Below are 72089 nucleotides of genomic sequence, written 5' to 3' on the forward strand. Positions count from 1 at the left end.
CATCAGCCCTCCTGGCTGCAAAAGACCTAAAAAGTCATTTCTTACTCATTTATAATCTACTAATATTTGTTTGGGGGTTTCTCCCCCAGTACTGGAGATTAAATCAGGGTGGTGGGGTAGGGTCCTACCACTGAGCCACATCCCCAGCTTTTCTGTTTGCTTTGTTTTGTTTTGTTTTGAGATAGGGTCTAAGTTGCCCAGCCTAGCCATAAACTTCCAATCCTCCTGCCCAGGAGCTGCTTGGAATACAGGCATACGTGTCACAACAAAGCTTCTACTCATCTTCTCAAGAACTTTCTATATGCCGGACACCATGCTAGGCACTTACCAGGAGAAGAGTGAGTGTGTGTGTCCAACTCCTGTCCTGGAACTACGTAGGGACCCCGGCCACCAGTCACCTCATCTGTGAGATTTCAAGGGTTTTAGGAGCTATGGCCAGGAGCCGGGGTAGAGACCAAGCACGTGTTTCTCAGTGTATCACAATATCACAGCGTGCTTCCAGAACAAAAGTTTTTCATTTTGTATTCTATTCTGCATCTTTGACTTAGGGCCTGATGTTACCCTTGGTACACAGTAAAGGCTCAACAGTCCTGTTTTGGGCCGCTGAACTCTTTTTTTTTTTTTTTTTGGTGGCACTGGGTTTCCTGGAAGTCCTTCTACTTCTGGGCTACACTCCCAGACCTATTTTATACTTTTTCAATTTTTGGAAACAGGGTCTCTTAAGCCAGCGCAGCTGGCTGGGAACCTGCACAATCCTCCTGTCTCCGCCTCCCAAGCGTGGGGATTACAAGCGTGCGCCACCACGCCCGGCCGGGCTCTTTCTTTTATACTCCCCTCTGATCAGTCCTCAGGCAGCCCTCAACTACCTAGTCTGAATCTCCACACTGTTCTGAATTGCTGAGCTCTGGAAAGCCCTGTGCCGTCTCTGTTCCTTAACTTTTATCCTGGTGCCTACTCCGGGTAACCAGCCGGTCCATGGCTCTGCAAACACGGGGAAGACATTCCGGTTCCTACAGAAATTCTCTCTGAGGTCATCGGTCATACCTTGTGTCACGACACATAAAGTTCCTTGAAGGCAGTCCTGATTAAGGGACATCTGTATCACCGGCTGGACCTAGAGACACTTCTCCTTGCCCGGTGGCTGTCTGTGTCAGTGCGATAACTGGGGATGAAGGGATAAGACCGCTGGAGGAGACACACAGTGTTCTTGTGCGGTCGGCTGCTCTAGGCACTGATGTGATCTGAGGGAGCACCAACTAACAGCAAGGTCCCTGAAATCCAGTGCAAAGGCAATTTCTAGAGAGTATACACACATTCACCACACGTGCACACGCATATGTCTTATATATACCTACGTGAACATAAAGCAAACACATCAAAACGTTCATGTTTAGCTGGGCATGGTGGCACATGCCGGTAATTCCAGTACTTGGGAGGCTAAGATAGGAGGATCGCATGTCTGAGGCCAGCCTCGGAAACTTAGTGAGACCTCGTTTAAAAATGAAAAATAAAATAGAGCTAGGGGTGTGGCTCGGAGACACAAAGCCCCTCAGCTCAATCCTCAGTACCTCAAAAAAGTTAATATTTGATAAAACTGGGAACTGGCCGTGTATGCATTCATTACATTCCTCATATTTTTTGAACATTTAAAATACTTTAATGAGAAAAATAAATAAATGTAAAGCCTCTACCCTCTGAGGGGGGAAAAATCTGGCTCTCACACTAACTCACTTCCAAAGTGTTCTGGACAGAGAGAATTTTACTGTAACCCATTTTGTTTGTAACATCATGTTCCATGGCTGAAAATGTAATCAGCAGGGAAAATGGAAATGAGGCTCAGACGACTGAATTCAACTGAACCATAAAGAGAGTCCTCCGTCAGGCTAGATTTCTCCTCTGGAGTGGTAAATAGCAAAAAAAAAAAAAAAAAAGTAACAGAAAACCATAACCACTTCCTAACATGTTTTGCCTTGGGAAAGGAAGCTCTGAGAATAACCACCACACTTACAGCTCCGACGTGTGGGGATTTACAGATACGATCCCTTGACGCACCTGTGAGGAGCCCTATTAGCCCCCTTTTACAGAGGAAGAAATTAACATGCAAACACCTCCAGGCAGCGGGCGTGGTGGCACATGCTTGTAATCCCAGCATTCGGGAGGCTGAGACAGGAGGATAGCGGTTTGCAGACAGTCTCAGCTACTGAGGCCCTTTGCAACTCAGTGAGACCCTGCTTTACAATAAAGAATAAAAAATAGGGCTGGAGGTGGAGCTCGGAGGTAGGATGCCCCTGGGTTCCATCCCCAGTACTGCAAAAACAAAAGAAAATAAAAAAGAAAACTTTACAAGACTGCAGTTATAAAAGCAACAATACTTTTCTTTTTTCTTGGTGATGCTGAGAATTGAACGCAAGGCCTTGGGCATGCTAGGCAAGTGCTCCACCACTGAGCTACCTGCCCAGCCTGTGTATTTTTTTTAATTGAACAGCCATAACACTTGAAGGGACCTTAAAAGTACAATCAGCAACTAATGTGTAAGAGAAAAAAATAGGACTTAAGTTACTTTCTAATGCTATTTATCTTTGAACATGTATTACTGTGAAAGAGTATAAAATTTACCTTCTACATGTAGACAGAGGGGCAGAACAAACTAGACCATGTATGAGGAAATGGGTTTTTATTATTTACATAATTTTCAAAAATTAAGAATAGCATAGCCGGGCGTGGTGGTGCACGTTTGTAATCCCCGCACTTGGGAGGCGGAGACAGGAGGATCTCGCAGGTTTGAAGACAGCCGCGCTGGCTTAAGAGACCCTGTTTCCAAATTTAAAAATATATATAAAATAGGTCTGGGAGTGTAGCTCGGAGGTAGAAGGGCTTCCAGGAACCCCAGTACCACCAAAAAAAAAAAAAAAAAAAAAGAATAGCATAAAGCTTAAGATACATGTTAGCGTTTATTTCAGTAGAAGTTACAGTAAGTATTCTGAGAAAGCAATATAGATCAGAAAAATGAGAAAAGTCAGATTTACTCTACATATCAATACTTCTGACCTCTGGAGTTTATTCCTAAAGTAGAGACCCCGGTGCAATTTTATTTTCCTGTGTGTTTGTTACTGGGGGTGAAATCAGGGGCATTCTACCCCTGAGCTCCACCCCAAGTCCTATTTTTATTTTTAATTTTGAAACAGGGTCTCATTAAAGCCAATTGGAGGATGGCAGAGAACCTGCAATCCTCCTGTCTCAGCCTCCCAAGTAATAGGATTACAGACGTATACCACTGTACCCAGTTGCCTAGGTGCAATAAAAAAAAAATCTCTCTACTTTCCATCACTCCCTCCTATACAGTCTTAAGTTTTAGGAACCTAAACTGTTCTGGCCATACCTCCAAGACAGTAGACAGTAAAGAAAGGGTTTTTTTTTTTTGGGGGGGGGCAGTGTCTCACTAAGTGGCAGAGGGCCTCACTAAGTAGCTGAGGCTGCCTGCAAACCGTGATCCTCCTGTCTCAGACTCCCAAATGCTGTGACTACAAGTGTGCACTACTACACTTTCACTAAGGGCCTCACTAAGTAGCTGGTGCTGCCTGCAGCCTCTGTAATCCAAATGCTGGGATTACAAACATGCGCTACCACACCTGGCTGTAAAGAAAGATTTTAGTCAAAACCACACAATCAGAACTCTCCACCAAATGGGTCCCATGCATCACCCAAAGGAAAGGGGCCCAGTCTCCCCCATGTGAGCCTGCAGACCTCAAACCTCAGGCCCGTTCACAGCCCACACACGCCAGGGCTGAGGGCTGATGCCTGGGGAACAGTCACAGGTCCATCAGCAGAGGTGCCAGGGATGGCACCCAGAAAGGAACTACCCAGGAGATAAGAGAACTGAAAATGCTGAGTGCCTCAGAGCCCAAGCGGGAGCAGGAAATGAAAGGAGGGGGTCCGTGAGGCCAAGGAGGGAGCGATGAGCACCAGAAAGAGCCTGTGCCAATCTCGGCCGTGTGGTCCAGGGAACTCGGCTGCAGAGAGGCTCAACACAGAGCAGGACTGCTCCCCACACGAGTGCTCCTCTTCCTCCGCTGACCGGCAGCTCCTAGAGAGTGAGGCCCACCTTCCCCTTGCGCAGCCAGCAGTGTGAAAACAGAGGTCACTGGGTCCCAGCACCGAAAGCACACTGCCACCCACCCGCAAAGGCCCAGGCCGACTCCCAGCCATGGCGTGCCCAGGCTGCTGCACAGCCACGTCCACACCTCAGAAAGCACACCCCAGATGCATAACCAAAGCACATCATACGAAGCCTGCGGCCGTAAACTGGCAACTGTTTGCCTCCATCACTGATGAGGTGTCAGGTTGGTTCACTCCACTCAAAATTTTAGTGGTACAAAAGGGCCCCGGTTATCTTTTTTCCCAGAAATGCATTTTTCTGATTACATCTTGCATTCTGAAACTAAATATTTATTCAGACAACACTATGATTATTCTTTGACATAAAATACTTTGACTGGCAAAAGAGACTAAATATATAAATCATATGACTATATACTGTACATGCATATTATTTTGCTCCAGAGACCTCCTATTTAAATTAAGACTTTTTTTTAGCCAGGCGTGGTGGCACACGCTTGTAATCCCTGTGCTTGGGAGGCTGAGACAGGAGGATCACACAGGTTCGAAGCCAGCCTCAGCTACTTAGTGAGGCTCTTAGCAACTTAGTGAGACCCTGTTTCCAAATAAAATAGAAAATAGGTCTGGGAGTATAGTCCGGAGGTAGAAAGCCTCTGGGTTCCACCTCCAGTACCACAAAAAATAAAATAAAATAAAATAAAATAAAATAAAATAAAATAAAATAAAATAAAAATAATTAAGACTTTTTAGGCCCACTATGGTAGTGCACACCTGTAATCCCAGTCCATGGGAGGCTGAAACAAGAGGATCTCAGGCTCAAGGTCAGTCTCAGCAACTTACTGAGACCTTTAGCAATTTAGCAAGAACCTGTTTCAAAATAAAAAATTAAAAAGGCTGATGATATAAGTCAGAGATAGAATGCCTTGGGTTCACTCCCCAGACCAAAACAGACTCTGCCTATAATCCCAGTGCTCAGGAGGTGGGCACAAGAGGATTACAAGTTTGAGGCCAGCCTTTGCATCTTAGTGAGACCCTGACTCAAAATAAAAAATAAAAAGGGCTGGGGGTGTCACTCAGTGGTAGAGCACCACTGGGTTCAATTCCTAATACAAAAAAAGAAAAGAGAATATGGGTAGTATAGGCAAACAGACTTGACTAATGTTTAAAACTGAGGTTAATCATGTTTGATTTTTATCAGGCTATGAACGTACCAAAAAATAATTTCACTTCTATTCCCACAAAACAGGAAGCTAACCTCAATTTCTTACATCTCCATAAAATAAAATAAAAAAGGACCTCCAAGTATGTAGCTATAGGGAGACAGGGCACCACAAAGCCATTGGACCCCCACGTGGACACGGGGGGAGAATTTGCTGCTCTAAGTTCCCCATCAAGGCCTCCTCCAACACACAGATTTGGGGAAAAAAATACAAATAAAAATCAAGAGTATGTGCTGTGCACACAGCCTGTGGCCCAGGACCTTGGCCCCCATCCCGAGCTGATTATCATCCCTCAACAGACATCAGTCCGAGCAGCCGCGGACAGCTCAGAGATAAGCACTCCACTTGAATTCCTAACTGCACAGCCAGAAAGGGTTCTGATGAGAATCTAACCAGCTAAGACTGCACTGTGAACCAAACGCTACTGCCAGATTTCCCCTCTTGAGGTAGTGACAGGCAAGAGCTGTCAGAGCAAGAGATATGAAAACACCAGGCTGTTTTCCAAGAACCTCGACCAGCCTCGCTCAAGGCTGCTGCCAAGTTTCCGGGTGCCACTGCCCCCAAAGAATTGTAAAACTGCTCTTCTGACCTCAGCAATACTCATGCCTTCAACTAAGCACTGCTCAGTGTTTGGGTGTTTCCATGTTTGCAAGGCAAGCAATTCTTTAACCAAACAGGGTAAAACTGACGGATCACAAAAAGGCACACATTTTAAAAGCACTTTATCTAAAAGAAAATAATTAATTATTTAAGAAAAAGAATTAAAAGCCAAGTGTGGTGGCACATGCCTGAAATCCCAGTCCTTGGGAGGCCGAGACAAGAGGATCACAGATTCCAGGCCAGCCTCAGCAGTTTAATGAGACTCTCAACAACCTACCGAGACCCTGTTTCAAAATTAAAAATAATAATAATAATAATAATAATAATAATAATAATAATAATAAGCTGGGAATGGTGGGATTGCAATCCAGTACTTGGGAGGCTGAGACAGGAGGATCACAGGCTTGAGGCCAACCTCAGCTACTTAGTGAGGCCCTCCACAATAGTGAGAAATTGTTTCAAAAATAAAGAATAAAAGATATGGCTGGGGGTGTAGCTCAGAGGTAGAATGCCACTGGGTTCAATCTCTAGTACTGCCAAAATAAATAAAAAGGGATGGGGGTGTAACACATAGATAGAATACCCCTGGGTTCAATCCCCAGTAACACACACACACACACACACACACACAGCCTATCCAAAGATGTTTGACTGGGATATTTGTACAACCATGTTTACAGCAGCATTATTCACAACCGCCAAAAGGTACAAGCAACCCAGGTGTCCATCCTTGGACTGATAAGTAAACAAATGTGGAGTATATGATGGAAAATTAAAAGGGAAGGAAGTTCTGACCATGCTACAGTGTTTTAATCTTGAAGACGTGCGAAGCGAAACAAATCAGACAGAAAAGGATAAATGCTGTATAATTCACTTACAGGGCAGCACAGAGTACTGGATCTGCAGGCACAGAGGTGGAAGGGCAATTGCTCTGACTGTGCTGTTACAGGGGGCGGGAAACGAAGAGTGCGGATTACTATTCAATGGGTCCAGAGTTTCAGCTTAGGATGATATACAGGTTCTGGAGATGGATGCTGGTGATGGTTACACAGCAGTGTAAATGGACTTAATGCCACTGAACCAGACACTTAAAATGGTTAAAACTTTAGGTACACAGAGCTGGGTGTGGTGGCACATGCTTGTAATCCCGGCATTACAAACTGAGATTTGGGAGGTTCAAACAGGAGGATCGCGGCTCACCGACATCCTCAGCTACTTCGTGAGGCCCTTCTCAACTTAGTGAGACCCTGTTTCAGAATAAAAAATAGGGCTGAGGGTGTAGCTCAGAGGTAGAATGCCTGTTGGTTCCATCTCCAGTACCACAGAAAAAAAAAATTATGTACATATATTGTAATGTTAAAAATAAAAGACTGGTTTTTAAAGCATATTACATACTTGGAATATTCTTAGTTTCATCTTAGAAATACTTTTAAACTACAATAAAGCCAGGCGTGGTGGCGCACGCTGGTAATCCCAGCATTCGGGAGGCTGAGACCTGGAGGATCGCGGTTCGCGGACAGCCTCAGCTACTTAGTGAGGCCCTCTGCAACTCAGTGAGACCCGGTTTCAAAATAAAGAATAAAATATAGGGCAGGGGGTGTAGCTCAGAGGTCGAATGCCCCTGGGTTCCATCCCCAGACCCGCAAAAAAAAAATAAAATAAAATAAAAATAAACTACAATAAAATAAAATAAATACTCCTATGTACAGTATATTTAAGAATCTACAGGCCAGGCATGGTGGTGCATGCTACCCAATACTTCGGAGGCTGAGACAGGAGGATCACATTTTCACAGCCAGCCTCAGCTACCTAGTGAGGCCCTCCGCAAATTAGGGAGACCCTGTTTAAAAAAAAAAAAAAAAAAGTCTACGAAAGTTGCCTTCAGTTTCCATACTCGGCCAAAATCTGATCTCCAGCTTCAGACTAGAAGGCCAAAGGCAGAATGTTTTCTTCAAATGTCACTTCTGGCATCCAGTCAATGATGACCTCACCACGTAGGTCAGCAGCACATCAGCATGACATCAGCGATGTGGACAGGGCCTCATTTCCAGAGACTTTCCGGATTTTCAAACATTGCTGGGCATTCCAGGCGTCTCCCAGAATAAACATCTCCAGCCAATGGCAAACAACAGGACCTCAACTGAAGAGACCTGCCATGTACTTTCAGGGATGTTCAAAGATGGGTCGGCTGGTTACTATGTTTTTTAAGAGGCTGCTTGAGGGAAAGCAAGCTCTAACTCTACCTGGCAGATAACACCATGGAGGTAACAGGCTTCTTAAAAGTATCAAAGAGCTGCAGGACTGTGGTGGATTGTGAGGAAGGATTGAGAGGGCGGACGCTCCTCACATATTACCTCTAAAGATTCTCTGTCTTTCTCAGGGGGAAGATGCTGAAATTCGCCTGCAGGCAGTGAAAGCCAGATGCAGATGGAGATCTGGGAAACAGCTCTGTTATCTTGAAAGCCTTTCCATCCCTCACTGTCACACTTCCAGAGCCAAAGCTGAAGGACGCATTTTTCTCTCAACTGGCTGTGAGAAGCAGCAAGTGCGTGCAAAAATAACCAAGGAAAAATCAGTACGGGCAACAATCTCACTTCTGCTCCTGAGATTATCCAGACATATTCTCTTTCACACAATGCACAAAGCTGGGGTGAGGGACTGCTAAAATGAGATAGCATCATCACGCTTGTAATCCTAGTACTTGAGAGGCTGAGACACAAGGACAGCCTTAGCAACTTAGTGACACCCTGTTTCTAAAAAAAATAAAATAAAACAGGGCTGGGGGTATAGCTTAGAGATAGAATGCCCCTGGATTCAATTCCCAGTACCACAAAAATTAAAAAAAAAAAAACCAGCATTATCACTACCAAAGAGACCTTTAGGTCCAGAAGAAGTCAGTTATTTGACAAGATTTTAATAGGCTGGTGACAAACTACCATTCATAGTGCATTTTATTGACAGAGCTTGCAAACTGCAAAACAAACAAAACACAGCCAGGTAAGAGGGCATAACCTGCAGTCCCTGCACTCAGGAGGCAGAACAGGAGGATCACTCCTAGGAGCCTAGGAGTCCAAGACAAGCCCAAGCAAGACAGTGAGACCCTTTAGCGTTCTACTTTCAGCAACTAATCAAAATGCTCATCCAATATATATAAAGATCAGAGGGATCTGTGCATACCACAGTGTTAACTGTGGTATCTAAGGGTGATACGGTTATAAATGACAGTCTTTTTACCTATATGCTCTATAAAATGAAAAAGAGACACTGAGCATGGTGGCACACATCTGTAACCCAGTACTTGGGAGGCTGAGACAGAAGACTCACAGGCCAGCTTCAGCAACTTGGTGAGACCACTGGCAACTTAGTGACATACTGTTGTAAAACAAAAAAGGTTTAGGAGACCCTGTTTCCAAATAAAAATGTAAAAATAGGTCTGGGAGTGTAGCCTGGAGGTAGAAGGGCTTCCAGGAACCCCAGTACCACAAAAAAAGAGGGGAGGGAGGGTGTAGCTTGGAGGTGGAATGTCAGTGTTCAATCCCCAGAATCAAAAAGAAAAGAAAAATGGAGGAGAAAATAATGGAGTGGGGGAAAGGGGAAAGGAGGATAAAGAGGGAAGAAGAGAAAGAAGAAAAGGAGAAGTTTAAATTTAGGTTAGGCCAAACATGTTGGTGACAGGTATACAGGGACACGCCTGAGCCGAGTGCACAGGGAGCAGAAGGGCCTGCTAAGGTGTCCTTCTTTGTGTGGTCCCCCTATGGATATTCACAAAGCTTTTCCATGACAAAGTCAACATGGCCTGACTGTTCCTGGGGGCTGGAGCTCAATGAGGGCAGAAACCATGCCTGCCTAACTCATCTCTGTGCCACCAGTGTCTGCAGGGAACCAAACACAACAGCCAGCCAGCCAGGACCTCTCTGTAGTTTGGTATGGTAACAAAAGCAGTGCATACTCTTTTGCCTATAACAACTGCTTCTAAAACACCTTTATAATTATTCTTACTGGTATTATTTTTAAGGGTTGTCTAGTAGGCCACTGTGTGGAAACACCTAGATTAGCTTAAGCAATTCCCTATTACTGGATATTTGGCCTTCCAACACTTCACTATGATAAAGAACTGGGGTAAATAATGTTCTGGATTAATCCTTAAACTTAACTCCTAAAGATAGAATGGCAGGATCCAAGAGTATGTGTCTATTCCATTACTCTTTCTTTGCAGTACTGGGGATGGAACCCAGGGGCATTCTACCTCCGAGCCATGCCCCCCAGCCCTCTTTTTTATTCCTTATTTTGAAACTGGGTCTCACTGAGTTGCAGAGGGCCTCACTAAGTAGCTGAGGCTGGCCACAAACTGCGATCTTCCTGTCTCAGCCTCCTGAATGCTGGGATTACAAGCATGCACCACCACGCCTGGCTCTATTCCATCACTTTTAAAACCTACCCTGAAGCCGGGCATGGTGGCACATGCTTGTAATCCCAGCATTAGAAAGGCTGATACAGGAGGATAATGGTTCATGGACAGCCTTAGCTACATAATGAGATCCTTTGCAACCCAGTGAGACTGTTTCAAAAATAAAGAATAAAAAGCAGGGCTGGGGGTGTAGTTCAGAGATAGAATGGAAAAAAAAAAACCCTACCCTGCACGAGCCGGATGAAGTGGTGCATACCTATAATCCTACATTGGGAGGCTAAGACAGAAGGATCCCAGGTTCCATGCCAGCCTCAGCACTTAGCAATACCCTCAACAATGTTAACAAGATTGTGTTTCAAAATACAGAACAAAAAGGGCTAAGGGTGTGGCTTGGAGATAGAAGGCCACCTGGATTTGGTCTCCAGTACCAAAAACTTAAGATTAAATGAATATATACAAGCTACCCTCCATCGCCTTGGCTTGTGGGCCATAGTCATGAACTTTCCTCACTGAGTAAGCCACTATGGACTCCTGGGGTAGAAGAATCTCCTAGAACAGGGGCTCTGGACATCTGCAGGGGGAAGTCAAACACTGTCCTTCCAGACCTCCAGGCCTCCAAACGTGCACCTCTGCCTCTCCTGGGACTCAGCCCTCTCTGCCCGCGGCTGGAGGCCACACCACACGTAGCATCGCTTGCGCCTCCCCACCTTCCACCAGGTTAGCAGGTGTCCAGTGATGCCGGCTTTCCTGTTTCCCTCTTCTTGTCTCCTTAGAGGAAAATCTGACCCTGTTTGTCTGAACAGCATGGAAATGTCACCCCCCACGTCCCACACCCCGCGCCAGCCTCGAGCCCAGCCCACATCACCTCCCTCCGTTTAGGCAGCCACTTCCCAGTCATTCTGAGAAACTCTCAAAGGTACCACTTTACGGTTTTATCCACCTCCATGCAGATGGACCTTCCAGATCTTCCTGGTGACTCCATCCACTGAGAGCTCCAGATGTTCCTCCCTGAAAGACACGCTTAAATATGCAGCCCAAAATGACACCTTCCGAGCCAGTGGTTCCTGGAACCCAACCATGGATCCAAAAAGAACTTCTTGGGATTGGCCAGTATCAAAAAGTGACAGGTCAACTGTTTTCTCTCTTATGGGGAAATCAGGGAGAAACTGGAATATAAGAGGGACTCCAGATAAAGGAAGAGAAACTCCAACGGAGCGTGGAAGAGGTCTAGGGAAGGGAGATGGGGTGGTGCTGAAGCAAACACTTCCACTGACGCTGTATAAATACACAAAAATGATCAGTGCCGCTGTATAAATACACAAAAATGATCAGTGCCGAACTCAGTGTCATCTCCTGGGAAGGGAAGGAATTGGGGAGGGAGCGCCGGTGCAGTGTGCTTGTGCGTCCCTATCACTCCGAGCTCCATTATGATGTGTGATTAAAACGTACCAATAAAAGTATGTTAAAAAAAAAAAGAAGAAGAACCTCTTGGTTCTGGGTAGGCCCTTGAAGCAAACAGCCAAAGGAGGTTTGAGAAACTCCAAGTGTTCTGACAATCTGGTCTCTGTTTTTAAAATCAAAGGGAGGGAAAAGCTGGCCACGCTAAGGGCCCCACAGAAACTTGGATCACTGCCCGGCCAGTGGCTGCTAACTTTGTAGGCCTTTCAGAGTAACTCAGGTGTCCCTATCAGACAGCAGCAGAAAAGCAAATGTCAAATCTCAGACCTGTGACTCGGGCAGAGCGTTCCCAGGCACGGAGCCTCAGCTACCTCGCCACCTGGCATGCCCTCTGTTTACGTGGCTATCTGTTGGCCCCATTACCAAGAAAACTCCCCGGACTTAAGACTTTGCTTTGTCCATATCCATATCCTCAGGCTGGTTCTAAGCCAAGTGATTCTGAAGGCTTGGGCTGGACGCCGGAGCCATCTGCAGACTCACACAGAGCAAGGTCGTGGCCTAGGCATCAGTAGAGACCCAGGGAAGGGTCAAGACAGCGTGCACGCCGTCAAAGTCCTGACCCAACGTGGCCAGGAAGCTGGAGGCAGAGGGACAGAGCCTGTGCCATAGCTGAGTCTTGCCCATGCCCTCTAGGCTGGGGATCGGTCCACACACCAGCCCATGAGGAAGAGGAATGCCCATGCCCTCCCATGCTGGCTCACACTCCGCTGCCCCTTCCCCGGGCCACCTGAACACAGTGAAATGCCACCCGGCAGCCGTGGCAACAAGAGCCTCCATACAGCGGTGCTGTGACCACTAGTTAGTGTTCCCCCTTCACGAGAGGAAATGCCAGCGCCCCAGAGGGCTCTAAACCCATGGCTGCTGCGCTCTGGGGCTCCCAGCTGGCTCCCAGAACCAGAGGCTTACCTTCCTCACCATGGCCAAGTCCACCACAGCCTCCAGGTGTGCCCAGGCGGCCAGGCTGTCCAGCTGCCCTCGCCTGCACTCCCTCGTCTCAGGTGACAGGGACAGCCTAGCTTTGGCTGATGGCCAAGGACGCTGCTCTCTCAGGAGGTGTCCCAATGGCCTCCTCTGGCGTGCCAGGCAAGTCCCTCTTGCTGCTTCCCCACTGCCTTCCCCGCCTCTCGGTTTCCTCAGGAGAACACAGTCCGCACACCGGGCCTCAGGCGCGTCCGCACGCCTCCTTTTCAACCCTCAGCCAGAAGCTGGCCTGTGCACGTGAGGGGGAGGAAACGACAGCCCGCTCTTCCCACGGGGGTCATTTCCTAGGGGTCTGTTCCCACACCTCTCCGGGGAATTCTTTCTTTTCTCTAATCTACAGCCAGCACTCGGTCTGACTCTTGGGAACTCCCTGCCCAATTTCCAAGCTGCCTGTCTGCCTGGGTTAGCTGAGGACCCCCAACTCCACCACCTAAAATGAGGGTAGCTGCCGCACCTCCTGACCTTGGTGGATTGGACGGTGTACCTGTATGAAGCTTTCTAAAGACTGAATGTCCCCACATTTTGCTCCTTGAACAGAGACAGCCTGCCAGGAGAGGCATCAATCACAACCTTCAGATGACATCATGAGCAATCAGCCACTCAGTGCTACTTCTGTAAAGTGGTTTGGACAAGGACTGAGGAGGTAGTGCTGAAATAAGAAATAAGATCCCCCGCCGGAGGCCTGGTGCAGACTTGGGCAAGTGCTGTACCCAGGAGCAACGGCAGCCTTGGCCTCTCGATTGACACAGGCTCCGCTCAATTGCCCCGGCTGCCCTGGAACTTGCGATCCTTCCGCCTCAGCCTCCTGAGTAGCTGAGCTGGGATTACAGGCTCGTGCCGTCTTTTTAACGAAAGGGATAACACACAACTGAAAACGCGGTGTGTGTCAGCCGCACTTCTCAGGCACGTTCCCTATCCACACAAAACAGAGAATCTGGGGAGGAGACGGCGAGGGGTCCGCTAATCCAAACTCCCCATTTACAGATCTGAAAGTGAAAAACCGCCTCTCTCCAGGGCACTTGGTGGGCACGTGAGCTGAGCTCACGTGTGATCTTTAAGTCTATTATGAAGGAAATGGAGAAAAGAAAATGAGCACTGAAAGAAAGCAGAATTTAGCACTTAGCCCAAAATTGAGAAGAAATAAAACGTTGCTTTAGCTGGGCCCCTACCTGTAATCCCAGCACTTGGGAGGCTGAGGCAGGAGGATTGCACGTTCAAGACCAGCCTCGGCAACTTACTGAGATTCTCGGGCAACCTAGCCAGACTTTGTTTCAAAATAAAAAATAAAAAGGGCTGGGGGTGTAGCTCAGAGGTAGTCCCTGAGTTCAATCCCTAGTACCACAAAAAATGAATAAATATATAAATAAATAACATTGTTTCTAATAAAAAGTATATTTTTAAAGCTTTCTTACTCTAAAGATAGAAAGTAAGTCATCTCCAGATTTTACATTCTTAGGAAATGGATACAATTAAGCCACATTTATTTATTTATTTATTTATTTATTTATTTATTTATTTATTTATTTTGGGTGGTACTGGGGTTCCTGGAAGCCCTTCTACCTCTGGGCTACACTCCCAGACCTATTTTATGCTTTTTTTATTTTTGGAAACAGGGTCTCTTAAACCAGCGTGGCTGGCTTCGAACCCGTGCGATCCTCCTGTCTCCACCTCCCAAGCGCGGGGATTACAAGCGTGCGCCACCATGCCTGGCTTAATTGAGCCACATCTTTAAAAACAAAAAAACTATTTAAAAAGTTTTGGGGTTGTTTTTTTTTTTTTTTTTGCGGTACTGGAGATGGAACCCAGGGGCATTCTACCTCTGAGCTATACCCCCTGCCCTATTTTTTTATTCTTTATTTTGAAATAGGGTCTCACTGAGTTGCAAAGGGCCTAAGTAGCTGAGGCTGTCCTCGAACAGCGATCCCCCTTCTCAGCCTTCAAATGCTGGGATTACAAGTGTATACCACCACACCTGGCTTTATTTTTTTTTTTAAGATTTAAAGAAGTTTATTAAAAAGATAGAAATACAGAAAATAGTTACAGCCCCATGCCAAAATGGCATGAGGAGGGAGGGTGGTCCTGGCCAACTCACCACTCCCTCATGCCTGCCTTTAAAAAAACTCTTTTCTTCCTAGGCAGCTTTGAGGTGCACTCCTGTCCCTGATTCCCCCGTGCTGCACACCAACTGCTGTGGCAGGCACCCATCTAACTAGACCCCACTCTGTCATCTGAGTTAGCACATTCAAGACGGAAGCCCCAGCCAGGCGCAGTGGCGCCTGCTTATAATCCCAATGCTTGGGAGACTGAGACAAGGAAATCGAAGGTTCGAGGCCAGTCTCAGCAACTTAGCAAAACTCAGCAACTCTGTAAAACCCCATTTCAAAATAAAAAATGCAAAGGGCTGGGGATGTAGCTTAGAGGTAGAATGCCCCTGGGTTCAACCCCCACTACTCCCTCCCCCCCCCAAAAAAGAGACCAAACTCAAGAGCGTCTCCCACACCTGCACAGGCCTCTGTGGCCTCCCCGGGCATCTCCTCTCTGCCCTACCACATCCTCCCCTCGGTACGCAAACAAATTTCACAGGCTGGTGGGTTCACAGGAGAGCCCTGACAACGAGCCCAGGGAGAAATCTGGACCAGTGTTTCCTCCCAAATACAATTTACCTGCTCTGTTCTCCTCTGAGTTAAGCCTAAATGCAGAGTTGCTACCAAGCCTTTCAATTCTAAAAGCTCCTCTCGCACAGTGTTGTTTTGTTTTTTGGTTTTAGTTTTTGTTTTTTTGTTTTTTTTGGTGGTACTGGGGTTCCTGGAAGCCCTTCTACCTCCGGGCTACACTCCCAGACCTATTTTTACATTTTTATTTGGAAACAGGGTCTCCTAAGCCAGCGCGCGCGGCTGGCTTCGAACCTGCGCGATCCTCCTGTCTCTGCCTCCCAAGCGCGGGGATTACAAGCGTGCGCCACCACGCCCGGCTCTCTCGCACAGTTTTATATGGAACCTGGTTTAGATAGGGAAACGGTCAGAGCCGCAGAACAGCAGGCCTGCTCCGACCCGCGGCGCCTGTACTTCCTGAGGACTTGGTGTGTCAGCACAGTCCTGAGTTTTAGACACAGAGCAGCTATCTCACCTCGCAGCAGTGAGAAGAGAGAGGTATCAAGCTCTCTTTTATTTTTTTCCTACTATGCAGTTTTCCACTTCAATTGAACCCGTCAAATAAGATTATCTTCTGCCACTGCACTGTCAGGCTGGGCATCTCAAAATACTTTGAATTTCCCTAAATGTTCTAACTAGGATCGCTGGTAGACACAGTCTTTTCTCCCTTTAGCCAATGGGACAGGGGGAAACAAACTGAAAATAAACTGGGCCACCTTCCTAAGATGAAATGCGATGGATGGGCCTGGATGCCGATGAGTCTGTAATGTCCAGGTCTTCTCCCTCCCTCGGTCCTGAGCCGTGCCACGCACACCGGTCAGCAGGGACAGCACGTTTGGGCTGTGTGCTGGCTCACGGGCTGCTCTGCTGTCCTAGATTAAAAGGACCCCTTGAGTTCAGTGTTTATTTCACGAGACAGAGAGCATTTTCAATTTCTAAAACTGAACTTATCCCTCCTTGACTATAACTAGGAGGAGAGGCTGGCTCCTGGCTGACCTGGCTGGTGCTCAGGGCAGTGGCTCCCAAAGTGTCCCCAGACCAGCAGCAGCACGTGGGGCCTGATTAACATGTGACCAACTCCTTGCCACCTGCCCCAAGCTACCTGCCTCAGGAAGTGTGGGGGCTGGGCCCAGTACCGGGCCTTAGAAGCAGCCTCCCAGGTGGTTCTGAGACAGGGTGACATTTGAGAACCAGGCTCTGGCTGATTACCATCCAAGGCCATGGGAACACCCAGCTGGGCTAACCTGTGCAGCACAACTCCTTACGTAACCGCACTGGCTCCTCACCAACAGCACCTACTCCTTTCTGCCAACTGGCACAGGCCCCAGACACTAACCTCTTCAGAACGGGCCTTCTCCTGCTTTCTTGGGCAAATTACTTGGGCCTCCCTCTCCCGTCTCCAAACACAGACTATCTCCCTCAGAGGGTCAAGGACTTGGAAAATGTGGGGCAAGTGGTTAGCCCACAACAAATGTGAATCCCTATGATTACTACACTTCTACCAAAAGGTCAAATCAGAACCAGGAATACAGCAAAATAAAAGATGCTGTCTGCACATGCGACACCTGTTTCTATCCACTCCTTCCAAAGCGCTCACTGAGGGCACTTGGAGTGACGGAGACCACACCAGGCTCCACCGCTGACTTTGGTCTACAGCCTGAACACGCAGCAGGCCCACCAAGGGGCAGAGAAAGCCCACACTTGAGGACTGTGAGCCAGATGTTCCTGGAAAAGGCCAGCCAACCGTGATGTAGAAAGCCTAGCACCCCTCCAGCAAAGCACAGGAAGAAGGTGGAGAGTATTCCCAACTGGTCATAATAACAGCTAACCTCTGTACTGTGCTTACCTTGCGCTACAGTCTGGATTCTGAATGTCCCCCAAAAGCCCATGTGTTCAGGCTCGGTCCCCAGCCTGTGGCACCACTGGAAGGTGGCAGAACCTTTAAGAGGTATGACCTAGGGGAAGGAAGCCTGGATGTGTCCTTGACAGGGATATCAAGACCTAGACACTGCCTGGCTCTCTTCCTTCCTGGCTGCCCAGAAGCAAACAGTCCCTCAATTATGCACCCCACCCACCACCACCTTAGGCCTTGGGAATGAAACCTCTGAAGCCATGAGCCAAAATTCTCACCCCCAAAAGTTGATTATGAAAGGCGTTTTGTCACAGTGATGGAAAGCTGCCTGACACAACTTGTGCTAGGCTCTCAGTGTCCTATAAATGTCAACTTACATAGTTCTAACGCAGCCCGAGAAGGTAACCACTATTATTATGTCCACTGGAGAGCTGGGGAAACTGAGGCACAGAAGGTCCACGTAGCCTGCCTAAGGTTGTACAGCTCATGCACAGGAGGTCCAAGATTTGAACCCAGGCATTCTAGTTCCAAGTTAGTGATCATAACCATGGTCCTGGGAGTCAGAAAGCTACTAGTTGTCTAGGTATCTACTAGCTACCAATCACTGATCACAAAGCATTGGTTTTAAGACATTTAAGTTCAGGCACACTACCCAATGCCATGGGGCTCAATCCTGGGCCCTCAGGGCCCCCAACGGAAGTGCTAATTATATTTGGCTTCTCCCACCTCTTTCTTTTCTAACCCAATTCTACCCAAGTCAAATGAAAACTCACTGGGCAGGATTCCTCTCTTCTCATGACTCCCCTGGCACCATACCACTTAACCCTAATTATATACCATCTGTCACATAGATTTCTCTAATTGTTTCCTGTACATTAGTACATTAGTCTTCCCTACTCCACTGTAAAATTTCTTGGAAGTAGCCGTACTTTCTGCGAAGCCCAACAAAACCAAGCAGAAACGCAGGCTTGTATAGGTAGTCTAGCTAACTGGCTAGCTCACTTACTTTGCTTTTCTGACTCTTCTCTGATCAGTCCTTAGAAGCAGATAAAAGTATGAAGTCTGTGCTATTTAAAGCCAGGGCAAGGGCAGGCATGACCTCAACACTCACTGAGCAGCAGCTGTTTCAGTATTGTACCCCATGCATCTCCTGGATGACCTGGGAAGTGCTGTTATCCCGGTTTGATAAGGAGGACTCTGGGGCTACCACTGGGAGTAACTTGACCAAGGTCACTCAGGTGGGCGAATGAAGAAAGACTTTCGAGCCAGGTGTGGTGATGTGCACCTATAATCCCAGCACTCAGGAGGCTGAGGCAGGAGGGTCATTTGAGGCTAGGAGTTTAGGATCAGCATGAACAACAGAGCAAGACCATGTCTCAAAAGAAGAAAAAATGTAAAGCCTTGTGCTGAAAGCCCCTACTCTGCCTACCTCTGATGTAGGAATAAAGCTCCCAGCCTCATCCTCAAAACAACACATGGCCTTTGGGGGAAAAAATTTATAAGCTAGAGGTGTAACTCAGCGGCAGAGTACTTGCCTAGCATGTGTGAGGCCCTGGGTTCAAACCCTAACATCAAACGAATAAAAATTTTAAAAGTTGCTGTGACAGAAAAAATTGTAAACTCCACTTAATATTGTTTTTAAAAAGGGACGCTGAGTGGGCACAACGGTGCACACCTATCATCTATCTCAGCAACCTGGGAGGCTGAGGCAGGAAGATACAGGCCAGCCTGGGCAACTTAGTGATGGCGTGTGGTGATGGTAGAACAACAGTGTAAATGCACTTAACACTGCTGATTTCCACATTTACACGGTTAAGTGACAACTCTTGCACATGCTTTAAAAAGAAAAAATTTTAAAAATCAGTATACTGAGTGAAAGAAACCAGACACAGAAAAGCACCCAACTATATGGCCTATTTACAAGAAATTCTAGCAATGCAACCCACAATGGTTGCCAGAGAATGGGGACCAAGAGAGGGGCCAGAGTGCAAAGGGCTCCAGGGAAGGGCAATGGAAATGTGCTGCCGTAGTGGCCAAAAGGAATCACATTTCACACTTTACATGGGTTTGGTTTACACATGTGAAGTATAAGTCTTAATGCAGTTGAAAAAGACTCCTGGGTGTATGTGGGAGACTGATCATGATAAAAATTGCTCCACATACCAAAAAAAAAGGGGAGGGGGAGAATACACTGTTTAGTGGATGATTTGAAGAAATGGTCTCACAAAAGAGAAAGGAAAAGATGGAGGTGGATTGCTTCCTTATGCCATATATGATGACCCTCAAATAAATTAAAACCCTCAATGTAAAAAGTAAATGAGAAAGCTGATAGAATAGAGAGTATCTTTGTACTCTTAGGGTAAGAAGGTCTATATTAAGACTCCTAAAATCCAAATAAGGCAAAATTTAATAGGCTAAACAAAAACTCAAATTGTCTAAAATGTTATTGCTGACAACTGCACATGGTGGCACAAAACTTATTCCCAGCTATTTGGGAGGCTGAGGCAGGAGGATCACAAGTTACAGGCCAGCCTCAGTGACTTAGCAAGACCTTGCCTCAAAATAAAATTAAAAAGGACTAGGGACATAACTCAGTGGTAGAGCACTCCTGTGTTCAATACCCAGAACTATTAAATAAATATATAGTTATTGTGACAGTAGGTGACATGATGAGATTACTATCTAGAATATATAAGAAACATTTGTAAATCAACACCTTAGAAGACAGCTGGTCAGAGAAACTGCAGTAGCTAACATATATTAGAAGAGACCCAATTCACTAAGAAATCACATAAATTCACATTAAAGCAATGAGATTCCACTAGGTACCACAAAATATGGTACAATTAGAAGGATAATTAATTAGCCCGTAGAGGGGGAAGACACTTGTAATCCCAGTACTTAGGAGGCTGAGACAGGAAGATCTCGAGGCATGGTCACTTAGCAAAACCCTGCTTCAAAATAAAAAATAAAATTGGGCTGGAGGTGTGACTCAGACAGAATGTCCCTGGGTTTAATCGTCAGTGAAAGGAAGGAAATAAATAAATGTTAAACTCTAGCAAAGACATAGGGAGCCAGGAACCCTCATCTACTGAAGTGCAGGTGCAAATCAGCTCAGCAACTCTGGACAGTACTTTGGCAATATTTACTAATAACACGTATGTTGGCACTCTATTCCCCAGCCATCCCACTCCCAGGTATATACCCTTAGAGCAATGTTTCTCAAATTTTCTCATGCCCAGTATCTCCAAGCTGGGCACATAAAAACACAGATTAGTGGAGTCTGCCTCCAGAGTTTCAGGAGACCTAAAATCTGCATTTCTGACACATTTCCAGAGTGATAATGGGCAGCTGGGTGTGGACCACACTCTGAGAACCACCACCCTAGAGATATTCTCACGCAGATTGTAAGAGACTGCATACAGGATGCTCACCACAGCTTTCTTGAGATAGCGGTACTGGAGGTGAGTTACTCACCCATCACTAGAGAAATGGGTGAGTCAAAGTAGTGGTCACCTATCAGACCAGCCTGACAGCAGCAGCCATGGCAATGTGCCAGCTAACCCTATACTAATAGGGATCTCACAAACACAAAAACAAAAAAGCTGGAAGAAGTTCTTCCTACTTTCAAGAACGTCTGTAAACTTTCATAATGAAACGTTTTTCAAAATGAACTCTATAGCACAGTATCATTGATGCAAATAAAAAAACACAAAATAAGTTAGTATCTCTAAAAAGGATACATACATACCCAACAACCTATCAAACACATGAGAGAAGGCTCTTCTGGCAGAGAGGGGAATGGAGTGGGAACAAAGGAAGAAAGAATAAAATAGGCATGGGGCTTCTCACAGAGAGGATCCAGTGCCAAGAACTGGGCATGTTAACTCAGCTCAGCACCAGAGGTCAAGAAGGTGAAAAACACCCAAGTTAGCGTAAATCCTCACTCGCCTGCATTCATATGCGATAGTGGCTTCAGCTCAAGCGGAAGCAGCTTTGCATCACTAGCGGGCACATCAGCTGGCCGCGAAGAGGGGAAGGGAATCTTTCTGAAATACAAGCACTGGCTTACAAGTCCTGGAATCCACCTGGAGCCCTGGGACTCTCGGTCTTTGGCAAAGGGTGTGTGTGTCTTCATCTGTGTGTCTCTCTCTTCTTTGCCTGTGTTTGACTCTGCGTCTGTGGATCCTCATGTGTCTCCTAGTATTTGTGTCTCTCTGTGTCTGTGATGTGTCCGTATGTGAAGATAAAGAAGACTCAGGAGGGAGGCAAAGCATTCCAGAGGAGGTCTGAACCACGCTTGCTCACCAGCCGTTCAATTCAGCTTTACTGAAACCAGAAGTCACAGTCACATTTACAAACCAAGCCGTCTTCCTATCCCCATCCCCTTGCCCTCTCTTCTTTCTTGACTCTCCTCTCCCAACGACATCAAATCCTGCCTCCCAACTCTCATATCCAATTACACTGATCCAAAACATGGTCCTCCTGTGATCAGGTAGCCCCAATCTTTAAGAACCTGCTATGAAAATCCCTCCAGAAGCAAACAATGTTATGACTTATGCTGCTGTTTAAATCAGACAAAGCCCAAACCATCCATAATTGGCCATGTCCCATGGGCCGGGGGGGGGGGGGGACACACTGGACACCAAGTTTTCCAAAGACATTGAACAGTTAGCTATATAAAGTGATAGGAAAAAGCAGGGCATGGTGGCACACACTTGTAATCCCAGTACTTGGGGAGGCTGAGACAGGATGATCTGGGTTCGCAGCCAACCTCAGCTACTTAGTGAGGCCCTGTGCAACTTGGTGACACCCTGTTTCGAAACAAATAATTAAAAAAAAAATAGGGCTGGGTGTATAGCTCGGAGGTAGAATGCCCCTGGATTCAATCCCGGTGCCACAAAAAAAAAAAAAAGTGACAGGAAAGTGCATGGGAAAAATCAGGGGGAAAAAAAATATCACCACTGACCAAATTTATATGAGGAAATGCAACAGATCCTTCTAGCAGCAACTTTAAATAAGTAGCCCACACCAGAAAAGTATGTCTGCACCACTGGAGGGAGGAACAGAACAGCAAAGGGAGAGTGCAGAAGAGTGAACCCAGGCCTTGCCCCCATCAAAGACTGGGCTATTTATCCCTGGGTGGAAAGAGTCCAGAATTTTTATACCCAAAACAGTTGCATCTTTTCTACAGTTGCACTTTTCACTGGGCAGTGAAGTGGTAGGAATGCTACAGTTTTCCTGAAATCATGTCTGATATGCCCCAAGAGCACTTTTTGGTTTAAAAAAAAAAAAATACTGAGTTACTATACATAAGAGTCCTTCAAGTTTTCAAAGGATATTAGCAAAGCACACATATTTTTCTAGCTGAAGTCCAGGATGTGCCACAAGTTGGAAATAAGGAATTTGATTTTTAAAAATAGGATTGAATTTTCCAAGTATAACTGAATTTCTGTAGTTATCACTGGCAATGATATCTTATGTAAACATACAAAGTCTCTTAAGTGTCAAACATACATAGACATTGTTTATTCTTTACTGTTAAAATGTTAAAAAGCCCCATTTACCGATATAAAGCAGAGACAAGTAATATAGCAAATTTGTGTGTGTGTGTGTGTGTGTGTGGTATCTGGGGTGGAACCCAGGGGCTTTCCCACCTCCAGGCTATACTCCCAGACCTATTTTATTCAGAAACAGGGTCTCACTAAGTTGCTGAATGCCTTGCTCAGTAGCTTAGGCTAGCTTCGAACCTGTGCGATCCTCCTGTCTCGGCCTCCCAAGCGCGGGATTACAAGTGTGCGCCACCACACCCTCCCAGCTAGCAAATGTTAATAAGCTCCTCTGTTATGAAGACTTTTTTATTCTAGTTGAATAAGCATGTACTGAGTCTACAAATCAGGTACCATGCAAGATGCTGAAGATGCTCCAATGAATAAGACACTGTCTTAATGTGTCCCTGTAATGCCAATTTAACCCACACCTTAAATTCTTTTTTTCAAAGAAGTTTCCATATATCTTAAATAGCTCACTATCAGCAACGAAGACGTGCAGAAACATTTCTTACCATTTTACCAAAAAATATAAACTTCCAGTTTCTGAAGCAGAAACAAAAGGGGGTAAGCTATCACTGCAGAGTAAACTACTTAAACTGCATGGCCGCAGCTTCCACCTCGGGCTGCCCAGCAGATCCCTGAGATGGAGCCGCCAGTGCTCTCTCTACAGTTAAGAGAAGCATAAGGACACTCAAAGACCAGGGCCTCCGCACCTAAACAGGAAGCAAGATAAGGAAAGTGAGCTGCTACGGCAGAGGCCGCTCCTGGAGGCCCCCCAGAGCTAGCACCTCCACAGCCCGGCAGGCAGGCGCAGGCCCCTCAGCTTGCCTGCTGGGTCGGCCAAGGCTGGGCTTCAGAGCTGGAAGGCTGCCACCTGCTGAATCACCAAACATCCCTGGGCTTCCCTTGAAGCACTGACCAGACAGGCACCCATCCCCCGCCCGGCTTCTCCCGTGGACATCCTACACCCTGAGACCGATGAAACGCCCAGCCCTCTTCCCTTCTGCACAGGCCAGAACAGTCGCCAACCCCATTACATCTGGGCAGCCCCGGGCAACTCCCAGAGCGTTCCTACGTCACCAGTCCCACTCCTCTCTTTCTGCCCACTCGGTGCCCCCTGAATGTTCGACCACCAGTACCGGGATGCGTGGGGCGTCCAAGCACAGCATAATGGACATTCGCCACTTCTAGATCCAGGCAGCCAACCAGAAACGCCCCCGAATCTGAAAGCAAAATAACCTGTCCAAGCCGCTGAAAGGTCCAGCGAGGTAAATGTCAGGAGAGCTCAAAGAGCAGGCAGGCCCCTTAACGTAGAAAATAAACTTCCCTTTCCGAAAAGGAGCCTTCCCTCTGGTCTCATCGCCGAGCACCGCTCAAGTCTGTACAGTCTGAAGGTGAAAACAAACAGCGGGGGGCACCTGGCTGGATCCTCCTTGCTCCTTCTGCCCATGGCAGCCCTCACCCGGATTTTTTACTCGAGACACCCAGGAGGGAAGAAACGGTAACCAGAACGCGCCGGGCTGAGTCCGTTAGCTGACCGGGGCGCCCACCACCCCGCCGGCCCACCCTGGAAGCCGCAAGCCCGAGCTGGGGTTAGGGCGGTGGGCGAGGCGGCCGCCAGCAGCCTTTGCCCTTGAAGAGTCGCCTCGGGATCGCGCAGACCCCCGGCTCCCCGGGGCGGCGTCCAGGTGGGGCTCCAGGCCTCACCCTGGCCCGGCCCGGCGGGGGCACCCGGGGCGCGGGGGGGGGGGTTCTACCAGGGGGGTCCAACCTGGGGAGAGGTCCAACCTGGGGAGAGGTCCTACCTGGGGAGGGGTGCTACCTGGAGAGGGTCCAACCTGGGGAGGGGTCCTACCTGGGGAGGGTCCAACCTGGGGAGGGGTCCTACCTGCCCCGTCCTCTGCGCGCATCAAGGGGCCGCGGGGACCCCGCAGCCCTGGGCGCCGGGCCCCAAGGTGCCAACTGTCAGCCGACCGGGCTGCGGGGGTGCGGCGGCGAAGTGGGGGCCGGGCCGGCGCTCCTGGGGACCCCCGCGGGCCCCGCCGCCCTCCGCCCGCCCCGGCGTGGGCCAGGCAGCCTCCAGCCCGCACGCAGCGCCCCTCCAGAGGTGCCGGCCGCCTCCGCCTTCCCCCGCACCGCCGCGGCTGGAGCCCCCGACGGCGTCCGGAGCCGGACGCGGCCCCGGCCCCCGGTCAGCGGGGCGGGGCGGCCAGGTGCGGCTCCGCGGGCTGCGCTCACGCCCCCCGCCCCCGCCGCCACTCACTCGCACTCGGCGCTGCCCGCGATCGCGCTCCCACCCGCCGCCAGCTGGCCGGGCGGGCAGCCGCTCCGACCCGCCCGCGCTCGGGTCCTGCCCGCCGCCGCTGCCCCGCGGCCCGCCGGAGCCGACGCTGCCGACTTACCCCGCGAGCCTCCGGCCCGAGCATGCCCAGTCCGCGGCCCGGCCCGCGCGAAGGAGTCCGCTGCTCCGGGTGTTCGCGGCGGCCGGGGGCGGGACGCGCCGCCGGGCGGGGTCCGGGGGGCTCTCCCCGGCCGGGGGACTCCGGAGGACCGCGCGCCCGGGCGTGGGCGCCTTTGGTTTTACTCTCCAGCCGTGGGAAAACGGGGAGAAAGGCTACCGGCACGTCATCCGGAGGCCGCGAGGGCAGCCGGGCTTTACGGTCAGGGATGGGAGGCCATCTAGGGCACGGCCCGCGAGCGGAGGTCGCACGCCCAGCCTCGGGGAAGCGGGGCCCGGGCAGCGAGCCGCGCTCGCATCCTCCTCCCACGGCGCCCAGCGCTGGGGGACCCTGCGCATCTAACCCTGTTTCACCATTTACCTAGAAAAGCGGACCGCAAACTCTGCGGCCCCATTTGCAAACCTCTGCTCACACTTTTTTTTTTTTCCTTCCCCCCTCCTCGCCCCCCCCCCCCGCCATAATAGACTCCCAGGCGCTGACAGCCCAGCGCAGCTCCAATCCGTGCAGAGGAGACTCGGGGCGCGCCCGGGCCGCCCCGCCCCCAGGGCCCCGCCCCGCCGGGTTGCGGGCTGCGGCGAAATCCCGGAGCGCGGCGCGGAGCGGGAGCGCGGCGCATGCGCAGCCGCCCGCGGGGTGGGTCAGCGGAGGGAGGCTGGCTCGGCTCCCCCAGCCGAGCCCCCGCGCTGGGGCTGGAGGGGGCTGGCCTTCCGCGGGGCGCCCCGCCACCCCGGCCCGCCGCGCTGCCCGAGAGGCGGGTCGGGGCCGCGTCCCCCGAGGTCGCGGCTGGGCGGGCGGGGGCGTCTGCGGGACACGTGACTGTCCGCGGCGCTCCGGGCAGCCATCTTCCGCGGGGCCAGCAGGGAAGGGGACGGAGCCTGCCCGCGCCGGGCTCGGGCCTCGGTTGTGCCCCGCGCCCACCCAGCCCTGGGCCGCCGGGGTCGCCCCGCGGGCCCTCGGCCGGCCCAAGCGCGGACTCTGGCTGGCCGCCCGCCCGGAGATGGAGAGCGGGGCGCTCGGGGCGGCCGCGGCTGACCCCCCCCCCCCCCCCCGGCGCGGGAGCTGGAGGGAGGGACCCTCCTCGGGGCCGCGGCACCGCCCGGCTGCCCGCGTCCCCACCTCGAGCCCGCGGGGGGAGGCGCGGAGGTCCGGAGGGAGGGACCCGTCGCTGCACCTCGGGGCCGGCTTGGTGCTGATGCTGTTAAAAGTGAAAACTTAAACGCTCCTGAAGCCCCTGTTATCTTCCGACCTGATGACCTGCCGCATCCCCACCAAGCAGAAATAGTTAGAAATGCAAATTCTCTGCCCTAGCCTGACCCACTGTATCTGTTATTCTGGGGTGGGGCCCTAAAATTTGACCATTAAGACCTCCCGGTGGCCCAGATGAACGCCTTACCTATTTTCCTGTGAGGCATTGAGAATCCTAAAAACTTAGTACTCTGCCCCCAAACACGGTGGAGAGTCAGGCAGTCTGCCCCAGTGCGGGCTTTTCATCAGCGCCCTCCACTCCAGGATCTCTGATGCTTCACCCTCAGGACACTACTGCTCTCCTCAGGGAGGTGGAGAAAGAGTGCTTGTCGTGTACTGCTTTAAAATAACCATTGAAATTCAGTTCAACTACAGGTCGGGTCGGGGCCTAGGTGTCTACTGAAAGTAAGGTCTGTGAGTCATAGGAGCCCAGTCGGGTATTTTAGTCATTTTGTACCTAGAGAAGGTGAAAGGAGGGCATGCTTATGATTTAAATTTTTTCAAACCAAATAAGTGCCAGAAAACTGCTGGCTGTTGTTGTTGTTGTTGTTGTTGTTGTTGTTGTTGCTGCTGCTGCTTTTCCTCCAGTGCTACTATGCAGAATGTACTGAAAGCCTTGGACTTCCTTCAAATAAGGTACAAGTAAGTATCTGGTATAGTCCACTTATGTCCAGGAGTCTTTAAGACGTGCCCCCCTCATGTTAATGCAAAGTATTAACGTGAGTTCTGGAATGTAAGTGGTGTCTTCTAAGATGCTGACTCTGTTTAATTTTATGTTTGAAATGTTTTATAATAAAAAGTTTTATAAATTGTTTTTCATGAGTAATTTTAGGATGAGATACACGATATACAAAGTAGGGTATAAAAATATTACCACTTCAGTTCCAATTTCATAACATAATTCCAACAGAAGAAAGCATATAAATTCACCATAGGTAAAAACACAGCTATAAAGAAATACAGGGAAAATCTAAAGAGCACAAAAGCAGTAAATGTAAATTATGAGTGAAGTGCTTAGCACTTCAGAGTAGGTCCTCTTTGAAGTTAAATTTAATTATGATTCTTAAGTCACCACTATTTATAACCTCAAAAAATATTTAACAAAGATAATTCTCTGCCTCCGGCCCATTGAACCCTAAATAACTTTACCATAATATTTCTTATCAAAATTTTAATAAGCAAAATGTCACTTGATTATAAAATTTTAGGATTCTTAAGGACATAGAATATGAATTGCATTGCCATCAAGACAACTAAGAAGCAATAAAAATGTTCACCAAATTACAATCTATCATTAAAATATCATCAAAAAATAATTTTAAGCTGGATGTGGTGGCGCATGCTTTTGTAATCCCAGCATTAGGGAGGCTGAGACAGGAGGATCACGGTTCTCAGACAGCCTCAGCTATTTAATACTCTGCAACTCAGTAAGACCCTGTTTCAAAATAAGAAAATATAGGGCTGGGGGTGTAGTTTGGAGGTAGAATGCCCCTGGGTTCCATCCCTAGTACCGCAAAACAACAAAAACCCATATAACAATAATAATTTGAATACTGAGGCACACACTTCATTTGCCAAAACAACTATTCCAAAGTCGGTCTGGTTCCGAATGGATGATGTCTATCTTTAGAAGGTAATGTACCTGATTTAAACGTGGTTTTGTAGCTGGACGTGGTGGGGTACGCTTATAATCCCAGCATTTGGGAGGCTGAGACGGGAGGATCATGGTTCGCAGACAGCCTCAGCTACTTAGGCCTCTCACATCTCAGTGAGACCCAGTTTCCAAAAAAAAAAAGTGGTTTTATCCAATTGACCTCTAAGAAGCAGCCATCACTCACCAACCAGCAAAGTTCAGGAGCAGGGGAGCTTCTTTGTATCCGTGGAAATGGAAATGTGTCTCAGGGGAAGAATCCGGAACCACATAGCCTGAGTTGCAGAAGGAAGACCTCATTATTCCCCCCAACCCGTTCAGTCTTTTAAACTCTTCAGGCCAACCCACAACCTGGGTTCCAAAACAAAGCTGACCAGAAAAGCCAGCAGCAGACAACAAGGCTGTTTCCAAGTATTTGTCCTGAGGCTTAGATGTGGAAATAGTCAACCCTTTGTTCGTTGCTGTGCATGGCTAGGGTTTCTGGCTTCACTGATTTCTTGGCTCCTCCTATTGGTCAACAAAAAACTAGAATTTACTTAATTTCCTGGGGTAAATGTGGGATGGAGCTGAAGCTCAGGAAGTAATGGAAATCAGGAGCTAAGGTATCCACAAGAACCCATTACTATTTATTCTCTCTCTCCTTGCAGTCTATTTCTACCTTCAGTACATGTAGCTGGAGAGCTCTCAAGTTTTATCTCCCAGAAAGTAGCAAGAAGGACTCTACCCGTATTCATTATTCCTCTGTCTAGCTGAATCCTGTTTCCCAGATATCCCCTGTTCACGTGAACCAACACTACTACTATTTCAAGACCTACTGATGAGGTGGAATAGAAGAAACAAAATTTTAGGTTAAAAGGAGATGCATTGGGAAGGGAGGACAATATGGTTTTAAAATCTGAAATCTTTAGTTTGACAGAGCTTGATTATTCTTTAAAAAGCCAGGCCCATACTTTTAAATCATAATGGGCTGGCTCAGAAAATTCCTGAGGTGATTAAAAGGTGATTAAAACCTGAGATCTTCACCTTTTGTTAGATCTCCAGGAAGATCCCCAGAAAAAGTTACACCTTTTGCTAAAGAGCCCCACAGCCCAGACAGCTCTGGCTTCCTGCCTCCACTCCCAAGGAGTCCTGTCCCCAAAGGAATTCCCACCTTCTATGAACCAGAAAGCTTCAAAGAGCAGAGGTCAGGTCACCATCCCATGTGCCCCTGGACACTCCCTCTCTAGTAAGCCCTATAAAAAGGTAGAGATCTAGCCAGGCATGTTGGCACATGCTTGTAATCCCCGTGCTTGGGAGGCAGAGACAGGAGGATTGCGCTGGTTTGGAGCCAGCCTCACTGGCTTAAGAGAACCTGTTTCCAAATAAAAAAATATAAAAATAGGTCTGGGAGTGTAGTCCAGAGGTAGAAGGGCTTCCAGGAACCCCAGTACCACCAAAAATAAAAAAAGGGTAGAGATCTAAGAGCTCTTTGCCATTATGGACCATTTTGGTGCTGCTTTGGCAGCTCTTGCCCCTGTCTCCCTGCACCACTCTCATGCTTTCGAGATAATTTTGTTTCCCCTGAATTAAAACCTCTGCTTTTATCTCTGTCTGGGACATGCTGAAATTCTTTTCACTAAGGATGCCTAGAACCCATAGAATTTATTGTGCTGCCCATGACACTATCTAATCCTTCTCTTTTCCCACAAACAACTCTCCCAGGACACAGAATCCTCCTCTATGCATGTTTTCCTTTATTATGTCCATACAATTCTCTATTTCTTACATGTAAGTCAACACCAAGCCCTGTTTTAATGCCATGTGGCCATGTGAAGAATATGTTTTTGTTTTTTTTTTGTTGTTTTTTTTTTTTTTGTGTGTGTGTGTGTGTGTAGGAATGGAACCCAGAGGCATTTGACCTCCGAGCTACAACCCCTGCCCAGTTTTTTATTCTTTATTTTGGAACAGGGTCTCATTGAGTTGTAGAGGGCCTCACTATGTAGCTGAGGCTGTCTGCAAACCGCGATCCTCCAGTCTCAGCATCCAGAATGCTGGGATGACAAGTGTGCGCCACCATGCCTGGCTGTATTTATCTTTCTTCACTCAGAGTACTAGCCCAAGACTTGACACCAAGTAACCCATAGTCAATACTTACCAAACTATAACACATGATTTTCTGGTCTGCTTCTGCTTCTCTATGTTGTTTTTGTTTAAAAAAGGAATGGAAATATCCTCGCTGTGTTGTCCTTCTTCTCTAGTGACTGCACTTCACAATCTGCCATGTACAATTTAAAAGGATTTTCAAATCAGACATCTATGACTGGTCACTAAGTCAGATCTAAGGAATCCATGTCATCAACAGAAGGAATCCGTGTCATCAACAGAACGCAGCACTGTCTGGCAGACCTGGCACCACTGTCAACACTTGCCATTTACTCCTGACTCCGGGCAGGTTTAATTATCCCCTCTTAAAATGGGAGTAATATAACCTACCTGTGGGTATCATGAGAATTAATTAGGTCTTTAATATGAAGATATATCTATAAAATTCTGTATAGACAATTAGCGGTAAACATAAAAGCATGAAATATCGTGCACTGAATGACGAACGTTTGTTGTATTTAGCAATCATTCCCTTGTAATAAAATATTACAGCAATAGTGACAATATAAAATAACAAATACATGTCTCTTCCAGCTACTGTTTACAAACAAGTATTTGGTGGCTGGAACAAATTGGGGGGGGGGGGGTTGAAACAAAAATTATATCTCCCAAAAGGAAGAGTTATATAGTGTCATCGCCTGAATTTTATAGTTCTGGCACAGCCTCTTTAAAAGCTTCAAATCTAGGCCATGCTGCAGAAACTGAGGACGGGCGCTTCTCTGACACCCGCCTGGGCCTTGTGCATGCTAGACTAGTGCTCTACCACAGAACTCTACCCCAGCTTGTAAAGCCTATTTTCTAATAAAAGTTTTGAATATCTCATGTAATTGATTGAATAACATACTGAAAGTGAGAGAGTTATTGACAGGTCTCCATTCAAACCGCCTATGTGTAAAGGGGAACCCCCCACTCTGACCCACAATGCTTGACCTCAGGAAACCTTGACAATTCCAGAGTGCACTTGAAAAACATACCCATGCCGAAAACAAGACAAGTCAAATAAAAAGGAAATTTCCCACCAAATAGGTAGAATCTCTAGAGGTAGTGTATGCCACATTGCAAGTTCCGATCCCATTCTCGAAGACCCCGGCACTGACCTGGCCACCTGGGAGGCCCTGATCCCGGCCTCACTGGACCAGCACCGGCCTCACCTCTCAGCAAGCTCTGATCCCGGCCTCAGAGGCCCTAGCACCAGCCTTGCCTCACCGCAGGCTCCAATCCTAGCCTCGCTGGTCCCTGAACTGGCCTAACCCCTCAGCAGGCTCCAATCCCAGCCTCGGAGGCCCCAGCACTGGCCTTGCCTCATGGAAGGCTCCAATCCTGGCCTCCCTGGCCCCAGCACCAGCCTCACCCCTCAGCAGGCTCCAATCCCGGCCTTGCTGGCCCCAGCACCAGCCTTGCCTCATGGCAGGCTCCGATCCCAGCCTTGCTGGCCCCAGCACCAGCCTCACCCCTCGGTAGGCTCCAATCCCGGCCTCGGAGGCCCCAGCACTAGCCTTGCCTTATGGCAGGCTCCAATCCCCGCCTCGGTAGCCCTGGCACTGGCCTAACACCTCGGCAGGCTCTGATCCTGGCCTCGGAGGCCCCAGCACCAGCCTAGCCGCCTGGCAGGCTCCTATCCTGGCCTCAGAGTCCCTGGCATTGGCCTTGCTGTGCATCGGGCTCTGGTCTGTGTCACTATGAGCAGGTTGTCTACAGATGTTCCCCTTTTTTTTTTTTTTTTTTGGTGGTACTGGGGTTCCTGGAAACCCCCTCTACCTCCGGGCTACGTTCCTGGATACCTGACTTTTTTTTTTTTTTTCTTTTAAGCCAGTGAGTCTGGCCTTGAACCAGTGTGATCCTTCTGTCTCCGCCTCCCAAGTGCTGGGATTACAAGCGTGCGCCTCCACGCCTGGCTTTCTTCCATTTTCTTTATTTTTTTTAAGATGAGAAAGCAGAGCATGTTTTTTTGCAAAAGCTGGGACCCCAAATGCCTAGTAGCAATAAATTTTGTCTTCCCTCCAAAGGCAGAGGTTCATAGCTTCCCTTTGGAAAGCAGGCTCTGCTGTTCCACATGCACCCTGGCCTCTCACTCTGCGCCGGAGAGCATGGTGGCCATGAGGGCTGATGACTCCCAGAACACTCAGCATGTAGGCCCATCCCGGCTATGTGGGGTTCCCTCTGATACCCCCACAAACCCTTTTGCCACTTAGCACGTTGTCCAGTCTTCTTGAGCATATGTGGCAGAAGCAGCCAGTCTACTTTTGGGGAGATTTCCTTGAAAGCTCAAGGTGGACTGGGCTGGATCTGTCTGCCCCTCCAAATTCTACCTTTGGGGCAAATTCTTCAGGAGATCAAGTTGGGTTGAATCAGATGTCTGCCTCTCCAAAATAATAGCCTCCACCTCTGCCGCCGGCACCAGCGCCAGGGCCACCACACTGCTGCGCCGCCATGCCACCGCTCTGCCAGAGCCACCACTCACTGCTCCACTGGCACCACCATGCCATCAGTGCCACTGTGCGGCTGCCTTCCACCTGGTTTTCTGCTGAGCTCCTTCCTTACATGATATGATGTCCAGAATTCTTAAGCCTGTGCAGCAGGGGCAGTCCCCCTTCAGGGGGATTTTTTCCCCCCAAAAGTTCCAGGTGAATTGGATAGAGTTTGTCTGCATCTCCTGAGTCCTGGTTGCCGCTGCTGCCATCTTGGCCCCTCTCCAATATTTTATTTTAATTAATTTTTTTTTTTTTGAAGAGCTTGTGAGATCGAGCACTCAGCAGCAATGAATTTGATTTCCCTTCCAAGAGCGGAGGCCCACAGCTTCACCTTGCAGAGCAGGATCTGCTGTTCTGGGTGCACCGCGGCCCCTGGCGCAGCATAGGAGTGGGGTGGCCAGGCGCACTGAGTTCCTGGGACATGTGGCTGGGCTCCCCGTCCTGTACTGCTCGGCTCCCTCCACCACGCCCGGGTCATTTTTCTTACAAGGTATGATGTTAAGAGTCCCCAGCATGTGCGGCTGAAGTGGTCTTTCCTCTAATCCCTTCTGGGATGATCTTCCAAAAATCACTTTTCTTGCATGGCTGGTGCCTTGTTGTCTTCTTGCTTCTAATTCCGCCATTATCCACTCTCTCTCCTGTATTCTAGATAGGAAGTCACGGCTGGAAGTGTCTCCTTAAGTTGTCCCAATCCGATATTAAACCAAAATCTGGTGTCCAGGGTTTCCCCAAGGAAAGCTTATCCTTTCCGGCAGCCGCAATCGCCAGTGCGACCGCAGCTGCTGCCATCTTAACCCTCCAAATTAGTATAGACCCTTTTAAGAATGGCTTTTTACTCAGCAAAATTTTCTGGAAATTCCTTCAGGTTGGTGTGTGTGTGTGTCAGTGGTTTGTTCCCAACATACATTTTTTTTTTAATGAGTAGTACTATTCTGTGGTAGTATGGATATGCCACAGTGTATTAGCCAGTTTAGTGTTGCTATAATAAAATACTGGAGGTAGGAAATTTATAAAGAAAAGAGGTTTATTTAACTCACAGTTCTGGTCAAAGGTCTAGAGACTGCATCTAGGACTGCATCTGCATCTACCTTTTCCCGGCAGAGCCCTCAGGCAGCTCAGGATATCACAGAGCGAGAGACAGGGAGCACACGTGTGAGTCTTGTGGTCTTTCCCTCTTCTTATAAATCCACCAATATTCATTCAATCATGAGGCTCCATCCTGATGACTTTAATCCTCATCACCTCCCAAAGGCCTTGCCTCTAAATATCATAGTTGGATCAAGTTTCCACCCTCTTAATCTCTCATAATAGGGATTAAATTTCAACATATGAACCCCCGGAAGACACACTCGACCACTGTAGCACACATGTCATTCACATATCAAAGGACATTGGAGTTATTTTCAGTGTTTGACAATTATGAATAAAACTGATATAATTGTGTATAGGTTTTTGTGTGGCCATGTCTTTATTTCTTTGTGATAAATGTCCAACTCCTATAATTGCTGAGTTATATGTTCATCACACATAGAAACTGTCATATATTAAAAAAATTGTCCGGCTGGAGTATGGCTCAGTGGTAGAGTGCTTGCCTAGCATGCATGAGTCCCTCGGTTTGATTCCCAGCACCGCCAACAACAACAAAACAAAAAGTGAAAGTGTTCGAGTATTTTCAGTGCAGCTGCACCATTTTCATTCCCAGTGACGGTGCGTGAGTGCACTGTTTCCTGCCTTCTTCCCGGCATTTAATACCGTAACTGTTTTTTTATTTTAACCATCCTGGAAGGCAAATAGGAGCCATTCTATTTCTTCCTTTTTTATCTTCAAGGTTTTTTTATTGATTTTTCTTATCTTATTGCATTAGATAGAGCTTCTAATAATATGCTAAATAAAAATGGTGAATCTGGCCAGGCCAAGTGGTACAGGCCTGGAATCCTACCTACTCAGGAGGCTGAGGCAGGAGGATTCCAAGCTGAGGCCAACTTGGGCAACTTAGTGAGACATAGCTCAGAAGTAGAGGGTTTAATTAGCATGCACAGGGTCCTAGGTTCAAATCCCAGTACCACTACCACTACCAAAAAAAAAAAAAAAATGTGACTCTTGGACACCTGTACTAGTCTTAGGAGCAAACCATTCAGTCTTTCGTCATTAAATATAATGTTAACCAGAGGTTATTTTGTACATGTTTTTAATTAAATTGAGGAACTTCCTCTCTATTTCAATTTTTCTGATAGCTTTTAAAACATACATGAGTGCTAGATTTTGTCAATTTTTTCTGTATCCATTGGTTGATGTGATCATGTAGTTTCTTTCTTTAACCTCTTAATAGGCTATGTTATCCAGTTACATAGCTTGATTTCAAATATTGAACCAGACTTGTATCCCCTGGAAAAACCCCACTTGATCATGGTATATAATTATTATATCTGTTGCCAGATTCTATTTGCTTTTCTTCTGATCTTTTGGCTAGAAAGCGCGTTTTTGTTGGGGCTGTCTTTGTCTGTGCCTGTTATTATTATTTCTGGGTTGCTGACTTCTTCATGTCCAAGTCTGAGATATATGGGGCAGAAAGAAAAGTCACAGACCCATCACTTTGCTGTGCCTCAGGTCCTGAGATCCCTAGAAAGTGGTCATTGCCTTCTTATTTCCACCTTATAGAATCTTCTAATGTGTCTAATATTTAAATCTTCCAATATTTCTTTCATATATATATATATATATATATATATATATATATATATATTCCCATGGGTTTTAGTTGTACTTAATAGCAAGATTTGGGAGAAGTTTAGACTTGTGCTTTTAAAATTGGAGGAAAGCAAGGGAGAGCAGAGACCAGGTAAAGGCTATTGCAGTGGCCAGGTGAGGAGAGAGAGACTGGTGGACATCTTCTTCCCCTCCTATTTCACCACCTCTGTGGTTTCATATGAAAAAAGAGTATACACACACACACACACACACACACACTCTCTCTCTCTCTCTCTCTCTCTCTCTCTCTCTCTCTCTCTCTCCTACATGTAATAGCCCTTACCACCTCAGGACTCTGACAGCAGGAAGGCTAACACCAGATATGGCCCCCTCAGCCTTTGACCTCCAGAACAAGACCAAAATAAACACTTTTCTTTTTTCTTTTACAGTACTGGGGATCTAACTCAGGACCTGGTGCATACGAGGCCAGTAATCTAGCACTGATCTATATCCCCAGCCCTTTTTTAATTTGATGAATTCATTAATTTTTGTATGGTACTGGATACTGAACCCAGAGCCACACTACCACTGAGCTATATCCCCAGCCCTTTATTTTTTATTTTGAGCCAGGGTTTTGCTAAGTTTCCCAGGCTGGCCTAGAACCTGTGATCCTCCAGATCAGCCTTCTTAGTAACTGAAACTACAGGCCTGTGCCATTATAACCAGCTAAACTTTGTTTTTTAATGAACAACCTCAGTCGATGGTACTGTATTATTGGCAACTGGAAGTATACTAAAAAATCTACATTGAAAGACTGTCCCATGGCCAAGTGTAAGTAACCATAAACCAAGGGTTTGTAACCCTGGCTATACATTAGAACTACCAGGGGAGACAGAAAAAGGACTCGGGCCAAGAGTCCACACTCAGAAATTCTCATTCCAGTGGTTCAAGAAGGTCCAAATCCGGGAGTGCTGGTGCACGCTTGTAATCCCAGCATTCAGGAGGCTGAGACCAGAGGATGGCGGTTCGCAGACAGCCTCAGCTACTTAGTGAGGCCCTCTGCAACTCAGTGAGACCCGGTTTCAAATTAAGAATAAAAATCAGGGCAGGGGGTGTAGCTCGGAGGTCATATGCCCCTGGGTTTCATCCCCAGACCCACAAAAAAAAAAAAAGAAAAGAAAAGAAAAGAAAGCCCAAGTTTGGGTACTTATTTTCTACAGAGATTTCACTATTCACTGGCTACCTAAAATGAAATCATTCAGCTTAAAGGGAAATTAAGCTATAGGGTTACTGCCAAACCTATAAAGCTAAAAAGCTTAAAAGTTCACAGCCTTAGCTGGTTCTTTCAATGATTTGCAAACTTGTAAAAATCCTGAGACAGGCTGCAACCCAGGCCAATAAATCAGAAACTTAGGGAAGGAATTTAGACATCAGCTCTGTAATTTTGTAGCCCAGACTTAGAAGCATGCCTTTAAATAGTTGGCTTCAGTTTTGGAGGTGTTTCACAAAAATCAGAATAGCTAGTGTTTATATCTTTGGTTCTTATGGAAACTGATCAATCAAAACAATTCTTTAAATCAGGCAGGTTGGTACACGCTTGTAATCCCGGCTGTTCCACAGACTGAAGCAGGCAGATTGCAAGTTCAAGGCCAGCTTTAGAAACTTAGTGATTCATTGTCTAAAAGTATAATCTAAGCTGGGCATGATAGCACACATCTATAATTCTAGTACTTTGGAGGCTGAGACAATAGGACTGCAGGTTTATGGACAGCCTCAGGAACTTAGCAAGATCATTTCCACATTTAAAAAAATAATAATATAGGATTGGATTGGAGGGGGTATAGCTTGGAGGTAGAATACCTCTGGGCGCAATACATCACAAAAAATAAACAAATAGATAAATAAATAATAAAACATAAAAAGGCTGAAGTGCAGCTCAGTGGTGGAGTGCCCTGGGTTCAATCCCTAGAACCACAAAGTAATAATAATAATAATAATAATAATAATAATAATAATAGAGCTGAAGTGTACAGCTTTGTGGTAGAGCACCTGCCTAACAGGAGCGAGGCATAGCTTCTATCCCTAGTGCTATTCTGCCCCCTCCCCCGGTTTTTGTTTTTTGTTTTTTGGTGTTTTTTGTTTTTTGTTGTTGTTGTTGTTGTTGTTTTTGTTTTGTTTTGTTTGTTTTTTTGCAGTACTGGGAATGGGACCCAGGGGCATTCTACCTTCCAGCTATACCCCCAGCCCTATTTTTTAGTTCTTTATTTTTGAAACAGGGTCTCACTGAAGTTGTAAAGGGCCTCACTAAGTAGCTGAGGCTGTTCACGAGCCCGGGTCCTCCTGTCTCAGCCTCCCTCTCCCCCATTTTTTCCTTAAACATCTGCTGAGCCTCAGTTCTCCATTTCCATTAGCTGTCACTCTTTGCTGGTTCCTTAAGGGCATTGGTCATTTTAACACCTCTCATCAGAGCTGGTATCCCAAATGTAAGGAATCTGTTAAAAATTCACCAAGATTCTGTTGAGACCAAGTTGTGAAGAGCACTTATCTCAACATTGACCTAAATTAGACCTTTGGTAGGGAATTTCAAGACTATAATTTATTGTATGCTTGTGCAATTAAAGGGCAGAACTGTCTATTTGACAAAATACACCGTAATGACTGGGAGAAGGTCTGGTTTTAAACAAATCGATCTGGCTACATACATGACCCTAATTAGTGAATTTGTTAACAGCTCGCTATTTTTAGGAACAACTAGCCCGTGCATAGTGCTGAATCTACAATAGAGTTTCTAGTTTTTAAAAGAAACATTTCTTTGTAAAGGAGGAATTTTTAATAACATGAAGCAATTTTTTCATGGGCATTGTTCTGAGTTGCCTTTGTTCTTCTCAAAGCAGTTAACACATTTTGTAATAACCCCGAAAATCATTTTAAACCCAATTTATTCCAATTTATTAGCTGAGTATAAATATAGCTTCATCTGTGCATAAAAATTAAAACAAAAGAACTTGCCATTTAGTGGAGATAGCCAATGATAACTTGAATTTCAAACTTAGAGAAAAGAAAATATAGACAAAAGCACACTTCATTTGAATTGAACATGGAGGACAGAGCTGGAAGGTAAATCTAGATGAGTCTGGGGTTTCCACAGCCTCTGGGGGTGCACCCAGGTATTTTCAGCCTCTTCTAACTTCTCTCTTTTCCAAAGCTGTTATTCTTGACTTTCAAACTGTACTGCCCCACTTTGGTACCAAGGGTTGAACCCAGGGGCATTTTACCTCTGATTTATACCCCCAGACCTTTTTATTTTTATTTTTTATTTTGAAACAAAGTCTCACCGACTTGCCAAGACTGGCCTCGAATCTGTGATCCTCCTGTCTTAGCCTCCCAAGTACTAGGATTAGAGGTGTGCACCACCGTGCCCAGGTTAAATTTCTTTTTAAAAGAACTGGTATACATATTAAAAATAAGGAAAGCAAAAACGAATACCCAAGCTATCTATCATCTGTAATGAACAGTAGAAAATAAAAGATGTGGGCCAGGTATTGAGTCACATGCCGGGTAATCCCAGTATTTGGGAGCCTGAGACAGAAAGATTGAATGTTCAAGGCCAGCCTCAGAGATCTGGTGAGGCCCTGTTTCAAACTAGGAAAAAAAATAAAACAGGACTGGTGGTATAGTTCAGAGGCAGAACACTGCTGTGTTCAATCCCAGCACCAAGGAAGGAAGAAAGGGAGAAGAGAAGGAAGAGAAGAGAAGAGGAGAGAAGAGGAGAGAAGAGAAGAGAAGGAAGAGAAGAGAAGGGGAGAGAAGAGAAGGAAGAGAAGAGAAGAGAAGAGAAGGAAGAGAAGAGAAGGAAGAATAGAGAAGGAAGAGAAGAGACGGAAGAGAAGAGAAGGAAGAGAAGAAAAGAGAAGAGAAGGAAGAGAAGAGGAGAGAAGAGAAGAGAAGGAAGAGAAGAGAAGGAAGAGAAGAGAAGGAAGAGAAGAGAAGGAAGAGAAGAGGAGAGAAGAGAAGAGAAGGAAGAGAAGAAAAGAGAAGGAAGAGAAGAAAAGAGAAGGAAGAGAAGAAAAGAGAAGGAAGAGAAGAGAAGGAAGAGAAGAGAAGGGAAGGAAGAGAAGAGAAGAGGAACTCTGAGAGGCAGCAATTATCCTAAATTCAGCAGGATGGTGTAGATTCCATGGAGATACATGGCACAAATTAGTCCTTGATGGAATGGAACTTTTCATTTAACAGTTCAGTCTATCTACACTTTTGGTTTCACACAGGCCAAAAATCTAAATTATTTACTTATTAAACCTATTACAAAATGTATTTTAGTTTTTTTTATTTTTGTATTGGTGCACTGTATTCATACATCATAATGGGATAAAAACTTGTGTAGACATACATGCACACATTCCCCAGTTAGCCCCTACCCAATCCCCACTTCATTCCCTCCCCATTCCTCCTTCCCATGCTTGGCTTAGTGGTTGACATCTAATATTATAGCAATTTATCCAAAATTAACAATGATAATCTCACATAACAGATTCATTTTTCTGATATCAAGCTTTTGGCTAAATAATTGAAACAGTGTAGTACTGCTATAAAGGCAGATATATAAACCAGTGAAGTAAAATAAAAAGCCTAGAAATAAATTCTTCCATATATGATCAAGTTATTTTTTACAAGGTTTCCAAGAACATTTGGTGGAGGAAATAATAATCTTTTCACTAAATATTGTTGAAAAATAATAATTACATGAAAAAGAATAAAATTGGACCCTTATCTAACACCATATACAAATATTAACTCAAAATAGAGAAAAGACCTAAATGTAAATCTTAAGACTATAAACTTTTAGAAGATAACTTGGGTCATAAAACTTCACAACATTGAAATTGACAGTGATTTCTTGGATATGTTTTCAAAAGCACAGGCAACAAAAGAATAAACAAACAAACTTCCTAAAATATAAAAAAATTTGTACATCCAAAGACAATGTAAACAGAGCTAAAAGTTACTGATAGAATGGGATAAAATATTTCCCAATGCTATATCTGAAGGTATATTAATATTCCAAATAGAAATCCTAAAAATTAGCAATAATAAAAGCAAACAATACAATTTAGAAATAGGCAAAAGACTAAAATAAATAATGAATCTCCAAAAATAACCAATCTTAGTTGTCTGCTGGATGGAAAGTCTTGTTTCTCTGGTTCTGGTGTGTATTACCTATTTCTTCTTTGTAGTTAATCTCTTTGAGTATTTTCTCTAGCGCTGGTTTTGAAGACACAAATTCCTTCAGTTTCTGTTTGTCATGGAAGCTTCTTATTTCCACATCTAATTTGATAGAAAGTTTTGCTGGGAAGGAAATTTTTGGCTGGAAGTTGTTTTCTTTCAGAGTTTGGAATATGTTACTCCAAGCCCTTCTGGCTCTCATGACTTGGTTTGGGAAGTCTGAAGTGATTCTAATTGGTTTGCCTCTGAATGTCACTTGGCCTTTTGTTTTTGTTGCCTTTAAGATTCTCTGCTTGGCTTCTACATTGGTCATTTTGACAGTTATGTAGCATGGGGAACCTCTTCTCTGATCCTGTCTAAAGGGAGTTCTATAAGTTTCCTGGACCTGTGTATCAACCTCTTGCTCTATGTTTGGAAAATTTTCTGCTATTATTTCTTTGAAGAGATTATTGATCCCTTTGGTTTCACCTTCTTTTTCCTCCTCTATTATGATTAATCTTAGGTTAGCTTTCTTAAAATGGGCCCATATTTCTTCAATGTCATATTCCTGCTGTCTGATTTTTTTTCTGTTATAAATTATGTGTTTGAGACCAGGCGTGGTGGTGCACGCTTGTAATCCCCGTGCTTGGGAGGCAGAGACAGGAGGATCGCGCAGGTTCGAAGCCAGCCGCGCTCACTGGCTTAAGAGACCCTGTTTCCAAATTAAAAAAAAAAAATGTAAAAATAGGTCTGGGAGTGTAGCCTGGAGGTAGAAGGGCTTCTGGGAACCCCAGTACCACCAATAAATAAATAAATACATAAATAAATAAATAAATAAATAAATAAAGCGTTCGTTTTTGTAGTGATCATCTTCTAGGAGCGAGATTCTATTCTCCATGTGGTCTAATCAATTGTTTATACTTTGAATTGAGGCCTTTACCTCAATCATCGCATCTTTTATTTCTTTTAGACTCTAAATTCTTTTAGAAGGTCCTGTATTATTTCTACAGTTATATTCCTGATTTGATCTTCTGGAGATCTCTGAATTTCTGTATTATCAGGTTCTGATAATATGGGGTTGTGGGCATTCATTTCTCTATTGTTCCTCTTTCCCATGATTTCAGAATTTTGTCCCTTCCCTGGGTCACTATGACTTCACTTAGGGTGCTCTGTATCTCGAGTCTGTGGTACTTTCAGCCGCCACTACTCCTTTACTGGGTTGTATCGTAAAGTTTCAGACCCAGGGAGTTAATCGAGGCTGTGCGAGACTTTGGGGGTGCCGGGCTGGGCGTTTTCCCACGGAGAGCTGCGACTAGGGTGTGGTATCTCTGCCACTGCTACTCCTTCACTGGGTTGGACTGCAAAATCTCAGACCCAAGGAGACTATCAAAGTTGCACAAATCCCTGGGAGTGCAGTACAGGGATTTCTCCTTTAGGGGCCACAATTTTACTCACAGTTATTGTGCATGCTGATCAGGAGCTGTCATGGGGCGTGGTGAACTCGCTGTCACTGCTGGCAACATGTCACGCTAGGCTGTGAGGCTGGCATATTTCTTTTCTGGTTTTGAACTCTGTTCTGAGTCCCTGAAAGGCATGATGAGCTTGTTCACTGGGAGTCATAGGCATTCTTTGCGCTGAAAGAACTGCTGAATTACACCCGAATGATCCGCAGCTGCTCACTTCAGCTCCTTGTTTACCTTTCCTCTCTGGAGCCTGGTGCTATGAGGGAAGATGGTGCCAGCATGGCTCCACCGCTGCATTGAGGGCTTGATTTCTTTTCTGGTCTCTGGTTGTTCTTCTAGTCTTTTTTTTTCCTCTGTCCCTTGTGTTTACATTTTTTATTTCTCTGTTTTTAGTGTTTTCTGGCTATGAAAAGCGCTGCTTTTGTGGCAATAGAGATCGAGTTTTAGCAGGACTCGTAAATGCTGCTTTTCTCGGTTGCCATCTTCCCGGAAGTCTATAAGAGGCAGAGAATTTCTGAAATGAGGAGATATAAAGACAGTTAATTTTGAGTAGCTTCCATCTACTTGGACAAGATTATCCTTTTTTTATAGTTTATCAATTTTATTTTTCCTCCATAAAGCAATTTTAAAATTAAGTAAATTTCTATTTTTGTTTTTTGTTATCAGTGCTAGTGATTTCTATTCTTCTTTTCATCATTTTGTACTTTGTGTTTTGGATCTAATTCGTATTTCCTTTGCTACTTAATGTAGATGCTTCAAAAGTTAGAGACTTTTCTTATTTTTCATTGCCTTTTAATTTCATGAATTGTCCCTCAAGCGCCATTTTAGCTGCATCCTTTTTGATATATTGTGTTTTATTTTTTAGTATTTATTTACTTATTTTATTGGTACTGGGAAATGGACTCAGGGACATTCCACCCTCAAGCTACACCTCAATCATTTTTATTTATTTATTCATTTAGAGAAGAAGAGATTTATTAAAACTCATGGTTTCAGAGGTTTCAGTCCATAGGGCCAACTATGAAGAACAAAGGTCAGTGGCCATGATGGCAGGGAGCGTAGAGGGACACTTCCCTCATCATGGAGGACATAACTCGCTCCCACATCATGGAGGACAGAAGTAGCTCCCACATCTTGGAGGCCAGAAGCCATTCATACCTCATAGAGGCCAGCAGCTGCTCTAACGTCATGGAAAATGGAAGTTGTTCTCACCCCAGATTTTTTTTAACCTGATATTTAATAAATTTCAACTCTAGCAGGGCACAGTGGTGCATGCCTGTAATCCTAGCAACTCAGTGGGCTTAGGCAGGAGGATCCAAGTTAGAAGCTGCCTGGCAACTTGGCCAGACTCTGTCTCAAAAGACAAAAATACAGAAGCCTGGGGGTGTGGCTCAGTGGTAGAGCACCACTGGGTTCGATCCACAGGATCACAAGTAAGTAAAAATAATAAATAATAAATAAATATCAACTCTCACTGCCCTCTCCTCTATAGGAGTTACTTGACTTGGCTTCCTCCTAGACGGGAATCCCAGGATTTAAAGGCGTTTCCTCTGCTCCTCTTCTCCTTTCACTGATAGTCACTGCCTCTGCTCCTGAGTCCTCCCTGTGCACTCTGTGGCTGTCACCAAGATTCTGATAGCTCTGCTCCCTGGGGGAGAACGTTGAAGACCAGAGCTTCAGAAACACTGGCTGAAACCCAGAGGGAAAGACATCGAAGGGATGGGCTGGGGACAAGGAAGACAGAAGACACAGCCCTGGTGGACTGCAGAGGCTTACGAAAGGGAGGAGTCTGTAAGACACACATGGTGAGCACTGTGAGGCAGGAGGATGACCCAAGTACTATACAGTGTCTCCCTCATTCTTGGGGGATGTGTTCCAAGGACTCCAGTGCACGCCCAAGGCCGAAGTTAGTACTGAACCCTAGATACACTGTGCTTTCCTACCAGCCTGCCACGAGGCAGCATAGTACCACAGTGGATCTGTCCTCCCGTGAATGATCGGTCCTCCCATGGTTAGGGCTCAGTGCCTCCTTTGCCCTGGTGCCTGGGAGCAATTATTAAGTAAATTAAGGGTTGTTGCCAGGCCTTTTGGCACATACCTGTAATCCCAGTACTTGGGAGGCCGAGACAGGAAGATAGCAGGTGCAAGACTGGCCTCAACAACTTAGCAAGAGCCTGTTTCAAGACAAAACATTTAAAAGGGAAGTAAGGGTATAGTTTTAAGGTAGAAGGCCTCTGGGTTCAATCCTCAGTACCACACAAACACAAAAGCTGAGGGTTACTTGAACATGAGCACAGGACCAGCGCTGATCTGAGAACTTAGAGTGCTACGAAGTCACTAATGGGCAGGCAGCAGACACAGCATGATTTGACATCCAGAGCACAATGGCATGAGCTTCCATCACGCTACTCAGAATGGCACGCAATTTAAAGCTTATGAATTATTTCTGGAATTTTCCATTTTATATTTTCAGACTGTGGTTGACCGCAGGTAACTGAAACCACAGAAAATGAAACCACAGATAAGGGGCAACTAGTGTGTTGTTATAGCAGCAGATGAAGGGGCAGATGTAAAGTTCTTTTCCTCCCACTTGAGCTCAGAGTCTCACCAGTTTTTCTCCTCCCAGACCCTCCCAGGGGTCCTGGAGCCTGGCAGTTCTCATTTTACACAATATGACCCTAGTCTACTCTTCTGGCTTAATCACTCATGTTCTTTTCTCTTTCTGAAATTCTGGCTGAAGAAAACAACTCTCTATGCCCCCAAACATGCCCCATCTTTAGGTCTCTGCTCATCAATGACTCTACCTCCAATGTCCAGCCCCATCCTATCATCTCTGCCTACCAAAAATCAATCATGCTTATAAAAATAGGAGGAAAAAAAGAAAAAAAAGTCCTACCATTCTTTAAGTCCAGCTCAACTCTCTGAGTAAATAACTGAAGGAAGACTCCAGGCCCCTCATGATCAGTCCAGTTGTGTGGGTTCTCAACATGGCCTGGCGTTTGCCTACAAGGCTGCCCTCTGGACGATCGGCAGGCACATTATTCATTGACATTTTCACAAATCCTATGGTTTAGATGATCAGACACAGGAAAACATGTGCTATCAGTTACCATAACCATGCCATAATTTATTTTGCATATATTACAGTCAATCCAAAGTGCCCAAGACTTTCCCTTGAGCTACAGTTTCAGTGGCTTGCCTCCCCTCCTGCCCTTAGCTTTATATTTTTATGTCTCTTTCTCTCTTTCTCTTCTTTATTAATTTTAGCACCTTTCTCACTCTGTTTTATGTGACACAATCCTGTAGGGAGTCAAGTAGATGCCTCCAATTAGATTCATTACAAGTTCCCTTAAGAAGTGATTAGGAAGGCAGAGTCCCAAGTGGCTGGTTCCCTCAGTAATATCAGCAGCATTTTCGGGGAGCTTGCCAACACCAGACCAGATTTTAAATGCCACATTTCCTCCTTTATCACAAAGATAGCTTTGGAAGTTTGCAAAAGTATGGGTGCAACTGAGCATAAAGTCATGTTTTACTGAATGCCTGTAATGGTAGTAATGAGGAAAACGGAAATATGAATGCCTCAGTGAAAGGCAGTGCAGGGTAGTGGTTAACTAGTGCTCAGACTCTGTAGTTGGATGGTGTTGGATTTAAATTCCAGTGACATCAAATAACAATAGACGTTGGCGAGGCTTTGGGGAAATAAAAACTTTTTTACACTGTTGGTGGGATTGCAGATTAGTTCAGCCACTATGGAGATCAGTGTGGAGATTCCTCAGAAAGCTGGGAATGGATTCATCACATGATCTGGCTATACCACCCCAGGGTACCCTTCCAAAGGGGACAGAATCCGAGAACTACAGTGATATATGCCTACCCATCCATGTTCATAGCACGATTTGCAATAGCCAAATTATAGAACCAACCTAGGTGTCCACCAACAGATGAGTGAATTAAAAATATGGGAAATACACACAATGGAATTCTACTCAGCAATAAAGAAGAACAAAATCATTTAATTTGCAAGAAAGTGGAAGAACTGGAGAACATTATGTTAAGTGAGATTAACCAGTCACAGAAAGTGAAGGGTCATATGTTTTCTGTAATATATGCAAGCTGGGGAGTAATTGGGATACCAGAGGAACTCCAGATTGTTGGGGTGTGTGCATATAGTACCTAAAGAGATGCAGCCTCCCTTGGCCTGAGTGGCCTTCAGGCTAAGCTTTAGGCAGTGTTTAAGAACTTCCACAGTAAAAGGGGCTAAGACGAAGCCTGGACAAGTTACAAAGGCATGGTTTCCCCATTCATTATGGGTAGGGAGACTGAGTCGTTTTTCCCTTTTTACCTTTAAAGGAGCGTCCGCACACATGAATGGCTCGTGTACTGGCCTGGGATTGGCTGCGAGCTACATGCTGGTGACCTTTATCCCGATAGGCTAGGCTATTTCCTCATTGGAAATTCCCCTTGTGGTTTTGTGCTATATATATGTTGCTTGAAGAGGAATAAACGAGCTCCTGCTTGACTCGGCTCCCGGCTCGTGTGTGGTTCTGTTCGGGCCGTCGGCACCCACCTTCCGCGCAGCCCCACCGCTGAAGGGCTGGACCCGTCACCAGATAAGGGAGGAGAAACCTCAGTGGAGCCAGAGAGGGGGTCTAAGGGAAGAGAAAGAGAAAGACTGAGGTTTATTAATGGAATTAATACCATTGACTATGTGTACATAAGTGAATATACCAATGTCAATCTCAGTATTCTGTAGCAGAAAGGGGGAAAATGGGCAGGTGGGGGGGGGCACTTGCATATATGTAACTGTCAACATGATTTACATTATGATGTGAGACTACAATACACCAAGAAATTCACAGTATAAAATAAATTAGTAAATGTTGAAGCCTATAAAATATTTCCAGTAACAGCTTAGGACTTTGGGAAATTTTCTTGACTTTTCTTGGCCTCAATTTTTTCATCTGTAAAATAAGGGTTCAGTGCTTTCTGTTATGTTTTGCAGTAGTGGGGATTTAATCCATGGGTGATATGCCACTGAGCTACATCTATAGCCCTTTTTATTTATTTATTTATTTATTTATTTATTTATTTATTTATTTATTTTTGAGACAAAGTTTTGGTGTACTGCCCAGTTTGACCTTGAACTTGTGATCTTCTTGTCTCAGCTTCCTGAGTAGCTGGGATTACAGGAGTGTATCACCTGGCAATAAAAAGGATTCTAGGAGAACTAAGTAAAATCAGCACAATACTCAACACATAGTGCTCAAATAAGTAACAGCTATTATCAGTATCATGGAAACTGACATTCCAGCAAACTGTGTCCCATTTCCAAAACCATGTCCTTACAATTGCTAAGCTGTTTTTTTTTTTTTTTTTTTTTTTTTTTTTGGTGGTGGTACTGGGGGTGTAACCCAGAGGCTTTCTACCTCTGGGCTATACTCCCAGACCTTTTTTATATTTTATTTGGAAACAGGGTCTTGCTAAGTTGCTGAGAGCCTCACTAAGTAGCTGAGGCTGGCTTCAAACCTGTGCAATCCTCCTGTCTCAGCCTCCCAAGCGCGGGGATTACAAGAGTGCGCCACCATGCCCGGCTTGCTAAGCTGTTTTACAACAGAACACTACAGGCTGTAGGAGAGATGGGGAGAGGGGAAGCTTCGAACTCTTCTACAATAGGGCCTCTGTGGTAAGGGTAAGATCATCATAACACCACCTCTCAGGGGTATGTGTTTGTGCCAGAGAGAGCCTGGCCCAGATTTGATGGGCTCTGTAGTTCCGTAGATGTAAAATGGGGTGGGCCTAACTGAACCAAGCAATGTCACTACCCGTGGGAAACACCACTGTAAGGCTCCGGGAACCTGGGCCACCCACAGCAGAGGCGCAAGGCAGGAGCAGGCCCATCTTCCTGCCACAGCTAAGTCCACAAGCCCAAAATTCATCTGGTAGAGAAGTGGGGAAAGAACTGAGAAGGGGAGAAAGATGACTCATCTACCCTGTGTGGGAAAGAAAGGATGTCTGACCTTTGTCCTTTCTCCTGAGAAGTAATCTTTAAATTCTTGGAGTGTCCTGCCTGGTCAGTGTCTTTGTTACCTGGAGGCCTGAGGGTCTGCCAGAGTCTGTGCTACCAATGTGGTCAGGTTAGGGTTAGGGTTATACACTATCAGCTTCCTCTGGAGGGACTGGAAGCTAAGAGCAGATGATCAGGTATTCATATATCTATGCTCCTGAGCCCCAAGAAGAACACCGCGGAGCTGCAGCATCTGTCTTGTTGCCACACAGCTAGCTCCGTTGCTAGGAGGAGTCAGCAGGTCCTCAGCAACACAGGAAGGGGACAACCAGAAGCCTGGCGCTTAGAACTCTCCTCCTGGTCTCTGCTTCACGAAACTCTTCCCCTGGCCAATTTTAATCTGTATTCTTTCTTGTTTCCGTAAGAGAATGATTCTGAAATGTCCTAGATTTAATTACAAGGGCTGGAGGAGGTATGAGAAGCTGGGGGGGCTAGCTAAGGGAAGATAATTGGTTCACAGCTGTGGGCTAAACTAACAAACAAACAAAAAAAAACTGCTGCACATTCCTAACTTGCGCACCTTGACTTGTGACCCCAGGCAGTTGACTGCCAGGTTCCTCTGGGTGTCAGGCTTACTAATGAACTTTCCAGACTATTGATCCCGACCCATCCAGAAGTAACAAGAACTTCTCCTTGTGGACTGTCCTCCGAGGCCCAAACTTTGCCTGCTTTGCATTATCTTGCCCCTTGTATCGAGGCTCAACATAAACAACACTTTCTTCCCTGAAATTGTTGTTAACAAAATGCTCCTGGGTCCAGCAGACATATTTCCAACTGCTGTCTGTCCTTGCTGCTGGTGGTTTTATTTTTTTATTGTTTGAAGATTTAACGAAGTTTATTAGAAAGATAGAAATACAGAAAATAGAAATACAGCCCCATGCCAAAGTGGCATGGGGGTGGGGGTGACTCGAAATGAATACACCCTCTGCTGGTGGTTTTAGAGCTCATCCCAGGACCTGATCCTTTTCAGGCTGGTATCTGTAAGGGGCATCTGTAAAGACCCTTCTATTTCCACGAAGCCTGACTGTACGAGTATTGGGAATGGCCTAGGAAGATTTGAGAAAGCTCTGATTATGAATAGATATATTTCAGAAATAATTGTGTCAAAATGGCAGATCTGGAGAGAGAAAGGCTTGGCTTTGGTCAGGAAGCAAACAGCTATTGAAACTTAGATTGACTTAGCTAAAAGTAACTAGCAAGTTGATAGGAGAGGGAAACTAGGCCTTTCTCTGTCTAAAGACAGAGCTACATGATTAGATAAGCTAGGTAGGATGGGAGGAGGGGTCGACCTTCGTAAAAAGAGACACCTTGCCACACCTTTCTCAGGGAGGAACCTTACAGGGACGTTTACTACGTCAGAATTACGTAAACAAGATGGAGGTCATGGGTATAAAAAGTTCACCCACGTGTTGTATCTTTGGTGGGGCATTCATTTGAACCACCACCCCCATGCCATTTTGGCATGGGGCTTTAACTGTTTTATGTATTTCTATCTTTTTGATAAACTTTTTTTAACTCTTCAGCAAGAGACTGGGCTAATGTGTATTCACCCTTAGCTCAGGACAAGAACCCGTGTTTTTTTCTGTTTTGGGTTTTGTTGTGTTCTGAGGGAAATTGTGTCTGGAACCCTAACAGGGATCCTCAGGGACAGTTTCCCCAAAACCATAACATTCCCCCAATGTAATACTGACAACTATAATAAGCCACAACAGCAGGCATTACAGCTTTTCTATGAGCTCTATGAAAGATCTGGGTGGTCTTGGAGACTTCCAATGCCTACAAAACTCAAAGGGACTGGACCCACTGCAGTGACCAGTGGGGGAGATTGTATTCATTGGAGGAAATCAAGAAGCCTCATGGTCTCTGAACTCAAGTGGCATTTATAAACATGTGCCACTCTATTCCAGAAAGTTTATAAAGACTTCTTACTATTTCATATAAGGCCTGGCTAAAAGAGTCAGTGTTGCTAAGTCTTCTTCCTTCAGAGTAGAGAAAACCTAAACTGCCTTAAGCATTTTGTGTGTGTGTGGGGGGGTCTGGGGATGAAACTCAGGTGCATTCAACCCCAAGCTATACCCCCAGTCCTATTTTTTATTTTTTATATTTATGTATTTATTTATTTATTGCGGTCTGGGGACCCCCATCCTATTTTTATTATGTATTATTTATTTATTTATTTATTTATTTATTTATTTTTGCGATCTGGGGATGGAAGCCAGGGGCGTTCTACCTCCAAGTCTCAGCCTCGTGAATGCTGGGATTACAAGCATGTGCCACCACGTCCGACTTTTTTATTCATTATTTTGAAACAGGATCTCACTAAATTGTGGAGGGCCTCTGTAGGTAGCTGAGGCTGTCCGTGATGTTCTGGTCTCAGCCTCCCAAATTCTGGGATTACAAGTGTGCGTCACCACGCCCAGCTTGATTTAAGCATTTTAAAGCTGATGTAGGAATTGGTGCTGGTCTAGCTGAAGTAGAGAAAGCATAGCCGGTGGTATTTAAAGAGGGCTAATTTAACCGGGCGTGGTGCCCATGCTTCTAATCCTGGTACTTGGGAGGCTGAGACAGGAAGTAAGCAACTTAGGGAGGCTCTCAGCATCTCAGTAAGACCCTGTTTTCAAATAAACATCAAATAGGGCTGGGAGTGTAGCTCACAGGTAGAATGCCCCTAGGTTTTTTATTTATTTATTTATTTTGGTGGTACTGGGGTTCCTGGAAGCCCTTCTACCTCTGGGCTACACTCCCAGACCTATTTTATATTTTTGAAACAGGGTCTCTTAAGCCAGCGAGGCTGGCTTCGAACCTGCGCGATCCTCCTGTCTCGGCTTGAATGCCCCTAGGTTTAATCCCCAGTGTCACAAAAAAATTAAAAAGTAAAAAAAAGCAAAGTAGGCCAAGTTTCATCTTATTGTAAGCACAAACTTAGTGACAACCAGAGCCTCCCAAGAGGCAGAGGGCTGACTCACAGGCAGTCAAGCTCCCCATCATCAGAAATGTTGATGCAGAGGTTGCTGACCTGTTGTACTGAGTTGTGTATAGGGTAAGGATTGACCTTCAAGCCCTGTTCCAGGCTGAAGGCTGTGACTGAGATGTAGAAAAATGCAGCAAAATGGCAATCATAGGTGGTGAGTCAAATATAGGTATAATATTCTTGCAACTTTTCTATAAGTTTGAATTTTTTAAGTTGGAAAACAAAAAAGGAAAAGATAACATTTTTACTGCTAGATGCCTGAAAATTCTCAATATTCTAGAATTGTGAAAATATATAATTAGATCTTATATTTTTGTAAAAAAATTGCATTACATCCTAAAGATTGTAAGTGCTAGCCCCTCCCCCAGCATCCTTTTCAGCCTATGGCATAAAAGATTGTGTGACTCAGTCTCCCAGCAATAGGAGTACAACACAGGAGATCTGTTTTAGAAATAGAAAACCCAGAAAAATTCTGCCGTTTTGTTCTTATACACCTGATTTTACTAGTGGCAGGATCTCTTTTTGCAAAAAGTAAAATCACTTTGCCAAACCACTTTTGAACATATGTGTTTTCTTATAATAGCGTGGAAATTTTGTTTGTTTGTTTTGCGGTGCTGGTGATTAAACCCAGGGACATTTGACCTCTGAGCTACACCCCCAGCCTTATTTTTTTTATTATTATTATTCATATGAAACAGGGTCTTGCTAAGTAGCTGAGGCTGACTGAGAATCTGTGATTCTCCTCTCTCAGCCTCCCAAGTACTAGGATTACAAGCGTATGCCACCACGCCCAGTAGAAATATATTTCTAATAGAAACACACACATGCATAATTTTTTTAACAGATTAAGATCAGAGTTAAGGATATGGATATTTCATCTGATGAAATATATAATAGTTCCTGTATTTTTTACTGCTGGTGCATCTAGGTATTTGGTTCTTTTGCATGCACGATTGTGCCTCTTCCCACCCCTTGAATTCATATGTTGAAACCCTAATTGCCAATGTGAATATATTTGGAGATAGGACCTCTTGGAGGTAATTAATAGGCAAATGAGGTCATAAGGGTAAGACCCTGAATTGATGGGATTGGTGAGAGAGAGAGAGAGAGAGAGAGAGAGAGAGAGAGAGAGAGAGAGAAAAGAAGAAGAAGAAGAAGAAGAAGAAGAAGAAGAAGAAGAAGAGGAGGAGGAAGAGGAGGAGGAGGAGGAGGAGGAAGAGGGGAAGAGATCTTCCTCTCAGCCATTTGTAAGCAGGGAAGAGAGTCCTTTCAGAAACCACTGTTAGACTTCTCTTTCAAACTTTACAGATTCCAGAACTGTGAGAAAGTAAATGTCTATTGTTTAAGCTACCCAGTTGATGGTATTTCGTTCTGGTAGTCCTCACAGACCAAAATAGTGATCTTTTTAGTGATTTGCTAACCTGTTTCCTGTCTGTGTAATATTACACATAGGCAATAAGGTCTATACATGCACCTTACTGTATTCACAGAGGCAGACAAAGCATTAAAGGCATTCTGGACATGGCTTCCCAGCGCACTGTCCTGAAAGCAAGCACACAGGGCGAAGTGGTTAACGGTAATAGCAGTCATTACAGGATTGACTTGAAAGCCTCTTATCCCCAGAGGAACAGGAAATCAAGGGACTTGTAGACAACAAGCCACCATATGAAATAAGAATGACCCACATAAGTGACCAATGATGAAACCAAGATTGGAATCTGCTGTACACTAGCTTCTGTGCATATATCAATATCCAAGCAGATAGGGTTGGAATCTCACTGTGGTGAAAATCCTATCAGTTTGGAATTGTAAACAGGGGAGATGGCTTCAGAGGAAATGAAATCTTTTTTTTCTGCTGTCTCCTGGAGCAGCACAGTCACCTGGACCGCTCAAAATGCAATATCCCAACTCTGGTGGAACTTGGCAAAGTCCCTCTGGTTTCTCCTTTGCTGAACCCTATATCCATCTTCTTGCTTTCCGACACTGGCTGATACTTTTTCCCTGTGCTCATAAATACAGATAGCCTATTTACATTTCTTTTTTCATTAGGTTTCCTAGAAATTTATTCCCTACATATAATGTATGTTAGGAGAATGAACAGAAAGAATCTGTCAGGAGGCTTGTTTTGTTTTTAGTACTGGGGATTGAACTCAGAGGCATTCTACTTCTGAGCTATACCTCCAGTCCTTTTCTTGTTTTGTTTTCTGTTTTTTTTTTTAAACAAGACCCCTTAAAAAAGGTATTGTTAAGTGGCGGAGGGTCTCACTAAGTTGCTGAGGCTGGCCTTAAACCTGTAGCCTGCAGCCCTCCTGTTTCAACCTCCCAAGTACTAGGATTATAGGTGTGTAGCACCATAGCTAGCTTGTCAGAGTTTTTAGTAAGAAAGATAATGTGTGTGTGTGAGTGTGAGTGAGTGAGTGTGTGTGTGTGTGTGTGTGTGTGTGTGTGTGTGTGTTGCTGGGGATTGAACACAGGGGCTCACACAGGCTAGGCAAGTGTTGCATCACCCAGCTACATTCTCAGCCCTGGAAGCTAGTCTTTAATTAGCAGAGTAGTATATAGCACCCTTTAAACTCAGCTCTTTTCCCCTCATAGTTGTGCATATATATGTTATCTTCTTTGCCTAATTTCTTGTCTCTGTATCTAACCCACTGACAAGACTTCTAGGCTTCAAATTCCCCTTCCTCCTCCTGCCTGGCGCTCAGACTCTGAAGCTGATCCCGCCCTTCGCAGAGGATGCTGGATGACTGCCATACTTGGTTTAAACCATTTCAGCTTTCACGGCTACCTCCTGCCAGCAGATGGGGTCCTGCCTTATCTCTGATCCCACTTTCTGGACCTCAGCTCCTTTCCCCCCTTACCCTTCTGCCACTATCCCTGTCTTGATTTTCTACCCACATCTCTGTTTTCTGGGGGCTCTCATGGGGAAAATTGTCTGGAGAGAGATCTGAATGGAAGAACAAGTCAGGCTCACTGGGAAATGGTTGAAAAGTGGAGTCAGGAGGACGTACAGCCACGTGCATGGCTGGGGAAATTGTGAAATGGAGATCAGTGTGTAGGAGGCTCATCAGGTGTTCCTTTACAATCAACACTCTTGGCAGGGAGGGGAGGGAGCAGGACTGAGCCGAGTGAAGTCAAATTGCAGAGCATTGGCAAATGAAACCGCTGCTGACCCTGCCCCGAGTTCTGAAACTGGATGCCCCTTGAGAGGCACTTGGCTTCCGTCAAGAGATTCCAGCCTTCATACCCTTTGTCCACCAGCTGCTGGCTGGGCACCTTTTTGAGGGCTCTGACCTCAGGAAGCTCTCTTCATCTGAGACAGTGCTCCAAGGGCCCTGTCCTGGAAGCCTGTCCCAAAGAGAAGGAGTCCTCAGGACACTTAGTCTTTCCTGAAGAACAAGTTTTTCCAGAAGGGATGTATGGGCAGGGCATCCCAGTTTCCCTCAGCCCCACACCACACCTAGGAAGCATCACCATCTCCTCTGCCTAGCACAGACTTCTCTTTTCCATCTCAATCTCAATCTCAATCTGGAAGTCATCCCAAATCCCAATCCCAAACACCAGAAGGATGACTCCTCTTGTGACCAGCAGCCCTGGGAGAAGCTAGACAGTGCTGAGCAGCAGAGGGAGAATCTGGAGGGAGCAGAGCCAGCACCGAGGCGGTGAAGAGCCGGCAGCAGGGGCCACAGAGCAGGTGCCGTGGAAAAGGCAACACTGTGGATACAGCAAACTTGGCCCCCGGATATGTGGGCACCTGCCTGCCACTGATAGATGACTGCCAGAAGACAGCAGCCTGGAACACAGCCATGATCAACAAACAAGAGTAACGGAAGAGCCGGGCGTGGTGGCGCACACTTGTAATCCCTGCGCTTGGGAGGCTGAGACAGGAGGATTGCACAGGTTCGAAGCCAGCCTCAGCTACTGAGTGAGGCTCTCAGCAACTTAGTGAAACCATGTTTCCAAATAGTGTATAAAATAGAGCTGGGAGTATAGCCCGGAGATAGAAAGCCTCTGGGTTCCACCTCCAGTACCACCAAAAATTAAAAAAAGAAGAGTAACGGAAGAGAACAGCAGAGAGGAAAACATGTGAACAGAAGCCATCCTCTTGGCCACACAGGTTAAGGGTTTTCCCCAGTTTCAAAGAATGAAAGAAAGCTGGACCCGGTGGCACATGCTTGTAATCCCAGCATTCCAGAGCCCGAGACAGGAGGAACGCGGTTCGAGGACAGCCTGAGCTACTTAGTGAGACCTTTTGCAACTCAGTGAGATCCTATTTCAAAATAAGGAATAAAAAATAGGGCAGGGTAAAGCCGGGCATGGTGGCGCACGCTTGTAATCTCAGCATTCGGGAGGCTGAGACTGGAGGATCGCGGTTCATGGACAGCCTCAGCTACTTAAGTGAGGCCCTTTGTGACTTAGTGAGACCCTGTTTCAAAATAAAGAATACAGAGCCGGGCGTGGTGGCGCATGCTTGTAATCCCTGCGCTTGGGAGGCTAAGGCAGGAGGATCGCACGGTTTTGAAGCCAGCCTCAGCTACTTAGTGAGGCTTTCAGCAACTTAGTGAGACCCTGTTTCCAAATAAAATATTAAAAAAAAAGGTCTGGGAGTATAGCCCAGAGGTAGAAAGCCTCTGGGTTCCACCCCCAGTACCACCCCCCAAAAAAAAAAAAAAAATAAAGAATACAAAATAGGGCAGGGGTGCAGCTCAGAGGTAGAATGCCCCTGGGTGCCATCCCCAGTACTTCAAATAAAAAAAGGGGTGGGGGGAAGGACTGAGGATGTAGATTGGAAAGAGAATGCCCCTGGTTCAATCTCCAGTACAAAACAAACAAACAAACAAACACCAAGGCCAGGGTGTAAGAAAGCTTGCTTTCCTAGCATACATGAGGCCCTGGGTTCAATTACCTAGCATGGCAAAATAAAACAAAACAAAAAACACCTTTTTTTTTTTAACTAGGCCAAGAACCTTAACCTCTGTTTCACTTTATTCCCAGTCTTCTTCAACTTAATTAGCTGCAGAGAATAAAATGTATATAAGCAAAAACTGATCTTTCAGTAGTGTCCAAGGAGCGTGGGCTTAGAAATAGTGAGATGTAGTTTTATCAGAGCCATGAACAAAAAAATAATTGTTTCTAAAGCAGTCGTACTATGAAACAGCAGCTCCCAACAACTTCAAGCTTTCTCTTCTTCAGAAGTCGACTCAGTCCAATTTGCTTCATTTTTAGCAGCCTCTTCTGGAAGATGTGGAACTTCCTCCTCCTCCTCCTCCTCTTATTTATTTATTTATTTATTTATTTATTTATTTAGCAGTACTGGGGATTGAACCCAGGAGCATTCTACCTCTGAGTTCCACCCCCAGCCCTATTTGATTTTTTATTTTGAAACAGGGTCTCATTAAGTTGCTGAGGGCCTCACTAAATTGCAGAGACTAGCCTTCAATCCTCCTGTCTTGGCCTCCCAAGTACTGGGATTACAGGTGCGCAGCAAACATATTTTGACTGGCCTTGCTGCGCTCTCCTTAGGAAAGAGTGCAGTCAACGGGGTTGGAAAGCCCATCTTTGTCCTTCTCGCTTCCTTTGTACCAACTACTACCCCTTTGGGTTCTGCACCGCCAGCTCTCCAAATCATCGGACCACTACTTGTTGACGAGAGCCTCTTTTCAGAGTTACTGGGCAGAGGGAGGCGAAGACCTGGGATAGTAGTGACTTTTTTTGAGCAATCTGCTCCCATTCACAAGATGTTGTATCATAAAATCAACCCAAGTATGTTCAGTCGGTGTATTTGCTTTTCACCTCTTACTGGGAGCAGGCAGAGAGTAAATCCCTTTTACTTCTCTATAGCAATGGTATGATTTCAAATTGTATAGGCCATTACACCAATTCTGTTCCCCCCCCCATCAATTCTACCCTGCCAGGAGACACAACTAAGTAACATTTTAAAATTTCATTCTTCAGTCCTGGGAGGTTTTTGTTTGTTTGTTTGTTTGTTTTTTGTGGGTCTGGGGATGGAACCCAGGGGCATTTGACCTCCGAGCTACACCCCCTGCCCTATTTTAGGTTTATTTATTTATTTATTTATTGCAGGTCTGGGGATGGAACCCAGGGGCATTTGACCTCCGAGCTACACCCCCTGACCTATTTTTTATTCTTTATTTTGAAACCGGGTCTCACTGAGTTGCAGAGGGCCTCACTAAGTAGCTGAGGCTGTCTGTGAACCGCGATCCTCCGGTCTCAGCCTTCCGAATGCTGGGATTACAAGCGTGCGCAACCACCACACCCAGCTTTTTTTTTTTTTTTTTTTTTTTTTTACAAATAAATTGACAATGTATGGAGACAAATTACATGCTTTAAAATCTGTCACTAACATCAGTTGTGCATTTAGAAAAAAAATCCAACAACTGTTACAGTGGTATTTCTTTTGTTGGTGGCAGAGGTAATGTGAGTAGCTCTGCTCACTTAGAGGCCATTTTCAAGTTTCACAACTGCATAACTGTTAAGAGTAGTTCCGTAGGTGGTGTTTGGGAGGCAGTTGACTTTCTTATTGATTTATTGTATCTTGACAGACAAGTATGATTGAAATGAATTAAATGTTGGATGTGCTTAATATTTTATATGCTATATACCATCACAATAGCAAAGTGCATACATCATGTTATTGATTGCCCATGGATTTTAAAAATAAGGGTTGCTATTTAGATGAATAGCATTTCATTATGGGCCACCCTGCCCTGTCAAATTAAAAAGATATAATACCTATCTTTATTTCCATCTTAGACACTGACGGTCATCAAAACTTTGAAGCCAGTCACAGAATATTAAAAATAAGTTGTTTTTGAAGTCAGGCATGGTGGTACATGCCTATAATCCCAGTATTTGGGAGGCTAATATAGGAGGATCAGGGCGGGTTCAAGGCCAGCCTCAGCAACTTAGCCAGATCCTGTTTCAAATTGAAAAGCAAAAAGGGTAGGAGATAGAACTCAGAAGTGGTTCAGTCCCAAGTATCCTTCCCTCACTCAAAAAAAAAAAAAAAGTGTAAATGTAAAAGAAACAGCCATGTTGAATTTAATTAAATATTTACATTTGAATATTTAATTGTTCCTGGCTATATTGACAGATGCGACTATTCATCGGCACTAATGACAAAGGATTGACCAGTCATTTCAGATCACCCATAAAAAACCCCAAGAAACTCCATTTCAAGCATATGAAATCTCTCTCCATTGTGCTCAAAAGCAAGAACAGGATACTGGAGATTGAACCCAGGGTGTTCTACCCCAGAGCTACATCCCCAGCCCTTTTTATTTTCTATTTTTAATTTCTTATTGGTGCATTATAGTCATATATCTTAATGGAGTACAAGATGGTAGAGGCCTACATGCACACTTCACTATTTAGCCCTTACCCAATTTGTTTTCTATTTTATTTTTATTTTATTTTATTTTTTGCAGGTCTGGGGATGGAACCCAGGGGCATTTGACCTCCGAGCTACACCCCTGCCCTATTTTTTATTCTTTATTTTGAAACCGGGTCTCACTGAGTTGCTAGAGGACCTCACTAAGTAGCTGAGGCTGTCCACGAACCGTGATCCTCCAGGTCTCAGCCTCCTGAATGCTGGGATTACCAGCGTGCGCCACCACGCCTGGCTTGTTTTCTGTTTTGAAACAGGGTCTCACTAAGTTGCTGAGGCTGACCGCAAGCCGTACTCTTCCTGAGTCAGCCTCCTAGGTACTAGGGTTACAGGTGTGTTCCACCATAGCCGGCTAAAAGCTAGAACTTTAGAGCCTATTTTTCTTTTGGTTCCAAAAGTATAAGCTCAAAAGTGCTTTGCAAGGAGTTGAGATCATCAATAAGCTTTCTTAGAAATATGATCCAAGGCCTCGAATACTGTCTCTAAGGCAGTCAGTATCAAAGTCATTTCCCATTACCACGAGGCACTGCAAGTCTGGCATCTATTTTTCCCTGCTTCAGACTGCTATTTTTAGTATCGTTCTGGGCTGAGTGGCTGCTGCACTGAGTATGAAACGGAATGAACAGGCCATAGCTATGTCTGTCGCAGTTCCGGGCATGATGGATTGCAGGTACTCCGCCAGAGCACATTTAGCATTATGATTTAGTAAAGTGGCTAAAGGGGACATTTGATCTCTTTTTGTTCACAATAATGTCTTTTAAGAAAAATTATGTACATTGCTGAAAATTGAAAAACGCAAAAATGTAAGGAAGAGAATGAAAATTGCTGATAATCCACCCAGAAATAATCGCTATTAATTTTTAGCTTATTTGCTTTCAATTATTTTTGTGTGTGTGTGTGTATTACTGGGAATTGAACCCAGAGGCATTTTACCTCCAAGCTACACCCTCAGCCCTATTTTTTTAAAAAGAGGTCTCACTAGGTTGCTGAGAGTTTCACTACTTCTGAGGCTGTCCTCCAATCTGCAATCCTCTTGTCTCAGCCTCCTAAGTACTTGGATTACAGATGTGCACCCCTACGCCCAGCTCAGACTTTCCATTGTGAAACTGCTAATGTTTGATTATTTTGATCTATAAAATGTTAAATGTATACAATTTATCTTAATCTATGTAAGTAATATAATATCTACATTATTATTATTATTATTTTATGTACAAAAGAATATTAAACAGATTATTTTATAGCTTACTTTTTCATTTAACATTATAATGTAAATATTTGCTCATGATATAAGACCTATTTGAAAACATTATTATGAATGATAATTACTTTCCAATGTAATGATGTGCCATAATTTACCTAGTGATTTTCCTCCTATTGGACATACCAGTTGTTTCCATTTTATCACTATAGAAATAATATTTTGTTAAGCTGGGCACGGTGTCACACACCTATGATTGCAGTGGTCTGGAAGGCCGAAGCAGGAGGATTATAAATTCGAGGCCAGTTTGGGCAGTTTAGTGAGACCCTGTCTCAAAATAAAAAACCGAAAAGGATTGGAGAAATACTACTGCATGGTAGAATGTTTTCCCAGCCTGTGTGAGGCCAAGGGTTTGAGCCACAGTACTGCAAACAAAACATGCTCTGATAAACATCTGCACATTTAATTATTTGTGTGTACTTTCGTTTCTAGAAGTGAGATTCTTGGTTAAAGTTTATAAATATTTTAAGCGCCATTGATACATATCACCAGCAATCTGACTTCAAGAAGAAATACCTGCTGTATGAAGAAGGGGGGGAGCTGTGTTGTTTTTGCTCTTTCTCCACCGTGGCCAGACTATTTTCTGTCCCATTGGAGACTCTCAGACCTTTGTCCAATGGATTCGTGTATGGCACCAGCTGTTGAAAATAAGGCAGGCTTCCAAAAATAGCCAACACGAATAGCCAACATGACCTGCGTGCTCCTTTTGGGTTCCAGTGGCAATTCTATTCACACTTCTGTTGGTTATTCCGGAGCTGTAACGAGTGCTGTTTTCCCCCTGGTGATTATTATCTCACTTTTAAGCCTCTCTCATGGATTAGAGATATTAGATAAACTGTAGCTTAAATCCCGAGTGTTCTCCTTACCAGCAGTGCAATCTTGAGGGTCCTAGAACTTTGCTGGACCTTAATTTTTTCCTTTGCAAAATGGGAAGCTTGCGAAGAGCAGCCTCGCGGAGATGCCGTGAGAATCACAGAAGGCCATTCCTGTAGAGCTCTGCTGTGGTGCGGAGCAGAGTTATTGCTCAGTAAATGTTTTCCACTATTAGTTTACACGACTGAGAAGTTCTAACAATACTATTTTTTTCTCTCAAAATGGCATACGTAAGGAAAGATGACAATTCCGCGTAAACATCTAAAAGATGAGCCAAGAAGTATAAGTGATGAAACACAGCTATCAAAATTTTATAAGCTTTCATAACCATTTAAATTCCTTCTTGGTTGTTTTTATGATCCCAGGTTTATTTCCCTTTAATGATAGAAAAAAATGTAGGAGAAAAAGGGAGAGGCAGCTGGAGAGATTGGCAGTCTTCCCCATAGCCAGTTTTTTTTTGGGGGGGGGCACTGAAAGACAGAACAGGAAATTGGCAAGTGCCTGCAGGTCTGCAGATGTGAACAGAACACCGCGAGGAGGCGTAGACTGAGAGTGAACTGTGAGACTGGACGCATTTGAGAGCTAGGCCAGCGAAGGCATTGTGTGGCTAGGTCGGGTCACAGTGGGGTACGGATGCTGATTACTGAACAAGGCCCAAGCAGGTCATGGACAGGCAGTGTCACACTAAGGACTGCCTGGCAGCAGGTCGGCAGTGCTGGCAGAGGGCTGGCCCAGGAGGAAGGGCGTGCTGGAATTGAGATCAAGGACAAAGTGAAGCCTTAGTTTCCTCAGTCACTTAATCTACAATTATTCTTGGGGGGGGGTACTGGGGATTGAACTCAGGGGCATTCTAACTCGAAGCCCCACCCCAGCCCTATTTTTTATTCTTTATTTTGAAACAGGGTCTCACTAAATTGTAGAGGACCTCACTAAGTAGCTGAGGCTGTCCGTGAGCCTGTGATCCTCCCGTCTCAGCCTCATGAAAGCTGGGATTACAAGCGTGCGCCACCACGCCCAGCTCAATTTGCCTTTCTTGTACATGTTCTGGACCCAGATGAAGATGCTCCTGTCTCAGCCTCTCAAGTACCGGATTACAAGCATGTGCCACCATACCCTGCTAAATCTACAACTCTTCTCGAAAGAGTCCAGGGCATTCAGCAGTAAACAAGCAAGCATGCCCCTTCTGTGAGTTGTATCCTAACGGGAGAGTATAGACAATGAACAATAAACACAGCACATACGTACGTGTTATTAGATACTAGATGGTAGGAAACGCTTTGCAAGAAGAGAGCTGGCTAGTGGGGGTGCGCGTGTGGCTGGGAAAGGGGGTGCGGTGGTGTTAATCAAGCTGCTAGGGGGAGGCCTTCTTCAGGGCACTGGAGTCACCACTTGGAGGATTTGGAGGAGGCGAGGGAGCCGTACAGTCCCAGCAAGAGAGTGGTGTCTGTTGTTGAGTGCGGGAGGGTTGGGTGGAGAGCGCAGAAGGCTGCTGTAAGGTTGGCTGTTTCCGGGTCAGTTTCTGTGATCCTGACCTGCAGTTATGTTATACTGAGTATTCTGCAAGGGGGTTTCCTGGACCCTTGCCCAGGTTGCTCAATAGAATGTGGGTGCGAAGAATGTGCCTCTCAATTCTGCCTCTTGGTCCCTCTCCGAGGTCCTCGTCCCCACGACAGGTAGAAGGACTTGGGGCAGCCTGGGGGAGTAAGAAGGGGGTGAAAGGGGGTGAAAGGGACGCCCAGATGAGTCCTTGCTGAGAATCTGCTCTGGAGGACTTGGGACGGTATCATAGGCTCTGGATCCTGAGCTCAGGCCTGACCATACCTCCCACCCTTTCAAACATGTAACTGGGGCCCCTTCATTTCTTTGGGGGAATGTGACCCTCCTGCAGACCCAAACACAGGAAGATTTTGCAAAGGTAGGAAGGTCTCATTGCCCAAAGTAACCAAAGCGGTGGCAGCCTTCCTTCTGGAAGAGCACACCAAATGATTAATAAGAGCACTCACAGTAACAGGCCAGGAGGAGGGGGATATGATTAAGGACTGTGATTATACAGGGGCTCTGTGTAAGTAAATGAATGACTTCAAAAATCTCCAACTTCTAGGCAAAAGTGAAAGCATTTATTTACATGTTAAGATCTGGGGGACTGAAAATATGCTTTTAAAAGCTTCTTTCTAGCCGGGCGTGGTGGCGCACGCTTGTAATCCCCGCGCTTGGGAGGCAGAGACAGGAGGATCGCGCAGGTTCGAAGCCAGCCACGTGCGCTGGCTTAGGAGACCCTGTTTCCAAATAAAAATGTAAAAATAGGTCTGGGAGTGTAGCCCGGAGGTAGAAGGGCTTCCAGGAACCCCAGTACCACCAAAAAAAAAAAGCTTCTTTCTCTCTCTCTCTCTCTCTCTCTCTCTCTCTTTCTTCTTTCTTTCTTGTACACGGGATTGAACACAGGAGCTTTCTATCTCTGAGCTGCAAACCCCCCAATTTTATTTATTTATTTTTGAAACAGGGTCTTGCTAGGTTGCTGACAGTCTCGTTAAGTTTCCAAGGCTATCTCTGAATCTGTGATACTCCTGTCTCAGCCTCCCAAGGACTGGGATTATAGGTATGTAGTTCTGTCTAGATTTTATCATTTTTTAACCTTCATCTTAGACTTCTTCTCCTTCTTCCTCTCCTTCTTCTTCTTCTTCTTCTTCTTCTTCTTCTTCTTCTTCTTCTTCTTCTTCTTCTTCTATTATTATTAATATTTTGCAGTACTGGGGATGGAACCCAGGGGCATTCTACCTCTGAGCTATACCCCCAGCCCTAGTTTTTATTCTTTATTTTGAAACAGGATCTCACTGAGTTGCAAAGGGCCTCACTAAGTAGCTGAGGCTGTCCATGAACCATGATCCTCCTGTATCAGCCTCCTAAGTGCTTGAATTACAAGCATGTGCCACCACTCCTGACTGATGCTTTTTAAAATATTTTAATTTTTTAAAAATGTTAGTACTGGAACTTGAACCCAGAGACACTCTGTACCCCTGAACTATACCCTCAGCTTTATTTTTTTTTTTTTTTTTTTTTTTTTGGTGGTACTGGGGTTCCTGGAAGCCCTTCTACCTCCGGGCTACGCTCCCAGACCTATTTTATATTTTTGAAACAGGGTCTCTTATGCCAGCGCGGCTGGCTTCGAACCTGCGCGATCCTCCTGTCTCCGCCTCCCAAGCGCGGGGATTACAAGCGTGCGCCACCACGCCCGGCTACCCTCAGCTTTATTTTACTTTTCCTTTTGAAACAGGATCTTGCTAAGTTGCCGTGCACTGCTAGCCTTGAACTTAGCTGTCCTCTTGTCTCAGCCTCCTGGCGTTACAGGAGCGTGCCACCACATCTTGTTCAGATTTCTTATTTTGGGGTACTGGGAGTTGAACCCAGTGGCATTACACCTCCAAGCTCTACCCTCAGCTCTTTTTATTTATTTTTTGGTAGTCTTGCTAAGTTGCTGAAGCTGGCCTTGAATGTGTGAGCTTCCTGTCTCACCCTCCCAAGTCCTGGGTTTAGAGGCATGCACCACCATGCCCGGTGACTTCTTATTTTTAAACATAAGTAGTCTCTTTATAGAAACCCAAAGTTTCCTTTATTTACATTTCAGGAATGCTGAAACATTAAAATAGATATTCAGAATGTACACTGTGTACCTGCTTTCAATTCATGGGAATATATGTAAAGTGTAACTAAATAAAGAAAATGTCTCAAAGCTCTGCCAAAAGGTAGATGTCAAACGAGGAGTAGCCACCCAGCTGGAATTAGGCCTTCTTCTTCTTCTTCCTCTTCTTCCTCTTCTTCCTCTTCTTCCTCTTCTTCCTCTTCTTCCTCTTCTTCCTCTTCTTCCTCTTCTTCCTCTTCTTCTTCTTCTTCTTCTTCTTCTTCTTCTTCTTCTTCTTCTTCTTCTTCTTCTTCTTCTTCTTCTTCTTCTTCTTCTTCTTCTTCTTCTTCTTCTTCTGTGCTGGGGCTCTAACCTGGGGCATTTAATGCCTGCCAGGCAAATGCCCTGCCTCTGAGCCGCAACCTCAGCTCAGAATTAAGCCACTTTGAGGAGCGAATCTTTCCGGTTATTTTTGTAACAGTCACCTGAACACAGAGTTTTCTGTTGAGAATGACTGTTGACTTTAGACCCTAACCAGACCCCGGGATTCCCCTTCCAGATTAGACTCCAGACAGACAGAGGTGCAGGTGCAATACCGCAGCCTGCCACACCCTTCCGGCGGCGCTGCAGAGACACGCCGGAAGTTCTCCAAGGCCAGCCTCATAGCTCACCTGCTGACCACCAGAATCTCCCCCCTGGAACACAATACATCTTGTCTTCTCTTTTTAGTTGCTTAAGCTAAAAAGTGAGGAGTGGTCCCGGGATTCATTCCCACCCTCACCACTGCATAGACAGGAGTCAGCCAAGGCCAAGCAGCCTGGTCTCCCAAAGGTGTCATGACTCAAAGATGTCCTCTTCTACTACTACAGGCTTGCCGCAGAACTTGTCCCATCTGGCCTCAGTTATTGTGCTAGCTCCTACATGGTCTCTAAACTGCCACCCTGCTCTCCTAAAGGCAATTAAAAAAAATTTTTTTTGAGCCAGGTGTGGTGGTGCACGCTTGTAATCCCAGCATTTGGGAGGCTAAAGCCTCAGCTACTTAGTGAGGTTTTTTGAAACTCAGTGAGACCCATGTTTCTAAAAAAGAATAAAAAACGGGGCTGGGGGTGTAGCTCAGAGGTAGAATGACCGTGGGCTCCACCCCCAGTACCGCAAAAATAAATAAATAAATAATAAAATAAAAATAATTTTTTGGTACTGGAGATTGAACCCAAGGGTGTTCTACCTCTGAGCTACACCCGTAGTCCTATTTAGGGGGTACTAGGGATGGAACCCAGGAAAATTTTACCTCTGAGCTACACCCCTAGCTCTATTTTATTATTTTTATTTTAAAACAGGGTATCTCTAAATTTCTGAGAGTCTCTCTAAATTGCTGAGATGTCCTTGAACTGCTCCTGTTTCAGCCTCCCAAGTGCTGGGATCTCAGGTCTATACCACCACACCCGGTTAATTTGTTTTAAAAATCTGATCGTTTCACTCCTCTGTGTGAAACCCCTCACATCTCTCATTGCCCTAAAATAAACCCCAGTTCCCTCCCTTGGCCTAGGACACTGCTACTTTCTGCTTCTACCTTCATCCCCAGCCGCTATTCTCCAGCCACTCTGGGCCTTCCTTTGGCTTTCTGAACCCATTTAATTTGTTCCAGCCTTTGTTTAGGTACGTCCTTTCCCTGGAACACTTCCTCCATGTGTCCTCTCAAGGCTAGCTCCTTATCATTCAGATCTCAATTCACCTACCTCTTCAACAGCCAGGTGTGGTGGCTCATGCTGTAATCCCAGCACTTGGGAGGCTGAGACAGGAAGATCGCAGGTTGGAGGACAACCTCAGCAATTTAGCAATGCCCTCTGCAACTTTATGAGACTCCAATCCCAGTACTTGGGAGGCTCAGGCAGGAGGATGGTAGGTTTGTGGCCAGCCTCAGCAACTTAGTGAGGCCTTCTGCAAAGTAGAATCTATTGTGAAATATTAAGTAATATGAATGAATGAATTAATTAATTAGGGCTGGGGTATAGCTCAGAGGTAGGATGTCCCTGGGTTCAATCCCCAGTACCACATACAAAAAAATAAATAAAATAAAGTAAAAAATAAAATAGGTCTATAGCTCAGAAACAGAATGTCCCTGACTTCAACCCCTAGTACCAAAAACGAAACGACAGCAACAAGAACAACAACAAAAAACCCAAACCCCAAATGAATCTCTGACTGAGGCCTCATCTAGAGAAGGCTCCAGGCTAGGATAGTCTAGTCCCCTCAATCAGTCTCCAGCCTGTGTGACCTCTCAGGAGGACGGTCTTCCTGCATGGTGGCTTCCACCCGTGCCCAGCATGTGAACTCTAGGAGAGCAGGAATTTTGACCATGTGATTTTCCACTACGTTTCCAGCAACTGAGAGTGTGCTTGGCAAATAAAGGATGCTCCATTCATATTTGGTGAATGAATGAAGTGTTCTCCTGGTGGGGTTCCTTTCTATTTAGGAAATTTTTTTTTCAGTACAGGAGATGGAACCCAGGGGCATTCTACGTGCACCACCATGCCCAGCTTCTATGGGTTATCTTTATATCCAACTCATACTTCTGGGTAGCCTGTCTCCCTTTGGCCGCTTACCTGTTAGATCAACGTGCCCCATCATCACCAGAGAGCTGGCCACAGAAAGGGAGCAGGTAAACCGGCATAAGTCGAATTAGCCAGATATAAAAGACTTTCAAATCTCATGCCCTCTGTGTATAAGTCAGTAGTGTTATTTTTCACTTATTATGATATTTTGCATTTATATGTTCTAAGAAGAATACCCACGTCTTTGGCAACTTGCTATTTTTGTACATTAGAGAGGAAAGAAGTATTTCTTTCGGACTCTCTTGAAGAAACACAGAGTATACCACTAAGATGATTTTAGAAGTATCAGAAACAGATGGTCAACTGGGCGTGGTGGCGCGTGCTTGTAACTCTAATACTCAGGAGGCAGAGACAGGAGGATTGCAGGTTCAAAACCAGGCTTAACAACTTAGGCCCTTTGTAGCTTAGTGAGGCCCTATTTCAAAATAAAAATAAAATAGGTTTGGAGGTGTAGCTTGGAAGTAGAATGTCCCTGAGTTCAATTCCCAATACAAAAAAAAAAAAAACAAGAATGAAAGAAAGAAGAGAGAGAGAGAAAGAAAGAAAGAAAGAAGAAAGAAAGAGAAAAACCCACTCAATGCTATTTTAAAATTCAACATCAGAGCTGGGCGTGGTGATACACCCTTGTAATCCCAGCATTTGGGAATCTGAGACCAGAGGATCACAGTTTGCGGGCAGCCTCAGTTACTTAGTGAGGTCTTCTGCAACAGAGTGAGAAACAAAATAAAGAATAAAAAATAGGGCAGAGGGTGTAGCTTGGAGGTCGAATGCCCCTGGGTTTCATCCCCAGACACACACACATACAAAAAATTCAGCACCATATAATCTAGCAACCTAGCAAAAGGTTTCATATAACTTTGGGTTTTAAATCATGAGAAGAGTTTAAAATGGCCAGTAAACTAGACTATAAACAGAGGCTATTTTTACACTTTAGGCAATTATCAATTATCTATCTTCCATGAACATTTTGTTATTGATGTACCCCCCTTTCCTTAGATTATTAGAAATTTAATATTTTCATTATAATAGCAGTGTCTACTGGCTATAAAATATTTGGAAATTCCAAATGCAATCGTGAGTTGGCTGGGTTAGTAGAGCTGAGCTTTAAAACACAGGTAGGCAGACATGTGATATGAGACAATAGTGCCCCCTACAGGTATTTTCTGTGCTGCGGCAGGTGGGCCACTCATCTGCCAAAGAAAGTTCCTCAGCTTCTAGAAGGCTTGTGGACAGTAAGCCTGTCCTATGATTTCCAAGGGGGTTGGAGCCCTGTGCAAGGATGCTGGTCCTGGTCCACAGTGGGTTTCACTCATGAACAAATCTGCCAGATGGTTTGAGTTCCTCTAGGAAGCTGAGAAGGAGAGAGAGAAAGATGTTCACCCCAGGGAGAAAGCACTGAGTAGAGCTCCTGTCTGCAGTCAGCAAGACAATCGAGGTCAGAGGCAGCGATGTTAGGTCGTCCGCCTCCTAGCCTGACTGCCTGTGAAAGGTAAGAGAAAAGGAGTTGGCAGGACCACCAGAGATGCAGAGGGGGCCTTCCTGGTGACTAAGGTCAAAGGGCTCATTGGAGGTCAATGGTTCCCAGGAGGCTTCCAGAAACAAGGAGAGACCAAATGAGGGCCAGGAAGCAGAACCCTCAGTTATCATTGTAGGAGAGCTTCAGGGATACAAGAAGCTATTCTGATTCAAGGCTCTACTACAAGAAAAAGACTAGGGCCAGGCATAGTGGCACATGCCTGAAATATCAATGGCTTCAAGGACTGGGTCAGGAGGATTGCAAATTCAAGGTCAAGCAACTTAGTGAGACCTTGTCTAAAAAAAAAAAAAAAATGCCAGGCGTGGTGTAGCCCCAGTACTTGGGAGGCTGAGGTGGAAGGAGTGCCGGTTTGTGGCCAGCCTCAGCAACTTAGCAAGGCCCTCTGCAACTTACTGAGACCCTATTTCAAAATAAAAAATAAGATAGGGCTGAGAGTATGGTTCAGAGGTAGAATGCTCCTTGGGTAAAATTAAGTTAAAAAGAAAAAGTAAATTTGTTTTAAGCTTGATTTTTTTTTCTTGGTCTTTTTTTGGGGGGTATACTAGGGATCAAACTCAGGGCATCGAGGATGTAAAACAAGCACGTAGTGAGGCCTCTGCAACTCAGTGAGACCCTGTTTCAAAATAGAGGGGGGTGTGGTTGCATAGGCTTGTAATCCCAGCATCTGGGAGGCTCAGACCAGAGGCGCAGCGATTTGCGGACAGCCTCAGCTACTTAGTGAGGTCCTTTGCAACTCAGTGAGACCCTGTTTCAAAATAAAGAATAAAAAATAGGGCTAGGGGCTGCCGGGCATGATGACACACACTTGTAATCCCCGCTTTGGGGAGGCTGAGACAGGAGGATCGCACAGGTTCGAAGCCAGCCTCAGCTACTTAGTGCGGCTTTCAGCAACTTAGTGAGACCCTGTTTCCAAATAAAATATAAAATAGGTCTGGGAGTATAGCCTGGAGGTAGGAAAGCCCCTGGGTTCCACCCACAGGGGACAGTTTGCACAGAAAAGTAGACGAGAAGCCTCCTGTAATCTAACCAGAGCAAAACAACCATTCTTTATCGTTTTGACATATTTCCTTGTAATCTTCATTTGCATGCTTTGTACTATATATACAATTTCACTTTTATACTTTCTCCTTTTTAACATGAGCAAGTCTCCTTAATATTAAAAATACCTTTTAGCTGGGTGTGGCGGCGCACGCTTGTAATTCCCGCGCTTGGGAGGCGGAGACAGGAGGATCTTGCAGGTTCGAAGCCAGCCACGCTGGCTTAAGAGAACCTGTTTCCAAATAAAAATATAAAATAGGTCTGCGAGTGTAACCCGGAGGTAGAAGGGTTTCCAGCAACCCCAGTACCACCAAACAAACAAACAAACAAACCAAACCAAACCAAAACAACAACCTTTTATGGCTGAGGATGTAGCTCAGTGATTTGCCTAGCACATGTTAACACTGCAAAAAAAAAAAAAAAAGTTTTAGTCTGTAATATCCCGGTATTAGTGAGGCTGAGACAGGAGAATCACAGGTTCAAGGCTACCCTTAGCAAGAGCCTGTTACAAAATAAAAAAATTAAAAGGGCCAGTGATGTAGCTTAGAAGTAGAACGTCCCCGGGTTCAATCTCCAGTAACGCACGCACACACACACACACACTTGCAAGAATGTGCAATTAGAGGAGATATTCAGGGTTGTTTGAGGAGTCCACAGAGGGAAGAAAGAGAAGCAGAAGTGGGCGGGTGTCTAGGCCAGGAGAGAAACTACAGCTTCAGAGCTGAGAGTCTTTTCCCCACTATCTTCGACTTTGTTTCTTACCACCTTCTCTTAGAATTGATTTTTATTTTTATTTCTTCTTCCCCCGTTCTTTTAGTTCTAATGCAAGAGTAAAGCTGACCTACTAAAGTGGCAAGGTTGTTCATTCCATGAAAGCAACCAAGAAATCTCTTCGAAACACTAGTCACGGGAAAGACTAGTGAAAGGGCCGGGGAGGGCTGGTGAAGGTCCTCAGGCAGCGCCTCTGCCCTCGGGGAGCTGACAGCAAGAGGGAAAGGTTAAGTTACTTCTCTGCTCAACACCTTCCTCCCCTAACTTGCTAGTGAGGACAGCGAGAGGGCCAACACCAACGGGGGCTGCCTAGCTGCTTAAAGCAAGAGCTACCACCCCAAGAATGGTCAATCGAGGAATGCTGCAGAGAAGAAGGGAAGGCAAGCCGTGCCCGCAAGAGGGGTGGCGCCCCCTAAGTGCATCCCAGGTAGGGAAATGGCAGGTGCGGAGGAGAGAGCCTTTGCTGAGGAATATGGAACTCTGGCTGTTTCTCCTTCATGACCTTGTATGAAAATGAGCAAATAGCAGTTGAGGACTCCTCTTCTGAGGTGGCGAGCAGCAGCTGGCTCCATCGCTCATTTCTATGCATCGGCTTGCCGGGTAAAATGAAACGGCCTAGTCCCCAAAGCGGTGTTGCTCTCGCGGAGATAGAGATATCATGTATAATAAATTGGGGAAACGTGAAATGAAACATCTGCTCTGCATGCTTAAGCACGGAGCCACTCTCAAGATAGGAATTTCCACTCCACGTTGCAGGGGATGCGCTGCTGAGCCGAGAATGAACTTGGAAGGTTCATCTCTTTCCAATAAAACGGTTCATCACGTCTCTCCAACCTCGTAATAATCACTATGGAACATTATAGATATGAAATATAAAGAGACAGGAGGGACGATCGAGGACAGAACCAAAGAACGATTGATGAAAGAGTTGATAAAGCCCAGGAACATCGAGAAATAGATTTTAATGTGGAGTGAACAATGCCTTCAGCTAATCTAACCAAACAAAGCCATTATACTCTCTGGATGGTTTTTATTTTGCTACAAATCTCTGTACAACGAAAGGTGCATCATGAAGTGCAAAACCCCCCTATATTTAGGATCCGAACAATTGCACATATGCTTGAGAAAATAAAACGTGGATATTCTTTTACTGATTGTAGAATAGAATGCTATTTTCCCCCTCTGCGATAAACATTTTATTCTTTCTGGTTGTGTCCATTTACACTACCAGGTAGCAGCTGTATCACTTCCTAATGTGCTATTGCTGGTCAATCTAGACCAGTCTCCAAGCTTACTCTTGACCTGTTAATATATAATACCAACGCATGAGTTCCCCCAGCTGGCCAGGTGTGAAATTTTTTGAGGTTAGTTTCAGGAACAGACCGTGTGTGTGTGTGTGTGTGTGTGTGTGTGTGTGTGTGTGTGTGTAGTACTGGGGAATTGAGCCCAAGGATCCTCTACATCTTAGCTATACTCCTAGTCAGGGTCTCACTACATTGCTATGGCTGGCCTCAAGCCTGCTATAACCCCAGCAACTTGGGAGGTTGAGGTAGGCCGATCACAGGTTTGAGGACAGCCTCGGCAACTTAAGTAAGATTTTGTTTCAAAATAAAATATTAAAAAGGCCGAGGTGAGCTGGGGATGGTGGTGCATGCCTGTAATCCCTGTTCTTAGGAGGCTGAAGCAAGAAGATCCAAGGTTCAAGGCTAGCCTCAGCAACTTAGTGAGACCCTGTTTCAAAATAAAAAATAAAATAGGGCTGGGGTGTAGCTCAGAGGTAGA

This window comes from Muscardinus avellanarius, assembly GCF_963383645.1.
Source record: "Muscardinus avellanarius genome assembly, chromosome: 4".
Classification (NCBI taxonomy): Eukaryota; Metazoa; Chordata; class Mammalia; order Rodentia; family Gliridae; genus Muscardinus; species Muscardinus avellanarius.